Genomic DNA, 71,261 nt, shown 5'->3' on the forward strand with positions numbered 1-71,261 from the left:
TAGTTAAACCTTTTTCTGAAGAAGAGATTAAGGCTACGGTTTGGAGCTATTATGCTGAAGGGGCTCTAGGGCCTGATGGGCTCTCGTTTATGTTTTACCACAAGTTTTGGGATCTGATTAAAGCAGATTTATAAGCTATGTTTGATGACTTCTTTCGTGGTAAGCTAGATCTGGGTAGACTGAATTTTGCTATGATTTCTTTAATTCCAAAAGTTGAGGATGCTAAGTTAATGAAGAATTTTAGGCCAATAAGTTTAATTAATTGCAGCTTTAAGATTTTTTCAAAAGTCTTAACCCTGAGATTAGGTTCCATTATAAATAGGCTAGTGTCCCCCCACAGAGTGCTTTCATTCAAGGGAGATACATTTTAGAAAGTGTTGTTATAGCACATGAATTAGTTCATAGCTTGCATACTTCTGTGAAACCAGGTATAATTCTTAAACTAGATTATGAGATGGCTTACGGCCGCGTTAGTTGGGCCTTTCTGTTTGAGATTTTGGAAACTAGAGGTTTTAGCCCTACTTGGGTTCATTGCCAGTCATAGGATTTTAAGGGCCCTCTGGTGATCTCGTCGCAACGGGCTCTCTTGATCATGTATAAAATCTTATAATATATAGGCGCTAATTTTACTTGCAAAATGAAAGCAAATTCAATAACATATTTTTAATTTAACATGTCTGATAATTATCGAGGAACAATGTAGATTAAGCAATATATTTATAGATGTATGATAATTATCGAGGAACAATGTAGATTAAAAAAGCAATATATTCGTTTTCTTTTCTCACCCATGACAAATGTTTCTTAGGTAACATTCTAAAATTCTAACACCTAAATTAGAAGAAAAATATGACTATATGGGTATAAAGTACTAGAAGTCTGGAATACTATACAAATAAATAATTTGGATTAAAAATAAAAAGGAAAAAATACCTTGGGCCTAAACAACTGATCGGTGATCGCAATTCATAAGAAGCCAAGAATTAAGATGTCATCGTCGTGGAGCCCTGCCTCGTCGCCGTCCTCGTGCGCCGTGTCCATGTCTCCGGTAGTCTAGCTCTTCGCGGCGGCGTGGCTCACCAGCTCCGCGTGTGTAAAGCGCACGTCGTGAACTCACAATCAGAGTGTGCTATGTGCAGCGTGACTCCTCGCCTCCTCTCTACCCGAGGGCCTTGGGGAAAGGAAACTAGAAAAAAAATATCGATGTTGTCTTTTTGGATCGCCTGACCAGTTCTATGTCTCCCTTTTCATTAGTTTGCTAATGCTTAATGGACTATAGGATCTGGGGGTTTGTATTCCTGGGCTTGGGCCCCTCCTCCGTTTGGGCCCTCGGCCGTCGCACCTCGTGCCCTACCCCTAGGGCCGGCACTGCTTGGGTTAGTTGGATAGATAAGCTTGTGAGGGGTGGCTCTGTGGGAGTGTCCCTCAATGGAGAAGAAAGTTGCTTCTTCAAAACTGGCAAGGGTTTGAGGCAGGGTGATCCCATCTCTCCTCTCCTTTTTAATTTGGTTGATGATGTTTTGACTAAACTTTTGATTAGAGGGGTGGAACAAGGCCTTATTAAGGGTGTAGCTGAAGACTTTAGGCCTCGGGGTATTGTGTCTCTGCAATATGCAGATGATACAATTATCTTTTCTGATGTAGACCCACAATACACTAAAAATCTGAAAAGCATTCTGATTTGGTTTGAACATTTACCAGGGATGATGATCAATTTTCATAAAAGTGAATTAATTCCATGAATGTGAAGATGATCTAGTGCTTAATCTGGCTCGGTTGTTTAACTGCCCTGTGGGGAAGTTACCAATTAAGTACCTAGGAGTACCACTTCATTTCAAGAAATTGGCTAGGGAGGATGTACAACCTTTAGTTGATAAAATGCTTAAGCGTATGGCGGGGTGGAGAGGAAACCTTCTGTCCTATGCTGCTAAGCTTGTCCTTATTAAAGCATGTTTGACTAGTATACCTGTGTATCTTCTTTCCTTTATTGAGTTTCCTAAATGGGCTATAAGGATCTTGAATACTCATTTAGCTAACTGCTTATGGAGTGATAACCCTAACGCTCATAGGTATCATTTAGCTAATTGGGAGTGTTAGTATGATGAAAGAGTATGGTGGCCTTGGGATCCCTAGTTTGAGAGATTTGAATCTCTGCCTGCTCGCCTCTTGGGTCAAAAGATACAATCTAGATGGTCAAAAGCTCTGGAGGGAGCTTATTGATCATAAGTATGAAACTAGCAAGGCCAATATCTTTGATAGCAAGACTGTTGGCAGTTCTCAGTTTTTTAGAGGGATGATCTGGGCAGCCTCTGCTGCCAAGATGGGGTATACCTGGAAAATAGGGAATGGTAGAAAGGTAAAATTCTGGGAGGATAATTGGCTGGGACCCTCCAGTTTAGCTATTCAATATTGGGAGATTTACATCTTAGTGAATGAAAAGTCTAGCACTGTAGCTAAGCTGTGGGATGGTGTAAATCTGAAGTGCACTTTCAGAAGGGGTGTTGATAATAGGCAAATGAATCTTTGGTTAGAAATTGTTCAGCTGGCTTCTACTATTACTTTTAGTAATGATGAGGATGCTCTGATCTGGAGGTTCACTTCGAATGGAGTGTATTCTTCTCAATCCTTATATAAGATAATCAATTTTAGAGGTATTTTACCAGTTTATGTCCCTGCTGTCTGGAATCTGAAAATTCCACCTAGAGTACACTTTTTTCTTTGGCTCCTGTCCAAGAACAAGTTGCTGACTAGAGATAACCTAAGTCTTAGGAAAAAAGTAGATGATAAGTTCTGTTTGTTCTGTATGGAAAATGAATCTGTCCACCACCTCTTTTTTGAGTGTGTGGTTGCTTGCCAAATGTGGGTTTATATGTCTGAGATATTTGGTAGAAGTGTAGGTAGATCCTTTGAATCAATTGGTGTCATGTGGATAAGCAATAAGAGATTCTTAGTTGATAATATCTTTTGTGCTGCTGCCCTGTGGGGGCTTTGGAAGCTAAGAAACAATTTATGCTTTCAGGGTTGTCTTTGGAAGGATATGAAAATTTTAATCCAGCATGTTGTCAATATGCTCCAAAATTGGAGACTGATCTGTCCCAAAGACAAGCTCCTGGAATACAATCAGAAACTGGAGACACTGAGGAATATCGCTACAAGGCCTCAGCTGCTACCTGGTTGCCAAGGGTAAGCCAGAACAGGGAAAAGTATCTGTTCAAGCATGCACATGACTGGCAGAACCAAGCCCTCTCGGAGGAAGTGAAAGATCACCTCGTCGGCTGTGAGGAAATGGCTGGGAAAGCTTGCGAAGCAAAGTGGTTTAGTTTGGCTGATTTCAAATCGGCTTGGCTCATGTAATGGTTGGTGGTGGTATGAGGTTTCTGTTATTGCTCGCTGATGAGCTGTGATCATGTGAACTGTTTGAAGACTGTAAACGTTTTGTCTTGGTTAATGCTAAGGCTGGGGCATGGCCCTTAAACTCTAAAAAAAGAAAGAAAGAAGAAGAAGCTGAGCCTGAGATTGTAGCGTGCAGTGGCAAAAATGGCCTCCATGGCCATGGCAATGTGCTTGATGGCTGTAGTGCTACTAGGAACGGCTTCACTTGCCACAGCAGCATCTGGCGTCGCCACGTTCTACACTAAGTACACTCGTAAATTAAATCTCCACAACCAGACTCGGAAAATCCTTAGCCCATCGAACATTTTTTGCCAATTTATTTGACTCTATATATCTATCCCGTCGTCAGTTTAATTCTATCTCTGTTTTTTTTTATTTGCGTGCATGCGTTAATTTGTCTCTACAGCGTCTGCGTGCTACGGCAACAAGAACATGGGCAACATGGTCGCAGCGGCGAGCGACTCGTTCTGGAACAACGGCGCCGTCTGTGGCCGTTGCTACCGGGTGAAGTGCACGGGCCCAGCGTACAGCGGGTCCGGCAACCCCTGCACCGGCAGCAGCGTCGTCGTCAAGATCGTGGACGAGTGCGCGAGCAGCGACGGATGCCAGAGCACCATCGACCTCTCCAAGCAGGCCTTCGCCAAGATCGCCAACCTAGACGCCGGCGAGGTCCAGGTCACCTTCAATCCCACGTACGTGCACGGTTTCTTTCCTCGTATATAGTCGCATGATGGTGGCTGGAACTTTGTTTTATTATCTTAAAAAAATAGTCACATGATGGTCACTGTACATATTTAGTGTGTGATTTTATTTGGTGCATACGTGTTTTTTTTTTTTTTTTTTTTTTTTTTTGCAGGGGTTGCCCATAGTCCATACGGGCATTGCAGAACTTCGGAAGATGAGATAACATCAGCATTATAATACTACTACGTATATGAAATAAAATCCAGCATACGTGTAATGCATATATGCATGCGTGCCTGAATAATTTAACGCTCCAAAGGCAGTCCCAGTGCACTGGTATGCTAATTAAAGTAAAGAGAAAAAATGTTTCCACGTAAGGAACGGTGTCAGCTGTATCTGCGGCCAGTGGCGGACTCAGGATTTTGCTAAGACTAGGACCAAATTCCAATGGAGAAACGCCGGTAGCTACACCATTGTCAATATGACTATATACTAATATACATAATACATATATATAAGCGTGACATAGAAAAAATAGATATTTTTTTCAAGGAAAGTTTGCAAATAAAGTACGTATAGTGCCAGTTGCAACCGGTAGAATCAAGACCAACTCAATGAGGCGATAAACCAATAATCTGATCATAAGATGCATTATAAACACAAACTCAAAATTCTCCATTTGTAACCAATATTAAACTAAAGGATAAATAGAGTAAAATCTACTAACGTAACAGATAAGCCTGAAGTTGTTGTTCTTTTATCTCCAACACCATCTTGAACAGCAAGTCCTGGTCCTCTTCCTCTAATTAGAATCAAAAGTTCAAAATTTGCGATTGAAATCAAAACTAGTAGAGATTACTTGAACTCTTGAAGTGAATAAAGAGAAGAATCCAAGAAATACCTTCGCAGAATCACAATTCACAGTTCTGCTCGTCATGTCGACACAGGGCTCCGGCAGGCGGCAGCCGAGGGGCGAGGCTCAGCCCTGCCTGCGAGGGCGATGGCGGCCGCCGGCTGGCGGCAGGCAGAGGCCGCGGGGCCAAGCGGACAGGGTGCCACCGCAACATCGTCGACGAGACGACGAGTGATGCGAGATGCGATCGGGAGGTGGGAGTGGCGGTGCGTGATACGAGCGGGAGGCGGAAGAGATGCGATCAGCGCTTTACGGCATGAGTGACTGAGGCACCGAGCCAAGCCACTCCGTGGTCTGCTGCCCTACTCTCTTTCTTACTGGGCTGTTCGTTGTTAGGGCAAAACTGAAGACCTGCTCCTAAAAAGTTTGGTCCACGCCTAGGGCCATGGCCCTTCTGGCCCTAGGCCTGGGCCCACCCTTGTCTGCGGCTCGTGACTACCCACATATCTTTTTTATGCTTTGGACGGTTTTGGTACATGCCTCACGTGTCTTTAACAATGTGTTTAGTTCGAAGATTCAATTCATACGACATGGACTATTCCAGTGTCTTTAACAGATAAAACATTTTGAACAAACTTTACAGCATGCCTTTAAAACACTTGCAACATATGCAACATGTGCAACATCCCATGATCTACTTTTGCAACAAGATGAAACACTTGCAACATATATCTGAAACATCTGAAACACTTGAAACATACATATGCAGCATAGGGAAGGGGAAGACCGGGCCGGTCGATTCCCGTCGTCATGGTGGGAGCCGCCGGCTAGTCGCGTCGCGCGAGCACCACCAGCACCTGCCTTGCTCGTTGGGTGCCCTTGGCTCGGCCAGAGAAGACCTAAGGCGCCATGGCATGTGTGCCGCAGCGGCCATGGCGGGGTCAGCGACACTCGTGACGGCGATGGGGGACGGACGACGAGGGAGCGAGCAGTGCAGGTGACTAGGACTGGCGCGCGGCACAGCCAACGATAGGGCACGGGGCGGTGAGGGGAAGGGAACGGCATGGCAGCCGATGAGCGCACTGTGGGGGAAGGGGCACAGACGGATGAGCGGCCACGCTACGGTGGGCGCCAGGCATATAAGCAGATGAGCGAGTAGGGATTTGCTTTTTTGTTTCTGAGAGAGATGGAGCCCACTCTTGCAGAGCCGCGTCCGGACAAGAGTCACGCGTCGGACACCCATGGCATATCATTATCGGGCACAAAAATATGAGATGTGACGATCTTTGGCCGGTACAAATTCAAAATAAATTAAAGGGGAAAAACGCAACCAGACGATGACAATATGCTAAACGATGTATTATACAGAAGTCAATTTAAGAAGTTGTTTATATATGATCCTTGATGAGCACAAAAATACACGGTGTGCCAATCTTTTGCCGGTAGAAATTCAAAGAAACTTCAAATCAAAGGAGAAACGCAACCAGATAATGATATACACATAGACGGTGACAACAGACAAGTCCTTCACCGAAATCATAATTTGAGAGCAGATATATAGGAGTAGTAGATACGGTGCACCAAATCCTGGGACGAGGATTATGTATTGATGGAGGAACCATCGATCAATCGATATACCTCATCAATTCTTCCTTCCACGCGCAGACTTGAGGAGTTCAGCCAACACCAGCGGGCAGCTGGCCGCCAGATGAGCGTACCCCTCCGTCGCCAACACGGCGTCGAGCGTTTCAGGGGACCCAGTGACGAAGTCGACGCACTTGGCCTTGAGCAGCGCGCAGCCGTGCTGCTCGGCCAGCGCCAGCGTCGTGGCCGCGGTGCCGACGTCGACGCAGCCAGCGAGCTTTGCCTCGCAGATCGCCTTGAGCCTGTCGAGCCCGTACCTGTCCGCGGCCGCAAGAAGGTGCTGGGCCATCGTCAGCCCCGCCGGCTCGTCGTCGTCATCGAGCTCTGGCGGCGCTACGTCGGTGTAGACGAAGCGAAGCATGGTCTCGAACGCCGCGGGCTCCACGTCCTGGACCTCCACGACCCGAGAGGTCCGCTCCTCCATGCCGCCGAAGAACTCGGCCATGAAGACCCGAGACCTCGCGGCGAGGACGCTCTTGTGCGCCGGGAACCGCTCGCCACCGGACGCGAGCAGGAACGTGACGTCGGCCCCCTTCTGGCTCTCCAAGAGCTCGCCCAGGTGCTTGTGCAGGTCAGAGGATGGCGTCGGCGGGGGCACCTCCTCCTCGTTGGTAGGAGCAGCCGGAAGGAAGACTACCTCCGGCCGTTCTCTGAGCACGGTGATGGCGCACTCGACCGTCAGGGAATCGTTCTCGAGATAGCCCGGCGCTATCTCGTGACGCTTTTCAACGAGCAGGGCTTTCGTCTGGTCCCGGCGATGGTAAAACACGTGGCACATGCTCGACTCTTCGGAGGGTTCAAGACGCCCGCTCGGATCGACTAGCCGGCCGGTGAAGCTTACCCTGACGTCGCCGGTGCGAGGTTTGCTGTGGATGATGAGCTTCAGAGCTACCCAACTCGACCTGCTGTAGTAGTATTCAGGGTAGACGCGGACCTCCCACTCGTACCCGTCCACGTTCCATGTGGATCCGATGCAGTCTTGTTGGCTCATGGTTGCGGTCGCAGAGTAGCCGTCGATCTGGAGCAGCTGCACCGAGCGTGCGGCTTCGGTGATCTTTGTGGTGGCAGTGGCAGGTTTCATGGCGAAGGCTGTAAAGCTGTTGCAGAATAGCGGAGGAGCAAAGGCTTTGGGCAATGGTGGAGGCAGGGGATTGAGATCATACGCTAGCGCTTCGATCAGCCGGTCGCCTATTTATACAGGGCTCTCAACCTGCGGCTCCTCCGGTGGAAACTGGAGAGGCATCCATTCCTACGAATCAACGACACTCCAGCTTACCGAACAAACTAGTGATTGATTACAAATTTACTCCGTACAGTCTATGCATCATAAAGACCATGCGTCACCACTCCCTAAATACTGCTACTCAAGAGTCGCGAGTCATCAAGAAATAAACTTGTGCTCTCTGGCGTTCCCTATCCCCAAACGCCGCCGCGAGCACTTGAATCTGGAAAGGCGTTAGGGGAGTGGTACTGAACATGAGCGAGTTTTGGGCGAAACAGGAGGTGTGTGACGTCCAACTGGAATTTTATTGAAAAGGGTAAAAGGTACGAGGCACAAAAACAAAGCTCAAGAAACATAAAAGCTTATTGCTCTAAGGCCGGTCTCAGTGCGGGTTTCATCTCCCAGTTTTCAACACACCCATATTTTGGAAACAGTGCAGAAGAGTTTCATCCCCATGAAACTCTCTCTACTCTCATGAAACTTTTATCTTCTCTCTCTTCATCAAGACAGTGCCATGTCAGCATATTTAATGTCCATAAAACTCTATGAAATCCCCATTGAGACTGACCTAAAAGGTACAAGGTAAAAGGACAGAAAGAAAAAATAGACAGATTACTATAAAACGAGCGTGATACTTTGCTTGGAAACAGCCTTGCACCTTTGGACTGAGTGAAGAATGTTGTTGAAAATGTACAAATGGCCTTATTGCTATAAAAAGTTCTTTTTTTAACAGACTAAAAGGGGTTTTGGGGCTCTTTTGTAGTTGCAATTGAAGCAGCACTCTGCTCGTGACATGCGTGCGCATACATGCTGACATGCATGACAAGCACAAAATGGCAACTGATGCAATTAAGCCCCAAATGACAAGCACAAAACGAGATTCAATAACCACATAAAATGGCAGCTGAAGATTTGAAGCGGCAAGCTAGCTGCCCATGTTATGTGTGTGCATACATGACGAAAGCCACAAAGGGAGAATTCGTACTACAAGAAATTAAGCAACTCAAACTAAAAAGGGGGGAAAATCAACTGCAAGCACTAGAGTTCATCACGATATAGTAGTCATATAGCCATATAGGTCACACATCTTAGGGAAATCAAGCAACTAGCAATACTACTAGGCAGATAGTAATATTAGGACACAAGGACTGTCAAGGAAAATCACCATCCAGCTCATCAGATCTTCCTTCCACGCGCGGCCCTCAGTAGTTCAGCCAGCACCAAGGGGCAGCTTGCCACCAGATGCGCATAGCCATCAGTTGCCAAGACAGCATCAAGAGTTTCAGGAGACTTGGTGATGAACTCAATACACTTGGCTTTGAGCAGCGAGCAGTGGTGCTGCTCGGCGAGAGCCAACGTCGTAGCCGCTGTGCCGATGCCGATGCCGCCAGAGAGCTTGCATTCACATATCTGCTTGAGCCTGTTCAGCCCATACCTGTTAAATTTTTAGAAGTTAATTATAATCTCGTATACACATGGAAATGTCATCATATTGGACCTGTTCGCTTGTCTGAATTCTAGAGGAATCTGGATGGTTTGGAGGAATGCTAAATAAATTTGTGAGGAAAAAACACTTTTTAGAATGAAAAAATAATGAAATACATATATAATGAAATACCTCGGTGAGCTCTTGCACAAGCACCTCGGTGAGCTCTTGCACACTTATCATGTATTTCATTATTATAGATGGAAGCAACAATATGACGACATTTACAGTACTATAGCAATAGCATCACCATGTGTATACGAGATTGGTAAGGTTTCTTGACTTTCAGAACGGGTTTATGAACGAGATTTGTTGCTTCCATATATATAATGAAATACATGATAACCTATTTTGAAAGTCAAGAAACCTTACCAATCTCGTATACACATGGTGATGCTATTACTATAGTATTGTAAATGTCGTCATATTATTGCTTCCATATATAATAATGAAATACATGATAACCCGTTCTGAAAGAAACCTTACCTGTCAGCAGCTGCCAGTAGGTGCTGAGCCACGGTCGCCGCTGCCTCAAGCTCCGGAGCCATGTTGGTGTAGGGTCTTTTTGGCACGGTTTATATCGGCTTCGGCTTTATCTATTTTGCGCAAATCGAGGCACTGTAGCGTGAAATCGTTTTGTAAGCCGGGGTTAAAATGAATTAGAAGCCGAAAAAAGCCAGTTTTTCTGGCTTCACCGGCTTTGGCTTCACCAGTGAAGCCATTTTGGATGAGCCATACCAAAGGGGCTGAAGTGAAGCATGGACCTGAACATAGTAGCCTCCATCAGCCTGTTCGGTTGGCTGGTTCGCATCGCTGCTGGTTCACGAAGAAGTACTGCTGACTGATTTGTATGAGAGAAAAACATTATTTCAACTAGAAATTTACGATCGATTACGACGAACCACAGCCAAAAAAAAAAAAAAAGAGGCTGCAAGAGCTTCTTTCCTCCATGCCTCCGAAGAACCCGGCCTTGAAAACCGGGGACCTTGCAGCGAGTATGACCTTGTGGGCAGCGAAGGATTCCCCAGAGACATGAAACATGACGTCCGCTCCTTCCTGGCTCTGCAAGAGCTCACCGAGGTGCCTGTGCAGGTCCGAGGGTGGCGGCACTGGCAGGGGCTGGACCGGCGGTGTGCGGTGAGATGGACGGCCGCCCGACCTCACTAGGCGCTTGTTTGGTTCCCAACTTTAGCACTATTCAAAAAGAAGATTCTCCGTCACATCAAATTTATGGTATATACATAGAATACTAAAAGTAGATGAAATTAAAAACTAATTGCACAGTTTGGTTATACTTTACGAGACGAACATTTTGAGTCTAATTAGTCAACGGTTGGACAATTATTACCAAATACAAACAAAATACTGCAGTAGAGAACCTGGCACTATACAAACTTTGCCCGTGCAAATTTTGAAAAACTAAACGCGTCCTAGCTCGCAGGTCAGTGTTGACTGGTGGCAAGCGGCGAGGAATCCATCTATGTGCCTTGTCGTCAAACTTGTCAGCGGGGAAAGCAAGGCCTTGCTTAGATTGCAAGTTTTTGTAACCCAAATTTTTCTAACCAGCAGGGGTTAGAAAGTTTTCATCCCAACTCAGAATTTCAACTCTTTGCATTGCAATAAATAAGCTTGATCAAAGACAAAACTGCCCCTATTTATTCAAAGATTTGCATGTCCCATGCATGGTACTGCATCATTTACATTTGCTACTGCATCCTGTACGTTGCATGCATATGACACACACATAAAATAGTTTGCAAGCACTAACAGACCCACAGATTATTACAGTCCACAAGCAACATTATTACAACTTCTCAGCAAATAAAGCTAAAATACAAGTCCTCCACAGGCAACATTATTACAAGTTCTCAGCAATTACAAATGAAATACAAGTCCTCACAACCTATTGTACAGGTGCTCCGCAATATAATCATGAAACTCATTCATCTGTGCACGATCTTCGGTGTCAGGGGCATCAACAGTTTCAGGCTGATCAAACGAGGCCTCTGGCGGCACATAGGAAACATTTTCATCTACCAGCCCAAAGTCAACATCGTTGAAGCCACTCAATCTTATGAAGTTATGCAAAGCCATACAAGCAACTATAATCTTTGTTTGCGTTCTAGCAGGATAGCAAGGGATTTGCAACAATATGCGCCATTTTATTTTCAAAACTCCAAATGCCCTTTCAATGACATTTCTAAGAGATGAATGGGTATAATTGAATATCTCTTTTTTACCTCGTGGTTCTGCGACGTTTTGGAAGTCTTGAATATGGTACATGGTTCCCTTGTACGGAGCCAGGTATCCTAGATGGTTTGCGTACCCGGAGTCCACGACATAGAACTTTCCTACAGCAGCACGTACCTGTAAGTGTTAAATACTTCAATTAGAAATGTCAAATGTACTAACAGTTAGGTGGCTACCTTCGGGTGGGTGAGGAAAGTCATCCTTCCATGTAGTCATGGCATCATCGAACACTCTCATGTCATGAGCAGAGCCAGGCCATCCCGCAAGGACAAATGTAAAAATCATATCAAAGTCACAAGCAGCCATGACATTCTGTGTTGTCAGGGCCTTGCGACACAAGTGCTGTACAAACTTATCAGCAGGCACTACACATGGCATGTGACTGCCATCTATAGCTCCTATGCAGTCCTCGAATTCAGGATAGAACCGATGGTTCATCACCCTTTGATGCCTTGTTCTAAATTCTGGGTCCCTAGGTTTAATGATATCGTCCGCATACTTGATCACACACTTGAGCACTCTATAGAACATCGAGTGGACGGTGCCTAGTGATCTCTCAAATCTGTCCTCGGCTTGCCTAACTGACTGTGGAGCACCTAGAATCCAGAGGAACATCCCTAAAGCCTCAATAGAGGTGGACTTCTTTGTGTCTCTCAGGCCATACTCAATTTTTAACAGATTATGCAAACTATAGAACATATCTGGGGTCATTCTAAACATGTTATAGCAGGATGTTTCATTGCATAGCTTCTGTTCTACCCATTCCAACCCACTCATCTTTGGCACCCTATAGTCTGCCCTATTGTAGTACTTGTCAAGGTGCATGGCATACTCAGAATACATACCATATATCAATGCAATTTCGTCGTCATCATCTTCTGCCAATATGGCAAAAAAATCCTCCTCCCACTGCTGCTTCCTATCATCATCATCATCCAGCGCTGCACCAAGTTGTTGAGGTTCCTGGTACAAATGAAGTGTTGTCAGTACATATTCCAATAACCAAACATAATGATGCACCCTAACCTTAGCACATGTAACAAACTCTCACATTCACACAGCACACATCCATTGTACCACATCACTTAAACATTCATCAACCGAGCAACAACACAATAAAGTTCACAACAACAAATGGTTCATGGCACAGGTTAACACACACAAACACACACACAGGTTCATGCATTGATTAGAGGGTCTAGTTGCCGACCCTAGCGAGGTGGTCAAGGAGGACTTTTCTTCCTTCTTCATCTGCGTCCTCAAAGGTGTCCATGTCAGATTCAGAACGGGCTAATTTGAGGACTCCAACCCACAAGTGACGATTTCCCGTAGTTGCCACCAAATCTTTGGCCATCTGTATCACTTGCTTCCTCCTGGCTTTCTTTGCTGCCTCCTTGTCATCCTCTTTTTTCTACCTGTCGGCCCAGATTTGGGATTGTCATGCAGCCTTGTCCTCCATCATGAGGTTCAACTGCCTCATGTTGCTCTGCATTTGACGAAGTGCTGGGCTCTTGGACTTCTTGCTAGGACTGGTACCAGTGCTGTGAGTGCTCATGCTGCTGAAGCTCCACTTGCTGCCACTGCTCTATGGAGTGCTGTGTGGAGTGTCGTTGTCGCCATCTTTGTCTTCGTCACTGCTAATGTACTATGGGCCATTGCGTCTGCCAGGAACATATGCGCTCTCCCCTGTCACTGCTACGCCATGGAACATCTTGTCCATTTCTGGGAGGTACTCAGGAAGCCCATCCTTCATCTTCTGGCACTCCTTGTCCTGGAATGTAGCAAAGAGATTATCAGAAAGCGTACGAAGATAACTTAGGAGTTGTGGAAACGTAAGAATAAGGTGTACCTCGCTGTTCTCCTCCCACCATTCATCGGTAGCATCGATAGAACCATCAGCAGAATGGCCCAATCCTGTGCTCTTGTGCTGCAGCTTCTGTATGGCTGACCATTCCCTCTTCAGTTCTCAGACCTTACTGCCAAAGGTTACGTTGTCATGAACCAACTTTGTCGCTTTGAAGTACTCCTCTATGATATTTTTCCAACCCCACTTGCTCATCTGACCCCTATTGCAGTAGCCGAGGTCAATCTGCTCACAGTACAGCTTACAGAAGACCTTAGTGTGCAAAGGACTCCACTTTGCCCTGTCAAGCCGGCTCTAAAATAATGCATAACCTAATTGCCTTAATAACCAGAGGCAACCATATGGGAACTGAACATACATATGCATTCAAAGTTGTATTACTAAGTATGTTGTAACATTTTGTAATATGCAGTGCATGTGATAAGTACAAAAACTAGTCATGACAATTTGACAATCGTGTTCTGGGAATCGATCTGTACCGGGACTTGAGGAGGAGGCAAGTCGTCGTCGGCAGTCGGTTCCTGGCGGCGACGTGGAGCACCGCGGCCCCTGGAGCCGCTAGCGCCGCCAGATGCGGAGCCACGTTGACGAGGAGGGATGGCACCGGCACCACCGCTGCCAGAGGCCCCGCGAGGCAGTCGAAGGCCTGGTGAACCCCTGCCGCTGAGTGAAGGCACGCGCACAGCAGGGGGGGCAAAACTGCCGCTGCCGCTGCCGCCCTCTTGACCCCCGGACTGCAGGATTCCCTGGTAGGCGTGCATGTCCGCCCAAGACTGCCTGGCGTTGAGGTCGAGCGAATCCAGCCTCAGCTGGCTAGGGGTCGGGTTGCTCGAAGACGGGAAGCCAGGAGGCGGCGCGCCGGCGGAGGAGTGCGCACCGGAGGCGGAGAACGACGGCGGCTGGGACAGGAAGTCCCTGGTGTGGCCGCCTTTGCCGAAGCCGGAGTTCAAGGTGGTGTTGCCGTAGCCGGAGTTCAAGCCGTCAACGCCGTAGCCGGAGTTGAATCCGCCGCCTAAGCCGGACGCGTAGCTGTCGTCGTTGAACTGGTGGCCGTCGTTGCCGTCCCCGTTGAACCCCTCCATAGCGCACGACGGGTAGAAGGACGCCGGATCTCGCCGAGGATGGGGTGGATCTTGCTCAGGCCGGCGTGGATCTGGCGTAGGAGAGGGCGGCGACGGCAGTGCTATATGGCGTCTGCTGGGGCTAGGGTTTCGAAGGCGAGAGGAGGTGGTGCTGGTGAAAGGATAAGGGAGAGGGAGATGGTGTGTATTGTGGTGAAGGACGGTAGATCTGGACGAACGGCGGGGGAGGAGACAACGGCGGCGGTGGAGGGAGACAGCGGCGGCGCGGGGAGACCGAGCTGGGGGAGAGTTAGGGGAGACAGCGGCCAAATGGATAGGGTTGGGGGTGAGCGGCGCGGGGTTCAGGGGTATAGGGCGTCCAGTGTGCGCCCCGAGGCTGGGCCGAAAAATTTTCCACCCCAGCCCAAAATTTTTTCACCCAGCCCGTTTAGATTCCAAATTCAATATGTTACAAAAACTTGCAATTTGGGCCTCATCTAAACAAGGCCCAAGGGGGGAAAACTAGCGTCAAAAGTAGTAGTACGTTTCGCACATGGCTCCCACGCCTTTGTCAGTAGTTTTGTGTTTCGGTTCCCGAGCCTTCTGTAGGTTGGAAACAGCTAGGCTTGTCTTTAGGTGGTGCTAGGGGGTGTTTGGTTCCCATAGCTAAATTTTAGTCTCTGTTCTATCAGATGTTTAGACATATGTATGGAGTATTAAATATAGATGAAAAAATAACTAATTGCATAGATTGCGACTAATTTGTGAGACGAATTTTTTAAGCCTAATTAGTCCATGATTTGACAATGATGTGCTACCGTAAATATGTGCTAATGATGGATTAATTATGCTTAATAAATTCGTCTCATAAATTAGTCTCCATTTGTGTAATTAGTTTTATAATTAACTCATGTTTAGTCCTTCTAAACAGCATCCGAACGTCCGATGTGACATGGACTAAAATTTAGTCCGTGGAACCAAACACTAAATTTTAGTTGCTGTTACATCGAATGTTTAGACACATATATGGAGTATTAAATATAGACTAATTATAAAACTAATTACATAGTTTATGACTAATTTACGAGACGAATCTTTTAAGCCAAATTAGTCCATGATTCGACAATGTGGTGTTACAGTAAATATGTGTTAATGACGAATTAATTAGGCTTAAAAAATTCATCTCGTAGAGTACCGATGGATTATGTAATTTATTTTTTTATTAGTATCAAACACCTCATGCAATATTTTCTCCGCACACCTTCTAAATTTTAGTCACCGAATCTAAACACCACTTTATCTCCGTCTACTCTCGTTGTCTCAAAATACGGGTTTTTCTTAAGTTTTATTAGATTTGTAGAAAAATATTAACCATATTTATATCATCAAAAGAAATTATTATAAAAATAGATTTAATGATCTATCTGGTGATAGTAATTATTTCTTGTCTAAAAAAAACTATAATTATAGGACCGGAGAAGGATACCAATGCAACATGGCAAATTACTACAATACGCCTATAAATTGATTTGACATGCTCGTAATTATTGCACTTGCACACCCACCAAATCTGGCACTACAAATTGCAGCCGGTACCAGAGAGAAATATTACACGTGTCATTACGCACATTGGCATAAGTTTTGACCAGAAGTCTCAAGGGACGACACATCAAAATAAACAAAGCTTGGCCAACTAGAGTTTGTGGCTCAGAATCAAATAGGCGGAATACAAAAATTTGAACCACCGCACCAGGTGATTTCCCGCCTGTACCACCCCTCGTCCCTTCATATAAGTGCAAGACACACAAGATCATGGTCAGTGATGATAAATTTCTACCAAAGCCATATGTTGATCTCCCACGTTACAAGTCCCTAAATATGTTACTTGTGATTGCACTTAGCTTTGTCAAATTGTTTTTGACCCTTGTGTAGATTCTTTTCATGCTTTTAATTAAGATCGTGGTCCCATACACTCCACTAAAAACATCCTTTACTTCCACACTATAAGTAAGCAAAAACATGTCATCGACTTAGCCACCAAATAAGAATGCTCCATGTTATCAGTTTTATCAACATCTAAATTTTTATCTTCAAATTTGGAGAAAGGCATGAGCTATGCAAAAAACAGAAAAGAAAACAAAGATATTTATGCTCCAAAAATAAATTAAGGAAAAAATCCTTCCTTTTTGAGCATGATGAAAAAATGTGGGAAAGAAAGTGAGGAAGAAAAGAAAAGGAATGAAAAGATAGTCATGACCTCCAAAGATGTCAAAATAGAGGACATAGATCAAATCGCAAAAAGGAGTGTTCACTTTCATATTCAAGTAGGATCACACACTTGCACTTCTCGATCTAATTGCATGACTAGTTTTCTCCAATTGGGTTTGATATTTGACTTAGCAAAATATGTGATGTAAGTATATCTCAATTTCTCCCTACCTTCATAAGCCTTCTTAGAAGGTAGCAAGGAAAGAGGCTAATCGTCTGGTTCGGTGAGGAAACAAAGCAAACAAAACGAGCAATATGAGGGCATCACTTAACTTTTATTTACAAAACTTGTCAAAAACCTCCCTAAAAGAAAGTGAACAAAGGACAAGTGATAAGTGCTCTGTCATGTCATTCTTTCTCTCAGCTACCCAAAACAAAGTGAAGGCCAAAAGCCCCACAAGAATGAAGGTAACTAGGTGAATTCAAAGTGGATTGAGTGTATCCAAACAAGCCTTTGAGGCAAAGTCAATTAAATCCAACAAAAATAGCTAGCTGAGGGGGAGGTGGGCTGGAGTGCTCGACCATACACCTATCTTTGTTTCTTCGCTTTAAAATGTGTCTTTTTAAGACATACTCCCCTCGTCATGTAATTAGTGCATTCTAGCAATCAAAATTTATCCTCAGATACATGAGATTCTAGAAGACAAAAGCTAATTTTGCATTAAATACTTTCCATTTATCAATTAATCATGTTGATCACAGCATCCAATTAGGAAATAAAATGAGTGCACATGCGTATTTTATATTCTCTCTTAATTTGTCTTAAATTTTTAGAATGCACTATATTACTAGACGGAGGGAGTAGTCTGATTTTGGTTTTATTTGTACTAGCGCGATGAGATCTATAAAACTATATATATACATGGTACATTTTTCAAAATATATTTATGTAGTGGCAAATTATGTTTTAGTATAGTAACTAGTTATTTATCAAATATATAATGATTTATGTTGATTGTGCAACCACATTTAACTTGACAAGTGGTTACGGTAATGGTCTTTATATAACTTGTAGCCTTTATGTCGATAATAGACATTGTAGTTTTCTCCACCATGGATCACATATACCACACCCTTCTAGTTTTCTCCTCCTGTAGGCTAATTTGACAACTTGGCTACTGCCACCAAGATGAATTATTTAATTAGTGGGTTAACCCAAAAGAAAAGGCTCAAATAGTCAAATTACCAAAACACATGACTTATGTAAAACATAACCATCTTTTATTTTCCTGCTGCTCTGCTGCTAGCAGCAGCCTTCCTAGTGGCGGTTTCGTTCACTGATAGCGCCGCGCGAGCTCAGACTCCACATCACCTATGGTGGCAGTGGCTCTTGGGGTCGGCATGCATAGCCTCCGGAACTTGGTGACCTGTGGGGTACGACTGCTGCTTCAGCGGGCTGGACCGACTGTCCGTCAAGCGACAACCGAGCCAAGCACATAGTTTTTGCTATGCAAGTTTTCTGAAACATGAACTTTGATGCAGGAAATGCACATGATAGGCATATACTAAGCCCAAGTGCAAGGCCAGGTCGTGACATATAGCAAACATCACACAAGCATGTTTTTTTTAAAGTCCGTTATACAAATGAAAAATATAAGTATGCTAGGCGTTTAGCTATAGATAATTTCTGAGCATACATCATCGTCTGGCAGCAAAAGGTAGTAGATAGAAGACAGTTTCATCTAATTTGGATCGCAACTATCGAAATGGGTGCAAAAAAAAAAAAAAAGCACTGTGATTAATAATTGTGATCAAGTTTTTGGGATTTTATTCACAAGAAGAAACTAAATCTAGAAAAAAAAATTGGAGCTCTTATACATATTTATAAAAATAATTGTTAAAAAAGTGTTTTGGGCCTCTTTTGCTAATCGCAATTGAAGCAGCAAGCTACTAATGTCATATGTCTACGTCAGTACATACATGACAAATTGACAAGACAATGGCAATTATCAGAGAAATTGAGAAGCAAAAATCGAAATCCAACAACACAAAACGGCAATTGAAGCGGCAGGCTGCTCATGTCATGACAAATACAAAAGGAGAATAAGGGCATACATCTATTAGGAAAATCATAGCATAAAACAGCTCAAATTAAGAGGGGAAATCAAATGCAAGTACTAGTTCATCATAATATCGGGCATACATCTTATGAAAATCATAACATAAAGCAACTGATAGGACGCTAGGATTGCATGCCAAAATAGCACTTCTAAGATAAAGATAAGACGATAGGACTTCATGCAAAATTAACACTACTACTAAGATAAAGATAAGACGCTAGGACTGAATGCCAAATCTAGAATCGTCGATCCATCTCAGGTCCTCATTCCATGCGCAGCCCTCAGAAGTTCAGTCAGCACCAAGGGGCAGCTCTCCACCAGATGATTGTAGCTCTCGGTCGCCAGGACAGCATCAAGAGTTTCAGGCGACCTGGCAATGAAATCCACGCACTTGGTCTTGAGCAGCGAGCAGTTGTGCAACTCGGCTAGAGCCAGCGTCGTTGCAACCGTGTCAATGCTGATGCCACCAGCGAGCTTGCTTCCACAGATCAGCTTCAGCCTGTCAAGCCCGTACCTGTGGAATTTGCAAGCGTGGTTATACTGTAAACATCATAATTTCGTTGCATCCATACTGAAATTCGGAATAATACGGTCAAAAAAAATAAATATACCTGTCAGCAGCTGCCAGTAAGTGCTGAGCCATAGTCATCGGCACCTCAGGCTCCTGATCAAGCTCCGGAGCCCTGTGGGTGTAGATGAAGTGAAGCATGGCCTTGAAGACATCAGCGTCCATGCCATCGATCCTGACACTCTGAGAGCTCCTCTCGTTCATGTCACCGAAGAACTCGGATATGAAGACAGGAGACCTTGCAGCAACAATGATTTTGTGCGCGAGAAAACGCTCGCCAGACTCCAGCACAAACGTGACGTCTGCCCCCCTGCCAGAGCTCACTGAAGTGACGGTGCAAATCAGAGGGTGGCAGTGGCGGCGGCCCCTCTGTATTAGCTGGGACAACTATATCAGGCAGTTCTTTGAGCACAGTAATGGTGCACTGCACGGTCAATGAATCATTCACAAGATAACCTGATGATGGTACGTCATCTCTCTTCATGATGAGGAAAAGTGTACAACATTTGTAGCCACTCATGTATAAAAAGGACACACTCTTCTCAGCACAAGGATCAAGATGCCCGCTTGGATCTACAAGCCGGCAGCTTAAATTCACATTCAACTTGTTCCTCTGGGGTACACTAAGAAGAACGAGCTTTAGAGCTAGCCAATGGGACTTGTAACTTTCGTACCGGTTGGGATAGAAATGGACCTCCCACTCGTGGCCATCGATGTTCCATTTGGATTTGATGTAGTCAGATTCCTCCATGGCACCGGTAGCAGAATAGCCATCGATCTTGAGCAGCTGCACCGAACGTACGGCCTCCGTGAGGACAGTACGGCCATGTTCCATGGCGGAGGCCTGAAGGAGGGTGGTTGTGGTTTGGTTTGGGAATGGGTCAAGGAAGCGCAACGCTAGATCAATGGCAGTGCTAGATCTCCTACTATGAATTTGAGTACGTCAAGCGCCTCTCCCCTCTCGACTATTTATATACGGCGCTGCACTTAAAACTGGCGACTGCTCGGGTGAAGAGGCAGGCCGAGGAATAATGACCGAATTAAGCGAGGTGATCATCAGCATCGGTCAATAATGCAGCAGGAATAGAAGGCCATCCGTCGCCGGGCCACCGCTAGCTCACATGTGTACAATTAATAACTCGCGCCCTTTCTTCTTCCTAGACACCGTTCCAACTGCCTGAGTATTATTCATGTGTTTTAAAAAAAAATGCTTGGAATTTCAAAGATCCACAATGAATTTTTACTGGTTGTCTTGTGAACCTGTGATTAGATGCGGTAGTTATGTAGGAGTATGTACATGTGCTCTAGTACAGGCTAGAATTTTAAGAGATACAAATATTTGTTATTGTTTTACATATAGTTCTGACTAATAAAGAATCATTTATACTAATTTGTATGTTTTTCTTTTTATTTATGTTTTCAAAACAATAGACATAATAGATACTCTATATTATATACTCCGTATCTAGTTATTATAAACTTATAATTTTTTTTTTGCAAGGGACAAATATAGATATTTTCATCCATATTCATATTTTTCTTTTGCATGGCACTTCTCGATATTTTTAACATGCAATTAGTTTGAAACCTTGTTATTAACTATGATGACTCTTGCCCCATCACATATCTTATGAAGTAATGAAATCTAAAATTTGAATTTTTAAATTTTATTCTGATTGATTACTACAGACTTTTTTTTATCCTAAGTTAAGTTGAAACTCTTATGCTTATTGTATCTTTACTAACTCTCTTTTTTACGCTTTTTAAAATAAAGATTTTAGGTCGTAGAGTACATCCTTAAATACTACAATAGCATAAGCAATCATTTAAAACCTAAATCATGTCGCTTAGGGCAGTCTCGATGAAAGAAACTAGTAGTTTCTATAATATAGGATACCGTACCAAAAAAGTATTGCTTTCCAACCCATGGTTTCTATGAGTAATAATTATTTTCTCTTTCTCTCTTCCAACTCTATCTTCTTCCTCTAATGGGAGTGCGACACGAGCTCCCTAGAAACTGGTGGTTTCTCCTCAATGGCGATTTTATAGTTTCTTGGTGTATTGGGTCAAGAGTAGACCTGATTTCTTCATGAAGAAAATATTTCTATGATTTTTGCTCTCTTTCTTCATTAATTACGTTGCCATATCAGCATTTTGCCTACGTGGCAAGTCATTTAATGAGGATAGAAACCATCATCAATGCACCATTGGGACTGCCCTTAAGATAAATGATATAGCTTGAGGTGAGACCTTGGATGGGGCAGCAAATTAAATTACCAATATTGATATGACATAATTTTTTAGCCAAAATGTATAAAATCATTTAAAATGACAACTTATGAACTTGATTATAATGGAGTATTAATATAAATTAAAATGAATTGTCAGTATTATTGATATGTGGTTTGTTAAGTGACCTCCTCCTTGTCCGGCGGTGAGCGACAACCAAGATCCGCCCGCCCAAGCCGTCGGCAGAGGCCACGAATATGGAGGTCGCCCCTCTCACATAGCTATTTAAAATGATGGTTTAGTTTCTTCCTCATGGGTTTGTAGATGTGGCAGAGGAATCGATGTGGAAATAATACCGATCCTTCCCCTGGTCGCCTGAACTCCCAACTTCACCCATCGCCTCAGCTTCGACGGCATGCAAACTAGGGCACTTTGTGTGCAATCCTAGGCATCTGTGGAACATTGATTTGATCCAAGGTACATCAGGATGGGTGCACATGGATTGAAGGGCCCACTTAGACCTCTCCCCTCCACTACAAATAGTGAGCCTCACCTCACTTGTAAGCATAGCTTAGAGGAGCACACAATTCAACATCAAGGCGAAGCTCTAGCTCTTTAGTAGTGTAGAAGTTAGGGAGAGAGTGATTGGAAGCCGAAGAAGTGTCGGGTTTGTCAGCACTCTCCTTGTACCTCGACAGATGTTCTCTCGACTTGAGTAAACATTTGGGTTTCTTTATGACTTGAGTAAGCTTTGAGTAAGTATTATCTTTTGCTATTCTCATGGGCTTATCGCTGAGTGCTCTAGTATGCTTAAGATCTCGATTAGAGTAGTGATCTTTAGTGTAAGCATGGTTCTTCGACTATAGGTTGCCTTTCTTTGCGGCTTGCCCCACGGATGATTATGGTAGTTACTAGTTAGCAGGTGGTGATAACCCTGTTTAACCTTTGTATTCCACCATGTTTGCCAAGTTCTTAAATCATAGGGGCCCATGTTGGAACAGTTTAGCACCCTTCTCACCCCTTTTCGTTGCTTTACTTCTTATCATAGCCATATGCACATATAGACCATCTCTATCCATTGCCTACCCCTTTGCTATCATAGGATGATCTTGTTTCTTAGTCTAAGTTCACTCACATTCTGTGAAAATCGTTACCTTGGAATATTCCTGTGTAAAAGCTACACTAATAATCGTGCGCTTGCGGTTTATATTCTGTTTGTCACTGTTGATGTCAACAGAGTGGTCCAACAAGAACAAGAAGCAAGTGCCCCTACCCACAGTGCCCCATATGTATCACCATTGGATGCATTTGGGGATATGTGTTCTCTCTCCTACTGCACATGCATCCTGATGTGCATCCAACAATTGATGCACCTGGGACATATGCCCCTAGGGGTAAAAACAATATTATCCTCCCTCACCTTCTTCTTCGGGATCTCCCTCCATGGCCTCCCCTCACCTTCCTCTTTGGGCTCTCCCTCTATGGCTTTCTCTTCGAGTTCCTCAATCCAAGCCAAGATCATCATTGGTATGTCAGGCTGTCATGTTCGCTTCGTTGAAAAGTCAGGCAGAAAAGTATTGTTCGCTGATTTGTTGTGAGAGAAAAACATTATACCATGCTTGATAAGCCAGGCTTATAAGTTCAAGCAAACAAGGAACATTCGTTGATTCGTTAGCGGTGGCCGGGACCTTGAGAGCGTCCAATTTGCAAGTCCAATAACAGTCAATGGAGAATTTAGCATTGGCTCCGAGTCCAGCACAAGTCACCGCTTTTCTTTGAACCGGACATTCTTAATATCATATATACTCCCTCCAACCAAAAATAGAATTCGTCAGTCAAATAATCGCAAAACTGACTCAATTTTCATAAAATAGCATCAATATTTATATCTTTGAATAACTTTATCATGTAACATTTCAAAAAATAGCATCATTAATCTAGGTTACAATTGTAATTCTTTTATATATTTGGACAAACTTAGGATTGTTTAACCAATTGGGAGTGAGAATTCTATTTTTTTTTTGTACGGAAGGAGTATAAGCATTTTTATGGCAGATCACACAAATCGGTGGGTGAAACTATGAAAGGATAAGGGGCAGAGGCAAAACGGGTAGTTCAAATGGGCTAGAAAAAAAAAGAAACAAAAGAAAAGAAAAGAATTGAAGATAAAGGAGAGAGAAACATCTAAAACTGAGGCCCCGTTCACTTGTCTTAAAAATGGTTTGTTCGGCTTCTTTTTTTAGCCGGAACAGTGTTTTTCTCTCACAACAATTCAGCCGGAACAGTGTTTTTCAGCCAGTTTCAGCCAAGTTTCAGACCAGCGAACGGGGCCTGAAACAATTCACATGCGTAGTATAAAAAATTCAGATGCATGCGAATTGTTCGGTTGGGGATCAAAAAATTCAGATGCATGCGAATTGTTCGGTTGGGGATCGTGGGACGAGCATGGTTTTGTACTTTTGTTTGCCTCTCCCCACATTACTCACAAAAAGAACTCGATTTGTTTTTAAAAATAAAACTGGATAAGAACGAACGATACGGTTCGACTATTGAGGCCCAGGTGAGTGGTGATTGGTGAAGGCGGGAAGGCCGGGATGCATGGTCAGTCTGACTTTAAATGTCCGGGCTACCAGGCCCCACAAGTGCGTGAATCTTAAGCGACCCGGAGCGTGGGGGCCAGTGCTCAGTGTCACAAACTGTCAAAAGGGTTCGAAGCAGACTGGAGCCGAGGTTTATCTCCGAGAGATCCCAGATTCCCAATTCCCCACTCCGCTTCCCAAACCATCCTTCGCCTCGACGCAATTCGACTCCCCTCCCGCATCGATCCACCCGATCCGCCCGCGATTTCTACTCCCTCTCCGCTGCCGATGGAGCGTGTGCAGGCGGAGGAGGACAGGGCCGCGGCGGACGCCGACCACCATGACGTCGCGTCCCCCGACAAGGTGATGGCCCGGTGCGGGTACCTCCTCGTGGCCGCGCCGATGATGGGGACCTGCGCCGGCCTCCTCGAGGGCCCCTGGGCGGCCGGCTTCGCCTACGCGGCCCTGCTGCTCGGCGTCGCCTCCATCTGCCGCGCCGTGCTCCCGCTCCCGCCCCGACGGATGGAGCGTGTGCAGGCGCGCGAGCGCCGCGCCGTGGTCGACGACGCCGGCAACCACCAGGAGGACGCCTTCCCCAACGCCGGGATGACATGGTGCGGGTACCTTCTCGTGGCCGCGCCCGTGATGGGGGCCTGTGCCGGCCTCGCCGACACGCCGGGTGCGGCACTCTTCGGCTACGCACTCTTGCTGCTCGGGTTCGCCTTCATCGGCCTCGCCATGCTCCCGCTCCGACCGATGGAGCGTATGCTGGAAGATGAGAACCGTCCCGTCGGGAGCGGCAATCGCCGAGGGGACGAGGCCGTCGTCCGTGGCGCGGGGACCATGGCCATGGACTGGACCGGCTACTTCTTCGTGGCCGCACCGGTGGTGGCCAGCTGGGCCGGCCTCGTCGAGGGGCCGGCAGCGACTTTCTTCGCCTTCGCACTGCTGCTGCTGGGCATCGCCTTCTTAATTATGGCCATGCTCGCGGTGGCCAAGCCCAAGATGGCCTGATCGACCCCGACCGGCGACCACGTCCACAGCTCACTGCCAGGTGCCAGCTTCAGTGTACATGTGTCAATAATAGTAGGGTAAAGTATAATTTACACCCTCCAACTATCACCAAAGTATAGATTTCAACCTCAAACTTCAAAACCGGATAACTTTGACCCTCCAACTGTTGAAAAAGTTCAACTTTCAACCTTCTGGGCGGTTTTGCTAATGAACAGTACTTTTGATATTTTCAGGAGACGCTGAAATTTTATATTATTTTTTAAGCATCTTAACGTCCTCAAATGAAAAAACTCAAAACTACAAAGTTGTAGATCTTATTAAGAGCTACAACTTTAGTATAAAAAGTATTTTCATTTAACTTTATACAAATAATATATTAGTGTTCTAATGCGGCAAGCGCTAGTTGGCGATTATTATGGTGCTGAAATTTTATATTATTTTTTCGAGCATCTTATGGTCCTCAAATAAAAAAACTCAAAACTACAAAGTTGTAGATCTTATCAAGGTCTACAATTTACATATAAAAATTATCTTCATCCGCCATCGTATTGAAGGGTTTTCTATTTTTTTAAAATTAGAGTATCATCACGCGACAATATATTTGGCATTCCACTCAATTTGGCATCGTATTGAATCCGACAGACAATATATTAGAGTCTCATCTGAATTTGGCATGTCTGACAACCATCTGAAGGACTTTTATTTGTGTAAGCGCGTGTTTAGTTTCCACCCTAAATTCCCAAAAAGTGCTACAGTAGCCATCACATCGAATCTTGCGATACATGCATGGAGCATTAAATGTAGACGAAAAAAAACTAATTACACAGTTTGATTGGAAATTGTGAGACGAACGTTTTGAGCCTAATTAGTCCATGATTGAACACTATTTACCAAATAAAAACAAAAAGTGCTACAGTAGCCCAAATTCCCAAATTCAGGGACCTAAACACGCTGTAATAGCATCTGCTGCTGCTTCGACTAATGTGGCCAATATCATTCCAGCATTCCACTGCCACCTTGCCAAACAGTGAAACCTTCTAGAAGTTCTCTTAGAGCAAGTATAATAAGTTCTACTTAGCAGTCTGCATGATCATCCATGTTATCAAAATTCTACATGGAGCTGAGAGAATTACGGGATTTGCACAAAAGAATACTGAAGATCTGGCTTTATTTTCAAGTTGGCTGGACATTGTATTGTGGTCCTCCAGAATCATCAGCAAAGATGAAAAAAAATATAGAGAAATACAAAGGTGGATGTCAGCAATGTTTTAAAGGCGGCTAGGCTTCAAGGCGAGTGCTGGTTATGCCTGAATTTTCAAGACGAGCTGGATATGCCTAGGCGACGTCTTTAAAACACTGGATGTCAGCCGCTGCTGCTGCTGCATGCTGCGGTTGAAATTGTCTCAAGGAACTGTGCGCATGGACAAATCTATCTAGTTGCCTAGTGCGTTATGACTTTAGGAAGATTAGCATTCGAATAAACTAATCAATTCCTAATTAACCTCTGAACCTAGCATCCAAGAGGGTAATCTTTCCCTCGAGGGCAAATTTCATGGCATTTAAAGTTGAAGTGACATTGTACTAGTACTGTCGTCAGTTAATCTCCGCGGCAGCCGGCAGGCCATGCACCTGCCCTGCCCTGCCCACACGGTGCTCTGCGGTGACGAACGACGACAACGCCATCCGTTGCCTGTGACAAGATTCGCGCGCTGGTCACTCCCTCTAACCTCTCTCTGTTGTTCTCGCGATCCCTGGGGCTATGCTATGCAGGCATGCTGCGGCCGCGCGTTTCGCCCGCTTGCGTCGTGACGGCGAAATGCCCGTGTTTCCATTTGTTTATTTGTTGGGATACCGGAAGCATATAGCTTGTCGGTAGCTATGATGCTAATAGCGACGCGTGACTTATTGTGAGCTATATGCTCTTGCTATTTACCGACGTGCTGGTGTGCAATCAGTGACGAACGCAGCTCAATAACATATAGGAGGGGCTCATTCACATCTCTTCTCTTCTTCTTCCTCTCATTCTTATTCTTTCCCCCTCTCTCTTTCTTCTTCTTCTTCACCTTTGTCAAAACTTATGGAAAGGCGTACAGGGAGCTCCATATTGTTTCATGATTCATTGTATTCATGCAGGTAGGGGGCTGGAGCCCACCCTCAACCCCCCCCCCCCCCCCCCCCCCCCCCTAAATCCGCCCCGTGTGCAATGTTGTTGGATAGGATATGATAGTATAGGATTGAGATGTCAGATGTCCCACTCCCGTGTACAATATTTTTTCTTTGTATTATGGTCCTTTTTAAAATGGAAAAAGTCTACCTAACCCCCCACATTTCATACATGGTCTACTTCACCCCCCAACTATGAAACCGTCTGTTTTACCCCCTGAATTTTCCAAAACCGTCTATTTTACCCCCCCCCCCCGGACGGTTTTTGACAGCGGTTTGCTACAGTAATGGTGGGTTTGATTTTTTATTTCGGTGAATCTTTGAAAAATCACAGTAAATCATAGAAAAATCATAAAATAAAAAATCTAATTTTGTTGGACTCCACATGAGTAGATCTATATAGTGAATATATAATACGGTATGTTTTAGTACAAATTTTTTACTGTAGCCTTAGATTAATTGGAAAATCTAATTTTGTCTGTAATTAATTGGAATAATTCATACTGCAGCTTCTATGGTCCAATTGTGGTGAAATTTTTATGGTACGCTAATTATTGTATGCTTGAACTATAGTAAAAATTTCGTACTCATTGGACTATGTATAACTTAGTTATAGATAAATTCTAATTAATTACAGACAAAATTGGATTTTCCAATTAATCTAAAACTACAAAAAAAAATTGTACTAAAGCATACCATATTATATATTCACTGTGTAGATCTACTCATGTGGAGTCCAATAAAATTAGATTTTTTATTTTATGATTTTTCTATGATTTATTATGATTTTTCAAAAATTCACCGAAAATAAATAAATAAAAAGAAAATTCAAAATCACCGGCACTGTAGCAAACCCACCGTTGTTGTAGCAGGCCCGCTGTTACTGTAGCAAACCGCCGCTGAAAACCGCCCAGGGGTAAAATAGACGGTTTTAGAAAGTTCAGGGGGTAAAACAGACGGTTTCATAGTTGGAGGAGTGAAGTAGACCAAGTATGAAAGGTGAGAGGGGTTAAGTAGACTTTTTTATTTTTAAAACGTTTTTTTCGATAAATCGCTTGAAGAAATGATTTTGAAATATAGACCGTTTTGCATGGTGGCACCGTCAGGAGATGTTTCTAAACTTTAGTTCCAATCCGGACGTCTCTGGTAACTTTTGACACTCAATTTGCATACATAACATTACGGCTTCAAATTATTGTTGTTCATGTGTTTCTTTCCTCTCTTTTTTTTTCCTATTTTCCCTTCTTTTCTATTTCTTCTTTACTTCATTTTTTGTTTTCCATCCCAACTGAAAAGGACAAGTTTGCCTCCACCTTCTCCAATGCGGACTGAACTAGGTCAACCAAGACAAAAGAATTGCAACACCCGCTCACTCGTATCTCTCTCGCACGATGTTGGCCACACCGTCATGCACTCATGCTAGGGTTGACAAGACACTCCATTACATCTGGATGTGGCCTAGCATGCACCATGTTGGCATCAGTTATACGAATCTACTTATGTTGTAACTTTTTTAGGAGTGTTCCAAAACTTATACCTAACTCAGGAAACAACCAAGTTTCTAGACAAGCAAGTTGTTCTACTAAACAAATCTATAAAGGTTGAGGGTTGTTTACTCTACTAATCTAATTACTCTACTGGTCTAAAGAAAACTAAACAAGTGATATCAAGATCGTCATCTAAAAAATGCCTTCACAAAGGTACTCACTATAGTTAATTAGCTGCTACACTTTACAATGATCATGTTCGCAAGTGTACTCTGTCATAGCTCTTAACTACATCTTGTGCTCCTCTTTATTGTCCACTATGATGATGGATCGACAAAAATCTCTAAGCACCATGGTTACAACTTACAAGTTACAACAACTTACAAGATAGATTGTGCATGCGCAAACCAGTCATGGAAATAAGTAAATGTCACATAGACTATTGTAGATGGCACTAAATGAGTGTAAGATTTTTACGTAGATGAACTCCCCTTAATCCCATGTAGGATTGGAGGCCTTGGTGTCCATGTCTGTCATATGGGAGAAATCTCAGAACAAATGGGTAGAGAGGGGCGCCATGACAATGTCGGACAATGCGTTGTGGTTCCATCCTCTTCCATGTTCTCCTTCTTCTAGTGGTCGTTGGATGTTGGCGGTGCTTGTGGTGGCAATGAAGCCCAAGCAGAGAAAATAAATGTTGACACACACCCATCCATTGGCTGATGTAGGTGGAACGATCAAGGGTTCAGAAGACGTGTCACATGGATTCATGGGTCCACCATTCTGTTGTCGGCGATCAACTTCACATAAAACCAACTAGACACACTCCTACATACAGAAGTCCTACAGGAACACCCATCGCCTCAGCTTCGGCGGCATGCAAACTAGGGCACTTTGTGTGCAATCCTAGGCATCTGTAGAACATCAATTTGATCCAAGGTACATCAGGATGGGTGCACATGGATTGAAGGGCCCACTTAGACCTCTCCCCTCCACTACAAATAGTGAGCCTCACCTCACTTGTAAGCATAGCTTAGAGGAGCACACAATTCAGCATCAAGGCGAAGCTCTAGCTCTTTAGTAGTGTAGAGGTTAGGGAGAGAGTGATTGGAAGCTGAAGAAGTGTCAGGTTTGTTAGCACTCTCCTTGTACCTCGACGGATGTTCTCTCAACTTGAGTAAACATTTGGGTTTCTTTATGACTTGAGTAAGCTTTGAGTAAGTATTATCTTCTGCTATTCTCATGGGCTTATCGCTGAGTGCTCTAGTATGCTTAAGATCTCGATTAGAGTAGTGATCTTTAGTGTAAGCATGGTTCTTCGACTATAGGTTGCCTTTCTTTGCGGCTTGCCCCACAGATGATTATGGCAGTTACTAGTTAGCAGGTGGTGATAACTCTGTTTAACCTTTGTATTCCACCATGTTTGGCAAGTTCTTAAATCATAGGAGCCCATGTTGGAACAATTTAGCACCCTTCTCACCCCTTTTCGTTGCTAGCTGAGCGAATGTCCTAAAGTGAATACTGAAGTATATCCTTGCTTTACTTCTTATCATAGCCATATGCACATATAGATCATCTCTATCCATTGCCTACCCCTTTGCTATCATAGGATGATCTTGTTTCTTAGTCTAAGTTCATCACATTCTGTGAAAATCGTTACCTTAGAATATTCCTGTGTAAAAGCTACACTAACAATCGTGCGCTTGCGGTTTATATTCTGTTTGTCACTGTTGATGTCAGCAGAGTGGTCCAACAAGAACAAGAAGCAAGTGCTCCTACCCACAGTGCCCCATATGCATTACCATTGGATGCATTTGGGGATATGTGTTCTCTCTCTCCTACTGCACACGCTTCCTGATGTGCATCCAACAATTGATGCACCTAGGACATATGCCCCTAGGGGTAAAAAACAATATTATCCTCCCTCACCTTCTTCTTCGGGATCTCCCTCCATGGCCTCCCCTCACCTTCCTCTCTGGGCTCTCCCTCTGTGGCTTTGTCTTCGAGTTCCTCAATCCAAGCCTAGATCATCATTGGTATGTCACCGTCAAAATGGATGTCAATGCCGATGTCCTCATGCTAGTCTCCTTCACCATGTCATTACTGATGAGGATGAACATCATCGCCACATCTCTCATCATTGTCGAGGATGTTCACAATGTTCGTTGTGCACTAGGTATGGAAGTGCGAGCCACTACACATGATAGGGATGTGGGAGCATACATGGGTTGTGAGGAGGAGTTCCAACAACTAGTGGAGCTTTCCACAAGCATTACGTCCATGTTGTTTGGCAGCTAGTTCGGCGTGGCTTTCTTCTACTTCCAACCCCTATAAGGAGGTCCGCGACGTGAGATTCCTCCCCTTGGAGCACCTCACGTTCTTCCTCCATGTTTGTCAAGACCGTTCTGCAAAAGCTAGTTACCTTGAAGGAGCTCCATGCATTGGTGCTGATATGTGCAGTGACCGCCGGCATCATCACTCGTGACAACTTCACTCATGATCGCAGCGTCCAAGGTGGATGGCTAGCAGGGGTCGTGCCCCCCCCCCCCCCTCACATACAGTAATTTTTTAATACCCCTATAAATATTTCAATTTATAGCACAACAAGGCATCTGTTCACCTATTTTTTATTGTAATATTGTGATTTCTTTATAAATATTAACTACATATGTAAAAACATTAAAAAGTTGACACATACACTTATATATATATATATATATATATAGAACTACTATCCTGTAGCTGGCTACAAAATAACTTAATATGTAGCCACTTTGAGTTACGAGATTATAGTAACTTCATACTAAGTGGTTTACTATAACGTTATGGTAAATATCTTCATATGTTATAGTAACCCAACTATCGTAAATATGTATTGACATTATCGTAAATTGAGGTGGCTACGGAATAACTTATTTTGTAGCTGACTACTTAATACTCTCTCTCTCTCTCTCTATATCTATCTATCTATCTATATATATATATATATATATATATATATATATATATATATATATATATATATATATATATATATATATATATAGGGAGAGTATATTCAGTAGCCAGCTATAAAATAAGTTATTCTGTAGCCACCTCTATTTACGATAATTTTATATACTAATTTACGATAATGTCAATACATATTTACGATAGTTGGATTACTATAACACATGGGGATATTTATCGTAACGTTATAGTAAATCACTTAGTAAGGAGTTACTATAATCTCATAAATTAACATAGTAATTATCGTAATATATATATAGGGAGAGTATATATATAGGGAGAGTATATTCAGTAGCCAGCTACAAAATAAGTTATTCTATAGCCACCTCCATTTACGATAATTTTATATACTAATTTACGATAATGTCAACACATATTTACGATAGTTGGGTTATTATAACACATGGGGATATTTACCATAACGTTATAGTAAACCACTTAGTAAGAAATTACTATAATCTCGTATACTAACATAGTAATTATCGTAACTCAAAGTGGCTACAGAATAAGTTATTTTGTAGCCAGCTACATGGTAGTAGTTCTATAGGGAGAGTATATTCAGTAGCCAGCTACAAAACAAGTTATTCTGTAACCATCTCCATTTACAATAATTTTATATACTAATTTACGATAATGTTAATACATATTTACGATAGTTGGGTTACTATAACACATGACGATATTTACTACAGCGTTATAGTAAACCACTTAGTAAGGAGTTACTATAATCTCGTAAATTAATATAGTAATTATCGTAACTTAAAATGACTACAGAATAAATTATTCTATTGCTAGCTGCAGAGTAGTTCTATATATATACATCTAGAGGTCATGTTTGCAACCAGGACGACCGGATGGAAGCGACAATAGGTTGGCGATGGCTTTATGGAAGTATCTGCTAGGAAGTTGGATGAAACTGTTGGAACATGTTCAAAGCCTACGTGCTGTTGGTGCCTCACCGGGGCTTATAAGAGCAAGTATAATAGCAGGCTGTAAGTCGACTAAATGCTGAGATGGAGGAGAGAGGGGAGGAGAGAGAGGAGAAGTGGGCTGTAAGCTTACAGCCGACTTACGCACAAGAACCAAAAAAGTCTGTAAGAGAACAAGTGGACCATGTATTAATTGTAAAGAGCTAACTACTATATGAGTAGGCTGAGAGAAGGCTGCAAGGAACCTTATAGTCAACAAACCGGCTGTATTATTAGCCTTCTCTAATATGCGTAGTCTTTTGACACTTGGTTTAGTTGGGTTGTGTGGTCGTGGAAGTTGTACTCTGCGTTTAATGCTGGTTGGTGGTATCGTGGAGCGTTTAGAGCCAGTTGGAGGAGACCAGTGTGCTCGTTCAATGTGGCTGCGTTTTGGTCAGGCCCAGGTTTTTTGTTTCTGCTACAAACTCCTGTAATATCCGTTGCTTAAGTAATGAAATTTGTCTCACCTGTAGTGGAAAAAAAATCATTTTTGTCTGGCTCCCTTTAACTAAAATTGTTGGTTCCGCCACTGGTTGGCGCTCGTCTCCGAGGCCATAGCGCTCGCCGTGTGGAGTGCCAGGAGCTGGTAGTCAGATGGCCCGAGTGGCTCGGGTACAGCGACCACCATGGCATGGGCAAGGGTGAGCCTTAGCCACATAACTTCGTTAGCGTATCGCTGACACTGCTGATGGCGGTGTTGAGCCACCACGCCACGGATGTCCAAAACCTCCCCAGCCTATATGATGAGGCGTTCATGCTTGTCACCATAACCGTTGTGGTGGCATCCCTGGGTAAGAGACTGCATAGCGTTCTTCACGTTCTGGTGCTGCAGTTGTGTATGCTGGGTTTTCTTCTTGTCATGTTTGGTTGGTAGTTCCGGTTCTAAAGATAAGTTTTAGCTCTAAACCCAACTTGTTAGAAGCAGCTCTCCTAGCAATGTCTTCACTCATCCAAAATAGACATCACTTTCTAACCGTCCTTAGGTGTTTGTAAGAGCCAAAAATAACTAATTGCTTAGTGTGTGTTTTTTTGTGCACCGGCAAGAGAGCCCATGCAACTGAGGCAATATTCCCTCACATAAGTAAAAGCAAGGTATTCCCATTATTGCAATGCTAACTGCTCCAATTGCAAGTCTTGTAACAGATTCTGAGCCCATGCAACTAGGGCAATATTCCCTCACACAAGTATGAGCAAGGTGTTCCCATCATTGCTATGCTAGCTGTTCCAATTACAGTCTTGCATATAGATATATACATCTCCAACGCCTAGAGGTCAGCAGAGGCAGCATGATGATCAGCGTGAGACAACATGCCGAGAACAGAACAACACACCTCTGCATCAAGTGTACCATCACCCCTCCGCCCCCCCCCCCCCCCCCCCCCCCCCCCCCCCCCCCAAAAAAAAAAACGAACTCCCCAATTCCCTGCCACATTAAGTTAGTTCCGGTTTTCTTCGCCTAGAGTAGTCAAATTAAGTTAGTTCCAATTTTCTTCGCCTGGAGTAGCCAAGTAGCGATTACATCTGGAAGATGCTCATTGAGTCTTTCTTTTCTTCCTTCGACCAGTTTTTGATTCACTCCCTGCAGAGCAAAGGATACAAGTTGCATGACATGAAAGCTAGATAGGGCATCACCCGACTCTCTTTAAACAATTCTCTCAAAACATGGAAAGCATGCTCTTAAGGACAACAGAATGCACCAATGAGATTCAGAACAAACATTTGGGCACTGCTGGCGAATCAAGACCAACGACAGCTGCGATCAAACCATCCTACAAGAACAAGACACTTCATGAGACTCTAAGCACAGGAAAGGCCTTGGAAAAAAAACACATTGCACAAAATCAGAATGTCATGATAATTCACCATTTATCTGAACTTTCTTCGAGATTGTCTCGCATTGCAAAATAAAAAATACCATGACAGTAATACATTGCTGGAGACTTACTAAGCTTTGAAATGCATATAATAGGACAGGCATCTTTACTAACCAACTTTGACACTTGGTTTATACTTCTACTTCACAAACTGCACAACTTCCAGGGTTGTATTTTAGTGAATTATCATATTTCATTCTTGCCGCTGCGATAAATTTATGTTAGTCATATAATTACCTCTATCACATACTGAATTTGTGCGAATTTGTGCACAAATTCAGTAGCATTTAGCAAATCGCAGTATTTCACATTGTCTCTTAGTGCAATGGAAAGTTCATCTGCCAAATTTAAGATATCATGTATTACCTATACCTTTATGACCCTTTCAGTTAAGATATAAGCATAGTATATGTGTTCTTATACCACAAAGTAGCTCAGATTGAACAACATAACAAATAGAGAAAACAAACAAACCCTTCCATAGACAATGCTTTGGCACCCTTCATCCAATTTGGGTACTATTACGCGACCTGAAACAAAATTTCCATTTCTTTAGCATGATGAGTACTTGGAATGAAGCAGCAGAGTCAAACAACCAAAGATTGTTGCTAAAAAAATCAACCAAAGACATGCCTGATCTGGTTCTTTTAAGTTTGAGATCTTCAGGTGTGGACATAGACAACGCTGTGGCCTTATCACGAGTAAGCGGAGACCAAAGGACCTAATGCAATTCAGGTACATTGCAATAAATACACATAAAAATATCAGTCTCATGCTACTGAGTCAAGATAAATTATTCCAACAACATCAGAATCTGTACTTGAAGCATGACCATGTTAGCGGAGGGAAGGAATTGGTAGAAATTGGGGAAGAATTGGGAAAGGATTGGGGAAGAAGAAAGGAATAGGTAGCTTGGAGACGCAATAGGAAGGAAGAGGACAGGTTGCTATTGATTCAGTTCAGATAGTTGTTGTTGCCTCTCCCTCCTCTCGTGTTCGCCCCATTTATACAAGGCATAGCCCGGCGTGAACCCGCAGGCACAGCTGCGTCTATCCTACGGTTCACGCCCACTCTGGTCCACTAATGAGCACGCTTGCGCGCCTGGTTCAGCCTCCACGCGTGGAACACGACGCGCCTGGCTTGGCGGTGACCGCGTCATCTTCCGTTCCTGGTGCGCCCTGGTCCAGGGTGACCGCGTCATGTTGGGCTGGATCCTCCGTGTCGCTGACATTCCCTCCCCGAAGAGAAGCTGCTTGTCCCCAAGCAGGAGCTCATGGGAAACGTTGCTTGATCGCTTCCAGATCTTCCCAAGTAGCCAGTGAACGGGGTAGATTGGACCACTGGATGAGAACTTGTGGAACGACGGTGTTGTCAGATGTACGCACATGTCGCTGCAGCACCTTCACCGGAAACTGTAAACCATCCAGAGCTTGAGGAAGCGCTGGGACTGTATGAGTTGCCGGAACCGCCGTCTTGAGTTGAGAAACATGGAAGACGGGGTGAATGGTTGACACCGCTGGGAGCAGAAGCTTGTAGGCGACGTTGCCAACACGGGACACCACCTGAAATGGACCAAAGAACTTGAAGGCAAGTTTCTGGTTAGCACGTGGAGCAAGGGAAGCTTGGACATAGGGTTGCAGCTTCAGGTACACCCAATCGCCGATAGAGAACTGCCTTTCAAAGCGAGACTTGTCAGCTTGAGTCTTCATCCGTTTCTGTGCTCGAGCAAGGTGCTGCTGGATTAAGGTGTTCATCAGAGGCTTTTCATGGATCCATTCATCAAGTGTTACTGACTGGACGGCATCAGATTCGGACACACCGAAATGCCTTGGATGATGACCATACAGTACATAGAATGGCGAGTGGTCCAATGAAGAATGCCATGATGTGTTATACCAGTACTCGGCCAAGTAAATCCAGTCGATCCATTATGCCAGGGAAGCACTGACGAAACACCTTAAGAACGTTTCCAAGCACTGATTTACATGTTCCGTTTGCCCATCAGTCTGAGGGTGATAGGCAAAGGACATCTGCAATGTGACACCAGCTAGACGAAATAGCTCCTGCCAGAACCGACTGGTGAAAACCCGATCTCGGTCAGAGACAATGGATGTAGGGAGAACATGGAGGCGATAGACATTGTTGAGGAATGACTTGGCCACCGTTAGTGCAGTAAAGGGGTGAGACAATGGAATGAAATGACTGTACTTGGAAAACCGATCAACTATCACCAAAATGCAATTCTTACCACCTGAGGAAGGCAGGCCCTCAACAAAATCCATGGACATACTCTGCCAAGCCATTGAAGGAACGGGTAACGGCTGAAGAAGTCCCGGGTATTTGGCCCGATCAGGTTTGGCCTGCTGGCATGTTGCACATGTCTGCACAAACTGGTGCACGGCAGTCTTGAGTCCTGTCCAAGCAAACAGGTGTTTGACACGCTGGTAAGTGACCGGCACCCCTGAGTGTCCCCCCACCGGTGAAGCGTGAAAAGCTTCAATGATCTTCTGTTTCAAAATCGGGTCTGACCCCACCCAAAGGCGCCCTTTGTAACGTAACAGACCTTGATTCAGTGCAAAATGAGGTTCAGATCCCAGGGATACGGCCAACTTGGATAATAGCTCCTGACACTTGGCATCCATAGAGTAACTGGACTTGATCTCATCGAGCCACAAAGGTACTGGGGCAGAAATTGCAGATAATTCCATCTCATGCCCTCAACGCGATAGTGCGTCAGCAGTGCGATTGTCAGCACTAGGCTTATAAACTATGCGGTACTGAAGACCAAGGAGCTTGGTGAATACCTTTTGTTGCCAGGCGGTATGCAACCGCTGATCCGAGAGATGAATGAGGCTCTTTTGGTCAGTAAAGATGATGAACTCTCCCAACTGCAGATATGAGCGCCATTGATCAACTGCGATGAGAATAGCCATATATTCCTTCTCATAAGCTGAAAGACCTTGGTTCTTGGGACCGAGAGCTCGACTGAGGAATGCTAACGGGTGTCCATCCTGCAGGAGCACAGCACCGACCCCAATGTGAGAAGCGTCTGTCTCGATACAAAATTGCCGAGAGAAATCCGGAAGTTTGAGAATTGGAGCTGAGCATAAGCTTTTCTTCAGAGTGTTGAACGCAGTATCATGTTCAGACGTCCAGTGAAACAGTGACTGCTTCTTCAGAAGACAAGTGGCCTGTGACAATGGCATAATGTTTAACAAATCGGCGATAGAAGCCAGTGAAACCCAAGAAGCTCCGCAGCTCTTTGACATTGGTTGATGTAGGCCAGGACACAACCGCGTCAATTTTCGCTGGGTCAGTGGCGACACCGCTCTCACTAATAATATGGCCGAGGTAAGCTATTGATGTCTGAGCAAACTTGCATTTGGACAGTTTGATATGCCACTGGTCTTTGGCCAACAGAGATAACACCTGACGAAGATGATCGATATGATCTTCCATTGTTTTGCTGTAGATCAATATATCGTCAAAGAACACAATGGCGCACCGGCGAAGAAGGGGTTGCAGTGTAGTGTTCATGGCACCCTGGAAGGTTCCTGGGGCACCGGTCAGGCCAAAGGCTACCACACAGAACTCAGTGTCCAACATGTGTTGAGAAAGCGGTTTTGTGTTCTTCTCCTTCCCGAAGGCGAATCTGATGATAGCCGGATAGCAGGTCCAGAGTTGAAAAATACCGAGCACCGGCCAACTCATCCATTAACTGCTCAAACACTGGAATTGGAAAGGCTGTTTTCACAGTGAGATCGTTGAGGTACCGGTAATCCACACAAAAACGCCACGTTCCATCTTTCTTGTGGACTAGCAACACCGGTGAGTTGAAAGGTGATGTACTGGGTTGGATCAAGCCTTGTTTCAGCATGGCATCAACTTGAGTTTCAATCTCGTCCTTCAGAGCAGGAGGGTATTGATATGGCCTTACAGTGACAGGCCTGGCGCCTTCCACCAAAGGAATTTCATGATCACAGTTTCGTTTGGGTGGTAAGGAAGCAGGAGGGGAGGTCACCTCAGGGAAGTCACTCAGGAGAGCCATGATTTCCGGTGGCAGTTCACTGACTGGTGAAGTTTCAGGTGCAGACACTGAAAAGTTGGACCAACAGATCCTCAACATCAGGTGCAGACAAACCATGAAGCACAACTGTCTTCCCCTTGTATGGAATGGCCAACCATTGCCGATACCAGTCAACCTTCACACGGCTGAACAACTGCAGCCAATCCATGCCAAGGATAATGTCATAATGAGTTAGGCAGTACCTTCAGGTCATGTTGAAACTGATACTGGTGAATGCTCCAAACAGCTCCTGAGATGGCAGCTGAACAGTTCAAAGTATCCCCATTGGCGACACAGACAGTCACTGCAGCACACTTGTCTGGAACTACCGCCAGCTTAGAGATCAACTGAGCACTGACGAAAGATGAGGAGCTGCCTGAATCCAGCAAGATATGGACTGGATGGTCATTGAATTGACCCTGAAACTGCAGTGTTTTCACCCCCGGAATCACCATGTTGTCAGCAGTCAGACAGCAACACACTTCATCAGGCGCTGGATCTGTCTCTTCGTCAGTTGTCGGATCATCTACAGTGTCTTCCGTGGAAAATAGAGCATAGAGCTCATCCAACACGTGGAGACCAACCTGGGCAGCGCACTTACGATCGCGGCTCCACTTGTCGCCACAGTGGTCGCACAAAGCCTGAGCACGACGATAAGCTTTAAGATCGGCCAATTTCTTGTCGAGTGGCTTCTGGTTCAGCATCGGTGATAGGATTTGATGCCCTACCAGAGTTGCTGCGTAGGTTATAGGGGTGGAAGAGCGGAGGGCGAGGCTTAGGGAAACAGCGGCGGGTTGGCGCCGTGGTGATCACGGCGCAAGGAGGAAGAGGAGGTGCGGCTAGGGCTCCCAAGGGAAGCCGGCAACAAATATGTTGCTTCTGCTTAATTGATAGGACTTGATGCCCTACCGGAGTTGCTGTGTAGGTTATAGGGGTGGAAGAGCGGAGGGCGAGGCTTAGGGAAACGGCAGCGAGTTGGCGCCGTGGTGATCACAGCACAAGGAGGAAGAGGAGGTGCGGCTAGGGCTCCCAAGGGAAGCCAACAACAAATATGTTGCTTCTGCTTACTTCCAATCTCAATTGTTTACAGAGTATTTATCCTCTCTTGGATCCTATAATTAAGGAATAAATACCATAAATAGTAAATAATAATAATATGGGCCCTTAGCCCCTATAGCCGGCGTCCTCCTCTAGCCACTAATGGGCCTGCGCCTATTATAATAGACGCCAGTAATAACATCTCTCCCCGCCTGCGCAAACAGATCGTCCTCGAGCTGAAAGTCGGGGTAGAGGCCTTTGAAGTCGTCGAGGAGCTCCCAGGTGGCTTCGTCGCTGGGCAGTCCGCGTCATTGGATCGCCGGAGTTGAGCTCGGAGAGCGCGCTCGGGAGCAGGAAGGAGCCGACCATCCAGCAGTGGCGATAGAGCAGCAGGCGCGGCCGGAGGGTCCCCCTTGTGAGGTTTGAGCAAGCCCACATGGAAGACGTCATGCAGGCGAGCGCCGTCCGGGAGCTACAGTCGGTAGGCAACCCTGCCAATGCGCTCCAGCACTTGGAATGGCCTGGCGTAGCGAGGGCCAAGCTTCCCTTTGGCCCGGGGCTCCAAAGACCGCGTGGTCCGATGAAGCAGGCGCGGCCAAACCCAATCGCCCACAACAAACTCTAGGTCGCGGTGGCCGGCGTCGTAGTACTTCTTAGACAGCTGCTGCGCTTGGAGGCGCTGCCGGACCTCAGCGAGCACCTCATCCCGGCTGCGGAGTAAGGCGTCGGTTGTGTCAGTCCGCGCCGACCCCGGCTTGTATGGTAGTATCGGCGGGGGCGGCCGGCCATAGACCACTTCGAACGGGGAGGCACGCAGGGCGGTATGAAAGGAGGTGTTGTAGCAATACTCCGCCCAAGGCAACCAGTCCACCCACGCCCGCGGCTGATCACCTGTAACACAGCATAAATACATAGCAATCACCTTGTTGACCACCTCAGACTAGCCGTCCGTCTGAGGGTGGAAGGCCGTGCTCATGCGCAAGGTGACGCCGGCCATCTTGAAGAGGTCGCGCCACACATGACCGGTGAACACGGGGTCCCTGTCGCTGACGATGGAAGAAAGGAAACCATGCAGTCGAACAATGCCGTCGAAGAAAGCACGGGCGACGAAGGCGGCGGTGTAGGGGTGACCGAGGGCGATGAAATGCGCATACTTGGAGAAGCGGTCGACCACTGTGAGAATGACGGATTTGCCGCTGACCTTGGGCAGCCCCTCGATGAAGTCCAGGGAGATATCCACTCACCTGGTACGGAACATCGGGGGGCTGCAGCAGGCCGGCGGGCTGTAGCGACTCCGTCTTGTTCCGCTGGCAAGTGCTGCACGCCCGCACCCAATCCTGGACAAGGGTGCGGTCTCCCGGCATGTAGAAGTCGGTGCGTAGGCGGTACAGAGTCTTCTGGACTCCCTCATGGCCCGCCGAATGAGCCAAGAGTACTTGGTGGCGCAGGTCGTCATGGTCAGGGACGAAGATGCGGGACCCGTGGAGAAGGAGACCGTCATCGAAGAGCCATGGTGCCGGCAGCTCGCCAGCCTGCAAGCGCTGGAGGAGCTGCTGGGCGTCCGCGGCTGCTGCTGTAGCCCGGCGGATGTCATCGAAGAGGGCGAACGTCGGCCCGGAGAGGGCATGAGCAGCGGGAACAGGAGCTGCCGCGGCGGGACAGCGCATCCGCCATGATGTTCAGGCGGCCAAGGCGATACTCCACAGCAAAATCAAAGCAAAACAACTTGCTGATCCACTGGTGTTGAGGTACAGTTGAGAGACGTTGGTCCAGCAGGAACTTAAGGCTGTAGTGATCTGTACGAACAAGAAAATGACGCCCCCATAGGTATGGTCGCCAGTGTCGTACAACCTGAACCAGCCCAATCAGCTCGTGTTCGTAGGCGGTGAGCTTGAGATGACGAGCAGCGAAGGGTCGGCTGAAGAAAGCGAGGGGTCCGACGTCTTGGTGGAGAACAACGCCGAACGCCGCGCCTGACGCGTCACAGTCCACCACGAACGGCTTGTCGAAGTCGGGCATTTGGAGGACGGGTCCCGTGGACAGGGCACCCTTGAGTGCCTGGAACGCCGCGTCCGCCACGTCGTCCCAGGCGAATGCATCCTTCCGCAGTAGGCGCGTCAGCAGTGCGGCGATGAGGCCGAAGTCGCGGATGAACTTCCGGTAGTAGCCGGCGAGGCCCAAGAAGCCCCGCAAGCCCAAAGGCGGAGCGAGGTGCCGGCCACGAGGCGACCGCAGCCACCTTGTTGGCGTCCATGGCGATGCCGCTCGCTGATATTACGTGGCCAAGGTAGGCCACCGAAGACGCCCCAAAGGAACACTTGGAGCGCTTGAGGTGGAGCTGGTGCGCCCGAAGTGCGTGGAGGACGATGCTGAGGTGCTGCAGGTGTTTGGCCCAGGACGCGCTATATATGAGTATGCCGTCAAAAAACACAAGCACGAACCTGCGCAAAAAGAGGTGGAGCACGTCGTTCATCAAAGCCTGGAAAGTCGCCGGCGCATTGGAAAGGCCGAACGGCATCACCAGGAACTCAAAATGGCCATGGTGAGTGCGGAACGCTGTCTTGGCGACGTCGTCGGGGTGCATCCGCACTTGGTGGTAGCCCGAGCGCAAATCGAGCTTGGTGAAGAAGCGAGCCCCATGAAGCTCGTCGAGAAGCTCATCGACGACCGGAATCGGGAATTTGTCCTTGGGCGCCTTGGCGTTGAGGGCTCGGTAGTCGATGCAAAAGCGCCAGGAGTTGTCCGCCTTGCGCACCAACAGCACGGGGGCGGAGAACGGAGACGTGCTCGGCCGGATGATGCCTTGGGCGAGCATAGCAGCGCACTGACGCTCCAACTCATCCTTCTGCAACTGTGGGTAGCGATAGGGGCGAACAGCTACCGGAGCTGTACCCGGCAGCAGGTGGATGCGATGATCATACGACCGCATCGGAGGGAGCCCCTGTGGCTCGGAGAAGACCGACTCAGACTGCTCCAGGAGCTGGTCCAGTAGTGGCTGGGAGGGGGCAGCGGCGATCGCCCGCGCGGCCGGTTCCCGGATGTCGTCACGGGGGGAGCCCAGGCCCTTCCACAGAATGCGCCGGGAGCCCCGTGTGAAAGCCATGCACAAATCCTCGAAGTCCCAAAGGATAGGACCCAAGGTACGTAGGAACTCGACGCCAAGAATAAGATCAAAACCACCCAGGCTGATGCCATAGCAGCTGATGGTGAACTCATCTGTACCAATGGCCAGGGCCACATCCCGGGTGACGCATTCACAAGGCACACGATCGTTGTTGGCCACCAGTACCCACATGGTAGGGTGCGGTGCTGTAGAGAGATTTAGGCGGCGCAGGAGATCAGCGTTGATGAAGTTGTGCATCGAGCCAGAGTTGAGGAGCGCCACAAGACGGTGGCCATGCACGAAGACCGGAAGGAGCATAGCATTCTCGGTTCGGATGCCGGCGATGGCGTAGAGGGACACCTGAGGCTGGGCTGCAGGTTCCTGCACTGCTGCTGGGGCAGGCGCATGCACAGCAGCCTCCTTCGAAAAGGCAGCAGCAGCGGCCACCTCCGCTGGGATCTCATCGTCGAGGAAATCCGCCAACTCAAGGTAGAATAGGGGCTGGCACACATGACCGCGCACATAGGGCTCATCACAATTATAGCAAAGACCTAGGCGGCGACGCTCCAATTGCTCCGTTGGGGACAGGCGGCGAAAAGGACGAGCAGGGGCCGCAGCGCCCGCTGGTGCCTGAGTTGTGGTCGCACCCGGGGCTGTTGGTACCGCTGCAGCAGGCCGTAGCGGCGCTGGGATGCCCGGATGCTGAGGAGTGGCCGGCGTCATGGCAGCGGTGCGGCGCTCAAAAGCCCTGGCCAAATACATGGCCGGTGAGCTGGTGGAGGTGGGAAGAGGACCTGACATCTCTGATACCAGATTGATAGGACTTGATGCCCTACCAAAGTTGCTGCGTAGGTTATAGGGGTGGAAGAGCAGAGGGCGAGGCTTAGGGAAACAGCGGCGACTTGGCGCCGCTGTGATCACGGCGCAAGGAGGAAGAGGAGGTGCGGCTAGGGCTCCTAAGGGAAGCCGGCAACAAATATGTTGCTTCTGCTTACTTCCAATCTCAATTGTTTACAGAGTATTTATCCTCTCTAAGATCCTATAATTAAGGAATAAATACCATAAATAGCAAATAATAATAATATTGGCCCTTAGCCCCTATAGCCAGCGTCCTCCTCTAGCCACTAATGGGCCTGCGCCTATTATAATAGATGCCGATCATAACAACCGGCTTGTCCATATCAGCAGCTTGTGGATGCTCCCCGCGCTGATAGCCTCCCCGTGGGTTCCATTGCTTGAACTCACGTTTCCTGGAGGACTCCGCTGCTTCTCCTTGCAACAATGCCAAAGTGTACGCAGTATCCAAGGAATCGGGGTGTTGAACAAGAATGACAGCACGTATGTCTGAATGCAGGCCATCTAAGAAGCGAGTGATGTAATGCAAGGCACTGGTGGAAGAATCATAAGCTTTGAGTTGGTCAACAAGTTCAAAGAAGCGATCAACATAGTCTTGGACAGAAGATATTTGGTGAATGCGATTCATTTTGCGAAGGAGGAACTCATGTTGATCGCGATCAAAACGGGTATGTAGCGCCTGACAGAATGCAAACCACTTCATGGTCTTTAGTTCATTAGTCACAGACTGGATCCAGCGCTTGGCTGGGCCAAGGAACTGCATGCGTGTGCACTGAATCCAAACAGAAGGATCAATAGAATACATCGCAAAATAATCCTCGGCGCATGTAATCCAAAGTTTAAGATCAGCGCCATCAAAGGTTGGGAAGGACATTTTGGGCAGCTTGCCGGTGGGATTATGGTGGTGTTCAGGTGGACGATTTCGCGACATGACCAAATCATATGCAGTGCCATGAATCTTAGGAGGATTATCAGAAGGAGTGTCCATTCCCGTGACCGGGGAATGAGTATAGGTGATGACAACCCCAAACTCATTCTCCCGGTGGTGAGGTTCGACGCGGTGCCCGCTAGGCCGATCAGCCATATAGCCCGCAGATGCTGGTGCGGCGTGCTGCTCCGATTTGACCAGCGGCTCGGTGAAGATGGTTGGCTCGGTGTGAGCAGCGGCGGTCTCAATCACCGACCGGTTCCAGTATTTGTCAAGCTTGCCGATGCGGAGGCGGAGGTCGTCGACGATGCCCTCGTGCTCCTGACGCCATGAGGTGAGGTTGGTCGCGGCCTTCTCGATGGTGATGAGACGGGCGTCGTGGCGGAGCTCGGAGTCGATGATGCTCTGCTCAACCACAGCGTCGGCGTCCTTGAAGCGCTTGTCCAGGTTCTCATCCGCTTCGACAAATCGGCGCTCAAGGAGGTCCTTCTGGTCGGAGAGCTGCTTCTGGATGGTGGCCTGCTCGACGGAGAGCTTCTGGATCTCCTTTAGCAGAAGTTGCGTGTCGGGATTCATGGTGCCGATCCGCTGTGCTCGTCGGGTGTAGTGGAGGCGAATCGAAGGCTTGGGCGGTGGTGGGAAAACCATATCGCGACTCACTTCGATTCGCTCACAGGGCCAGGGAATTACGGGCTCTCAGTGTCGCTCAGCAGTCGCCGTTCGTCGCCGAGAGTGCTCCAACCAAGGCCATTTGTGAATCGAAAGGAAGAGAAAAAGAATCGCGATCTATTTGGCTCTGAGTACCAGATGTTAGCATCAGAGATCGGAGGGAAGGAGTTGGTAGAAATTGGGGAAGAATTGGGAAAGGATTGGGGAAGAAGAAAGGAATAGGTAGCTTGGAGACGCAATAGGAAGGAAGAGCGCAGGTTGCTATTGATTCAGTTCAGATAGTTGTTGTTGCCTCTCCCTCCTCTCGTGTTCGCCCCATATTTACAAGGCATAGCCCGGCGTGAACCCGCAGGCGCAGCTGCGTCTATCCTACTGTTCACGCCCACTCCGGTCCACTAATGAGCACGCTTGCGCGCCTGGTTCGGCCTCAACGCGTGGAACGCGACGCGCCTGGCTTGGCGGTGACCGCATCATCTTCCGTTCCTGACGCGCCCTGGTCCATGGTGACCGCGTCATGTTGGGCTGGATCCTCCGTGTCGCTGACAGACCACTTTTGCAATAGCTCGATCTCAAGCAAAATACTTAGGGCCCATCTGGTTGGCAGAATAGGACATGAATCCAGCAACGGGCTAGGCAAACAAATCTGGCTGGTAGCCAATGGAGATAGTGGAATGAGGCCAGGTCATCGCTGACAAGTGAGCCAACACAGGCTAATAGTTAGTATGGCTGAGCACGTGGGGGAGAGCGTATGGCTCCACCCTCCTGTGCTTGCGTGCTGCTCCTGCTCATGACATGGCTGTGAATCTGTGATGGGGTTTCTCATGTCAAAGGCCTGGCAGCAAAGCAACGAGCTGTGTCCTTTGTGCAGTTGGATTTCTGGGAGCAGGTAACAAATTACCAGCTAGAATTTATTTGGTCAAATTTCGATTTCCACAGTTCCTCAGCTAAGCAAACAAAATAATTATATTGGAACCCATTTCTGACTCAACATGGAATCAAATTGGATCCTCAATACAATTCATCCAGTCCAATTCCAGAAACCAAATCAGAGTGTTATAGATCCATATCCCATCAAGTTACAACTGTAAAACGCTAATGCTTGCAATCATGGACTTTCTAAAGTTTATGACAACAATGAATAAAAAATTGCACTTACATATGAAGCTGGGTTCCTGGTCCCTGGAGATCTTGTAGCACTTCGACACTTTTCATGTGAAGATATTCGTTTCTTTGGCCGGACTACAGGCTGCTTTCCAAGACACAGATCAATCAACTTCTTCTATATGCATATACATAAAATGAGTAACACAAATAGGATAATAGGCTGAAATACGCTAAATATGAAAATGTCATCATGAGTAAACAGCAAATAGGATAACAAGTCATTAATAACAATATAAAATACTGCACGATGCCTATTAGCTAACATGCTTAAGCTCCTGTGGACCACAATCAAGACTTGCACATCTGAATAAGCTGAAGTTTGCATTAATTGATCCAATACTACCTTCTTATTTGAAGCTATGACCTTCCAGGAACCTTGACTCTTCAAAGAAGCCACAGGAGTCTTTTTACGATCTAAATTATAAAAAATAGACACTATTAGAAACACCAACGAAACGATGTATTTGCAGGATTAAATATCTGTTCTAACATAATTACATGTGCCTGTTGCTGGAGTACTGTGTACCGATTCACTGACTGCATTATCATTACATTCCACTGTAGGAGCTAAAGAAACATCAGTAGCAATGTCATCATGGCCTCTTTCTCTTGAAGGGCTGCCCGTAACCAAGCCCATTTCCATGTTATTCACCTCTTTTGATGTAGCTGTGTATCTTTCACTGTCATGATTTGAAGCAGCAGCATCTTCATTTGGTGGAATATCACCATCACAAATGTATTCCTCCAATATTGGTGTTCCATTTGACAGACAGAAGGAGTTTTGCATATCCAAATAAACTGAAGCTGGCATTTCTTCATCTACTGCTGCCTTCTCAGTCAATGACATGTGCTGAATCCCTTTACGGCAACCACGAACCTCCAATGAAACTACTGGAGTTCTCTGATCGCCTAAATTAAGGGGACACAAACACTCTATAAGAAACATCACTGAAACGAAATATTTGTAGGAGAGAAGGAAATAGAAGCCTCTAAATAATCTCCTTTACACTTACCTGTGGCAGCTTCACTTGAGGCAGCAGCATTTTCATTTGTTGCGATCACACCATCACAAGTATATTCTTCAAATCTGGGTGTTCCATTTAATAAATGTGATGATTTTTGGAACACAGCACCATTGTGTGAGAAACTTCCCAAAATGTCTTGAAATTTGCTAATCAAATTTCTCCCCTGCTCAAATTTCTCCATGTAAAATTGAGTGGAGTCCACTCCAGAATTGCACGGCTTGCAACTTTGCCACCTGTCTGGAAATCCATTCAGGAAGTCACTACAGACCTGCATGCATGGTTTGCAGTCAAGACCAAGGCATTCGTGAGAGAAGTGCATGGCTGAATCATCCTTTTGGACATGCATTTTGGCAAAACATTTTTTTTGTTCATGATACTTTCTAGATTGAAGATATTGCTCAAATCTAGAATAACTTTCAGCCAGAGGAACACAGAAATAGAATCACAGGATAGATGGAGAAAACAAATGATATCATGTGCTCTTGATACTGTATTCACTTAAAAAGTTATCCAAATAGACATTCAATTGGTACCTGAAACAAGAAACAGAAAACAGGGTGTGCATACCGTAGCTGAATATCCATTGTTATACGTTTGCGAAACTTTGTGGGAACCATGGATGCGAAGTAAGGTCCCATCCTCAGTCTCGAGAAGAAGAGGCATATGGCGCTTCGCAATAGGTGCAGGAGAGTATTCATGAAGTGTTTCATTCCTGTCAGAGCAGGCAATAGATAATTATTTTTATCAGCGAAAGAATCCGTAGCTCTTTCAAGAGGACAAGCTTCAGTCAAGCAGCATGATTTATGGAAGTTTGACCATGCTTCAGTCAAGCGTTCACACCCCTATCGTTCTGCGACTCCCTGCCTCCCCGACCCACAAACCCACCCGGCTCCCGTAAACGTCCGCAGAAAAAAAACGACTTCGACTTACCCCTCCGGCGAGGGCCCCCAACCGCGCCGCCGCCGCCGACAACGAGCGCCCCCGACGCCGAGCTCCTCGACTCGCCCCTCCGCTGAGCGCCCCCAACCGCACCGCCGCCGAGCGCCCCCGACGCCGCCGCCGCTGAGGGCACCAAACGCGGACGCGGGAAACGACGCCCTCCTCTCCGCCGCCGCCATCTCATCCTGTGGCGGCCTACGATACGCGGATACTTCGCAAAACTCGCGTACCAGTGTCAGATACCGTATCGGATACGGATACTCCACGGATACGTCCGGATATGTATCCCGAACGTATCGAACAATTTAGCAATTTCCAAATAATAAAAATAAACCGGATACTCATGGGACACCTGTGGGACACGTGTGATACCTTCAAACCCTAACACCACTCAATCGCTTCGTATTAAAGCCCTCTGTTCAGCTGCGCCCCCTCTCATCCCCATTCGCGCAGCCGCAGCTGCCTCACGCACGGTAGCCTGCTGCTCACCGCCGCCCGGCCACCCGCCGCCCGGAGCAGCGCCGCTCGTCACTCCCTTGCCGTCACCGCCGCCAAGCCACCCGCCCGTGCCTCCTCCTGCTCCTTCCCCTTCCGTGGTGAGTCCGACATTCCTCTACTTCCTCCATGTCTAGTCCTTCCCTTCTCAAATCAATCTCCCCATGTGCTGATTCATCTGCTCTGTGTTTATTTCCCCTCGTGTCAGATCAAATGGCGACTAGTACGAATGCTTCTGCATCCACTCATAGTGGTGAAAGTGAAGAATTTCCTGTTGCCAACAATCCTGCTATTGCAAATCAAGTCTTGGCTTTTGCTCGTGTGATTCCTGCAGACGATGATGACAAGAAGCCCCTATGGAGGTATGTTCAGATTCTTGAGAAAACTAGAAAGGGTCAAGGGGGCAACGCAAAGATGAGATGTAGACTTTGTAACAAGGGTTTCCAAGGAAGTTACTCTAGAGTTAAAGCACATCTGTTAAAGATTTCTGGTTTTGGGGTTACATTTTGTCGAGTGGTGACTGTATATATTCTTGAACAACTGCAAGCTGAAGTTTCTGCTGCAAATGCTGCTGCCGGCAGGAACCTTCCTAGAGATATTCCACTTCCAACTGAGGGCAATGAGAAGATGAGGAAGAGGAGGGGTGTTTCGGCTATTGAGTTCAGTTTCAATCTAGAAGTCCGTAGCCAACTTGATGAACTGATAGCTAGGATGTTCTACACAGCAGGCCTGCCTTTTAATCTTGCACGTAACCCATATTTCAGGAAGGCTTTCATGTTTGCTGCCAATCATCCAATTGGAGGATATGTCCCTCGAAGCTACAACAAGCTGAGGACAACTCTTCTTGTGCAAGAGAAGACAAATGTTGAGAGATTGCTGCAGCCCATCAAGGCAACATGGAATTCTAAAGTTGTGAGTATTGTATCAGATGGATGGTCAGATGCTCAAAGGCGCCCACTCTTGAATTTCTTGGCTGTGACGGAAGATGGTCCAATGTTTCTTAAAGCATTCAACACTAAAGGAATATCCAAGACCAAGGAATATATTTCAGAGAAGATGCTAGCTGTAATTGATGAGGTTGGGGCACAAAATGTTGTGCAAGTGATCACTGATAATGCTGCCAATTGCAAAGCTGCTCGTATCATTGTTGAGCAGAAGCACCCTCAGATTTTCTGGACCCCATGTGTCGTGCATACTCTGAACCTTGGCTTGAAGAACATATGTGCTCCTAGGGACAGAGGATGAGCTTTACGATGAATTCCAATGGATCAGTGAGATCATTGGAGATGCTAGCAGTATAAAGAATTTCATCATGAATCACTCCATGAGGCTATCCATGTTCAATGAGTATAGCAAGCTTAAGTTCCTTGCCATTGCCGAGACAAGATTTGCCTCTGTTGTTGTGATGATGAAGAGGTTTGTGGCTATAAAAGATGCTCTTTCAGTGATGGTAGTGAGTGAAAAGTGGACTGCCTACAGGGAGGATAATCCTGGTCTGGCCCAATTTGTGAAGGACAAGATTGTGAATGATGTGTTATGGGATAAGGTGCGCTATTTCCTCAGTTTCACTGATCCTATCTATTCTATGGTGCGGGCAGCTGATACTAACAAGCCATGCCTCCACTTGATATATGAAATGTGGGGCACAATGATAGGGAAGGTGAAGAATGTGATATATCGTTATGAAGGGAAAGAGCCACATGAAGAATCCACCTTTTACTCAGCTGTGCAAGACATCTTGGTGAGCCGTTGGACAAAAAGCAATACCCCCTTGCACTGCTTGGCACACTCACTAAATCCCAAGTACTACACTGAAGCATGGATCAATGAGGTTCCAAACCGACAAGCCCCCCACAATGATGAGGAGATTTCAGAAATGACATGCTTGTTTCAGGAGGAATTTTTCTGATGAGGAATTAAAAGGGGTCAAGCAACAATATGCTAATTTCTCTTTGTTTGGACCTGGATTCAATTCATTTGATTCACTCGAGGATAGAACTTATATGGATCCAAAGCAATGGTGGGGAATTCATGGTCATTCTGCTCCAGAACTGAAGAAGTTGGCATTTAGATTACTTGGCCAGCCAACATCATCTTCTTGTGCTGAGAGAAATTGGAGTACCTATGGGCTGATTCATAGTTCCTTGAGAAACAGGTTCTAGTTCGACCTTTTATTGCTGTTTTTTTAAATCTCAATTGTTTGACACCTGTAGTTCGATTCCTAATTGCAAACTTGCAATTGACTTTGTAAGGCTCAATCCTGCACGTGCTGAGGATCTAGTTTTCACACACCAGAAGTTGCGTCTTCTTTCTAGAAAAAAATGAGGAATACAACCATGGTCCATCAGCAATGTGGGATATTGGAGCTGATACTTTTGAAACTGATTTTGAGGGCGGTGCTGATTTCCTTGAGCATGTTGATCTGTCACTTGATGAGCCAGACCTTGAAAGAGTTCTTGAAGATCTTGGGGCACTGGGTCTGACTGAAGATGTTGGATCAAGTGACTGAAAGACTTCTTGATGATTGCCAATTTGTCATGGCCAGTTGCCGTTCATGCATCATCACTTTATGAATTATCGTTTTATCATTTCATCATGTAGTTATGTGTGTATGTTGAACCTAAGTTTGAATAATGGCTTGATGGCCTGAACCGCTGAACGTTATGCCCTGAACAATATTATGTTATGTAATATTTATGGTCTGTGCGCTAATTTCTAATTTTGGTGGATTTATTTTTTATTTTTTATATATATTGCCGTATCCCCGTATCTGTATTTTGGGAAAAATGGCGTGTCGGAGTATCGCTGTATCACGTACCGGTATCCGTATCCACGTATCCGTGCATCATAGGTGGCGGCGACGGCGGCGGGTACGCCGGCATGGGCCCTGCCCTACTCGACGGTAACAACCCGGGGGCACCTCTGTCGCGCTCGTCGTCTAGCTGCCGTCTGGCATTTCACCGTCGTCGTGCTCGTCCTCACCCTCTCAGCCGTGCGTGCATATAAGCTCTCTTGTAAGCAGTTATTGCTGGGCTTCCTTGGGACCTTGTCCTAAATGGTTTAGCTCTCTTGTATTCTGTTGATTTCTATTTGCAGGTTTAGGTGGTGAGGACAAATGGATGTGGAGAAACCTGCTTCCAAGGGGCATGGTTTCTTTGCCGTCTTCGATTGGGGAAAGAAGTCTTAAGAAGCGCCTGTTCGTTGGGAGCACCAGCAGTTCTCCAAATCCGAGTAAGACAATTTGCAATAGGAGTATGCTGTTAGCTTATGAAACTAGGACATTAGGACTTTGAATGACGCAAGGCAAGGCCTGTGCACCCCTACATTGACTGGTGCACAATGTATCTATCTTATGAAATTAGGTATTTTGGAAAACCTGAGTTGCATGTGCCCTTTTTGCTTTGTGATTTTTCAGATCTCATAGCTGCAAGGCAATTCAACTAATATATCAAAGGATGAAAATAAATCATGTTATTTTCTCTTCATTTTGTCCAGAAAGGTCACATTCAGCATAAGCAGGTCCCAAGCCCTGGTAAAGGATGAGGGTTGTGTTAGGCGCGGCGAGCCAATGTAAAAACTTAGCCACATTTATGGAGATGAAACACAAAAGAATCCCGTCGGGGCATAACCCTTTTAGCGACGCGCCATGTCAGAACCTGGGTATGGTGTTAAATGAGCAAGGGCCGGGTCGTCACCCCCGTGACGCACCGTGTCACGATCTGGGCACGGTGTCAAGTGAGCAAGGATCGGGTCGTCGCATCCTTAGTGGCGCGCCACATCGACGCCCGGGTGTGATGCAAAATAAGCAAGGGTCTTCACACCTACCACGACGGGTGCGAAGGGTAAGAAAGCTAGTCGAGCCAACTAAGATCCGTTTAGGTAGCTGGAATGTAGGGTCCCTTATGGGTAAGTTAAGAGAGTTAGTGGATACAACGGTTAGGAGGCATGTAAATATCTTATACGTCCAAGAGACTAAATGGAAGGGACAGAAGGCGAAGGAGGTGGACAATACCGGCTTCAAGCTCTGGTATACAAGGACAACTTCAAATAAAAATGGAGCAGGAGTTTTGATTGATAAGAGCCTCAAGGATGGTGTGGTGGAGGTGAGAAGGAAGGGGATAAGATCATCTTAGTTAAACTTGTCATTAGTGATATGGTCTTAAACATAATTAGTACGTATGCCCCCAAGTAGGCCATGATGAGAGTGCCAAGCGGCTTTTCTGGGAAGACTTACATCGCTTGGTTAGAGCTGTCCCTAGTAGCGAGAAGCTCTTTATAGGAGGTGACCTTAATGACCATGTAGGTACATCAAGTGTAGGTTTCGAGGCAGTTCATGGGGATTTCGAATATGGTAGTAGGAACCAGGAGGGAAAGGAAGTCTTAAACTTCACTATAGCTTTTGATCTGATGATAGCTAACACTTTCTTTCGTAAGAAACAGTCCCATTTAGTGACCTTTAGTAGCGGCCAGTACTCTAGTCAAATTGACTTTGTCCTTACAAGAAGGGATAATCGAACATACGTAGACTGTAAGGTGATACATGGAGAATGTGTGGTCGCTCAACACAAGCTGGTAGTGGCTGACTTCTGCTTTCTGGTGCAAGCTCATGGGAACAAAGCTAGGGTTGCTAGAACAAAGTGGTGGAAATTAAAAGGAGAGGCATCAAAGGTCTTTAAGGAAAAGGTCATTGAAGAGACCCTTGAAAGGATGAAGGCGATGCAAACAGCATGTGCGAGAAGATGGCAACATGCGTTTGGAAGGTTGCTTCAAAGGTGCTTGGAGTGACAAAAGGGAGCGGATACGACTCGAAAAACACTTGGTGGTGGAATCAAGATGTGCAAAAGGCTATTAAGGAAAAGAATGAGTGCTATAAGCGCTTGTATCATGACAGGTGTGTAGACAACATAGAAGTACAAGGTGGCAAAGAAGACTGCAAAACGAGCGATGAGTGAAGCAAAGGGGCGAGCCTATAAGGACTTTTACCAATGTTTGAGTACGAAGGAATGAGAGAAGGACATTTATAGAATGGCTAGAACTCGCGATAGGAAGACAAAGAACTTCAACCAAGTCAAGTGCATAAAGGATGAGAGAGAACAGCTCTTGGTGAAGGAGGATGAGATTAGACATAGATGGCAAGAGTATTTTGATAAATTATTCAATGGTGAGAACAAGAACACCACCGTTCAGGTGGACGACTCGTTTGATGACACTAATACAATGTTTTCAAGTCGTCCGATTAATCACGATTAATCACAATAATCGTCCTAATCGGTCCCTACTGACTGATTAGGGGTACCATCGACTTGTACAAATCGTCCGATTAATAGCGATTAATCGTGATTAATCATCCTAGTCGGTCCCATGCGACTAGGTTCGACTTGACGACTTAAAAACATTGCACTAATAGGCGCTTTGTGCGAAGGATTCAAGAATCGGAGGTCAGAGAAGCCTTAAAAATGATGAAAGGAGGCAAAACGATGGGCCCTGATGGTATCCCAATCAAGGTGTGGAGATGTCTCGGGATATAGCTATAGTATGGCTAACAAAGATGTTCAACAATATCTTTCGATCGAACAAGATGCCTGAGAAGTGAAGAAGAAGCATGTTGGTACCAATCTACAAGAACAAGGAAGATATCCAAAGTTGTACTAATTAAGTTGATGAGCAACACTATGAAGCTATGGGAGAGAGTCATCGAGCAGCGCCTACGAGGAACGACGCACATATCAATAAACCAATTTGGTTTCATGTCCGGAAAGTCAACCACAGAAGCAATCTTCTTAATAAGACAAGTTATGGAGCGGTTTAGAGAGCAGAAGAATAACCTCCACATGGTTTTCATTGACTTGGAGAAGGCTTATGACAAGATACCAAGAAATATTATGTGTTGGGTTTTGGACAAACATAAAGTCCCATCAAAGTACGTGACCTTCATCAAGGACATGTACAACAATGTTGTGACTAGTGTTCAAACAAACGTTGGTAACACAGATTACTTCACGATTAAAATTGGACTTCATCAAGGGTCATCCTTAAGCCCGTATCTCTGTCTTGGTAATGGATGAGGTTACCAGGAACATACAAGGGGATATCCCTTGGTGTATGTTGTTCGCTGATGATGGTTAGTGGATGATAGCCAGACAGGAGTAAATAGGAAACTAGAGTTATGGCGACAGACCCTTGAGTCTAAAGGTTTTAGATTGAGTAGAACTAAAATCGAATACATGAGATGCGACTTTGGCGGAGCTACACAGGAAGAGGGAGATGCGAGTTTGGAAGGTCAAGTAGTGCCTAAGAAGGATACCTTTCGGTATCTAGGATCGATGCTACAAAAGGATGAAGATATTGATGCGGACGTTAGCCATAGAATCAAAGCAGGGTGGATCAAGTGACGACAAGCTTCTGACATTTTCTATGACAAGAGAGTACCACAAAAGCTAAAAGACAAGTTTTATAGAACGGCGATTAGACCGGCTATATTGTATGGAGCAGAATATTAGCCTACAAAGATTCGACATGTTCAACAACTAAGTGTTGCAGAAATATGTATGTTGCGATGGATTTGTGGTCACACAAGAATGGACCGAGTTCGGAACGATGCTAAACGTGATCGCCTAGAGGTAGCACCAATTGAAGAAAAGCATGTCCAACATCGGTTGAGGTGGTTTGGCCATGTCCAAAGGAGACCTCCAGAGGCACGAGTGCATTGTGGAGTCCTAAGCCAAGCTAATAATATGAGAGGTACAGGAACACCGAAATTGACATGGGGGAGGCAATAAAAAGAGATTTAAAAGCTTCAGATATACCTAAAGATCTATGTTTGAATAGGAGTGCTTGGAAAACAGCTATTGAAGTGCCTGAACCATGACTTGGGACTCTTGGTGGGTTTCAACTCTAACCTACCCCAACTTGCTTGGGACTGAAAGGCTATGTTGTTGTTGTTGCTGCTGCTGCGGCGGCATTAAGAACTGCTTATATGGATAGATTTTAGCTTCTTACTGAAAGCTCATAAGTTTTTTGAAAAATACCAGTTCTTATACTTCCAGCAGTCCATTGTTGATTCGTATTATGTTAGGGTGGTTAGAGTTTACAAAATGGAATATGCAAATAGATATCTTATGTAACAGAGCCACATAAGAACCTTCTCAAAAATCTTGTTTTACATGTCGTCTGAATCATGCTTGGCACAAGTCGGTCTCCTGTAAATGTTGGTGCTAAACTGCTAATTTGCTACCTATTTGAAATCACTGAATTTGCTGCAAGTTAATTAGGCTTAATGTGTTGTTGTTGTTCAGAAGCTTTTCCCCTACAGGTGCTTCCAGTCTTTTTTAACATAAACTAATTAATTGACAGATCTTATACTTGCGGCAGTGGTGGTTGGGAAATGATGGTCTATATGCATATGCATAAAAAACTGGTGATTCCAAGGATGTCTAAATATAGTTGATGTTACAACATATTATCTCTGCCCGTCTGCTCTAGACCTTATGGATTTTTTTGTTCTGCTGCAGATACATTTTGCTGCAAGTCCACTATACAGGAACAGTTTGGTAAAGTATGTCAGGAAAACTGGATATTTTCAAATTACTGGCCTGGCAAGGATTTCCGGTTATTACTATATTAGACATAGAACTATTCCAACAATGAGTGCCTGAAGCATACAATTGGGGATATTGAGATGTGCTGACTGTTTTCTCTGAGTGATAATTTGAGCATGTTGGTGCCAAGCTAGATGAGAAAATGGAACTGGCAAAGCTTTTGGATTGTGTGCTGATTCCTGTTAAAGGGAGCTTGGAGGATCCTAGAGCAAAGGTCAATGTTCTGCCGCAAGCATATATTACTAGGTTCAAACTGGAAGGCCTTTCTCTTAGTTCTGATATGGTAGCACTTTTTTCTGTCGATTACACTTCATAATTCGTTTGCATGCTTTCACCTTACTTAATACACTTTTTGAACCTAAATTTCTTGCTTATAATGTACTCCATTTCGCCCCTTCTGTATTGCGAGTACTGGCCCTCTCTTGGGAGCACTGTCTGAGATTGTTCTGAAGAGGGGATGGGCTCAACTAGCGGACAGGGAGATCCTGATAAAACTCGAGAAAAATGATTTAACTTTGGAGAGGCACTATGATCTGTCATCATAAGAACTTGGTGAACAAACCCCTTATCCCAAGATGGGGAGACTGCTGCACAAGTGCATTCAGCAGTTACCCAAATTGAACCTGTCAGAGAACAATGAGCTGATATAGCCATTTGTGAAATTTTCTGATGTACTCAATAGGGAGACAGCTAGCTTCAGTTGGTAGCAATAGTGAAATACTTCATCTGAACAGAATTGGCATTTCCTATAACTACAGTCCTCAAGTGTGATGATATTGGTTCCTAATGCTACTAAGTTAGTAGTGACTATTAGATCAAAAAAGTATGCATCCTCTGATATCGTGTGCGTGAGTTAAAATATGTTAGCAAGGTTGCCAGAGTTCAGAAAGGGGACAAAAGTTTCATTCTAGGATAAGGAGCTACACGGATTTGCAACTGCAAAATCAGTTCCTTTTATTAAGTGTCATTCAAATAGGAGCTACATTTTTGTTTATATTATATATATGTTGTTTCGGTTCTTGGTGCTACAACCATGGTGAGATGGGAAAACATCCAGGGCAACCGAAAGATCAAATCATTTCTCCTGCAGGGACTACCAGAGCTCAAGAAGGGTGTGTATCGTGGAATGCTGATTAGTGCTGTTGTTGCTGCCACAAAGTGGTGCCGCGAGCTGTCATAGAGTTTGATTGATGTTCGTTTAGGTGCCGCAAACATTGTTTCGAAAACCCTTCTTTTGGGAGCAACAACTTTGATTAACATAGTTTTGTCACCCGTAGCCACGCACGGGCATTGGCTAGTCACCCTCATATGTAAAGAATGAATCCAATGGACAAAAGGCTACTACACAACCATATGTTTTATGCAGTTTCAACACATGATTTTTTTTGCACCATAGAATTAAGATCCAACAGCCTCCACCCTCCTTCTATCTCTAAGCTCCAGCCTTCTTCTACCTCCAGACAATCACAAGATCACAGATCACAAAAAACAATTTTTTTTTCTATGGAATGACAAATCACAAATCGCAGAGGAGGAGGAGAGGCCTACCTGGAGCCGGATCCGCTGCCGCCGGCGCCGCCACCGCCACTGCCATGGCCGGCGAGGGCGCCGACGCCGGGGCGAGCTCGCCGGTCGCCGCCGCCAACGCCGGTGGTCAACGGTGAGAAAGAGAGAGGGAGAGAGAGAGAAAATCCATGTGTTTTTTGTGCTAAAAATATGTGTGTTGTATAGCATTTCTGTTTGACAAAAGCATGTTGGAAACATTTCTGAGAAAATTAAATTGGCCTATTTTTTAGGAGTGCATGCCGTCAACTCAATCTAGGTATCAATTTGTAATATCAAATTTGAAGCATACCAAGGAGGACTCCAAACGCCACTCCTCAACCAGAAGATCGAACTCTTCGCAAAAAAAGAATAAAAAATACAACAAGATCGAACCCCCAGAAAAACAAACGAAACTAGTTGCCACCCACTCAAGCCCGGACCTCCAGAGATGGCTCCTCTAGTTTCCCCTTCCCCTCTGAAGAAATGCTTACCATTCGAATTTCCCGGCGACAGCGATCTTCTGGTCGTCCCCTTCCGCGGTTGCCAGCCACCACTCTTGCAGCGTGACCTAGACACCCGAAATGCAGGCGACCACGCACGCGCGCAGCACCAAATCGCGTCAGGGCACACGCGTCTCAGCCAGTAAGGGGAAAGGAAGAGAGGGGAAAGGAAGAGGGGGAAAAGAAAAGGAAAAAAATCGACACGCGCCCTAGCAGTAGCAGCATAGGGCGGGCGACGGGCGTACGTACGCAGGCGTGCTCGGAGACGGCGGCGGTGGGGAACGCGCTGCGGGAGGAAGGGCTGAGCAGCGGCGGTGGCTTACCGCGGCGGTCAGGGCTCCCCGCCGGGGGTAGGGGCTTCATTTCCAGTTTCCCTTGGATTCTCTCTCGTTTGGGAGGAGAGGCCGGCCGGAGGGGAGTGAGGTGAGGGGAGGAACACGGGCACTCGGGCAGTAGCGGAATGGTGCTGGGCCTTCTTTTTCTCTTCACACAAGGAATCAGATCCTCTCAAGTCGGTCTTCATGACTGCTGCCGGCAGTCACTCAATCGCTGCCGTTCATCGTCATCCAACGGAGCAGCTGAGCTCAGGCACTCTACCTCGTTCGCACGTGGTGTGGCCCAACAACACGGCTGTTAGGGCATGTACAACGGTTCTCTTGACCGGTCTGTATGATGCCAGTTTTATAAAAAGACCCCGTCGATGTCAGGAGACGCAGCCTCCAAACCTGTTAAGCATAAATAAGCTGAAATTAACGGTCAAACGCTACGTTTTTCGACGGCTTATTCTGATCACGCTTATTCCCAAAGCTCTTATTTGTACTTAAAAAGCAGAAGCTAGATGAGACCGGCTTATTTTAATCGTCGTTTCAGCTTCTCTCAGGCCGTCCTCTCGTGAGGCGACGGGTAGAGCTTGTGGACCGAAGTCGAGTCGATAGCTCCAACACCGTTGTACGGTCGTCGTCGACGACCAGAGGGCACGCTGATCCCGTGCACGCGCGCGCGGTTCAGTTTGGGCGCGCGGAAACCTTCGCCTTCGATCGCGCCGGTCCGCTCGTCGTCGTCGTCTGTGGGTTGTGTGACCTGTCTTTATACATGTCTATGTGATAGATTGGATGTGCTTAGAGACGGACCCCATCTGTGGGTTGTACATGCCCTTAAGCGTACAAGGCAGCGAGCGGCCCCTGCCGAGAGCTCCCCATGGAGATAGGGAAATCGTCGCCACTGAGAGTCTCCCGAGAGCCACGCCGTCGCCATCCCTCGCCCAGAGTCGTGCCATCGCCGTCCCCTCACCAAGAGCCTCTCCGTCGTCGTCCCTTCGCTGCAGGCTACATCGTCGTCGTTCCCTCATCGAGCGTCTCGGCGACGCCGTCCCTCGTCTGAGCGTCGTCGCCGTCATGGACGCTGCCGTGCAGAGCTGGAACTCGACTAGCTGCAGACACGGCTGATGACCTACTGTCAGGAGTTTTTTCAATCTCTAATGCTCTAAGCACAGTCTGCAAAGCATGTCTGTAAAGTGCAATTTGTGCAAGAACTTGCAAACTGTGTAAATTGTGGTTGTATCCAAAGCATCAAACTCATGCAAATTTTGTAGATTACCATTGTGTTGTAAAATTTTCTGGAATTGAATAAAAAGTATTGCTGATGGTTGCAAATTCAGATATGCACAAAATTTCTATTCTCTGGCATCCAGCTGGCGTATATGACTTTATTGCTGGTCATATGAACTTTACAATTCCCTGAACTTTACACTTGAACCACAGATGCAAAAGCTATTCTCCAAAACAATCTATGTTTCAGGAGATAAAAGCCATTCTTCTTACTGCAAATATCCATACTATTAGAATTCAGCAATAACATCATCTGTGATTGCCCCTGCAAAATAAAAGGTTCAAAAAAACAATGTATGGTTTAGAGAAACAGTCTATTACTTTGAAATATTACTGTGAACAGGTGAGAGAAGGTATTGATGACCATGTATGGTTCAGACATTCCTTCCTTGGGCAAAGATGTACTAGGAAAAATATTTTGTACCGTTACACCATCATCGACTGTTGTTCTCTGACATTTTTCCAGTGAACATGTTTCAATTGAACACAACTGAGGAGAATTAAATATATTTTGTGTTATTACATACCTTTGAACTTTTTCCCTTTTTATTATCTCCTTTCTTTGCTACCTTGCGCTTCTTGTCAAGCCAATTTCTTTTACGCTTTGAGGTTTTTGTTTTCACCTCCTTTTTCTTTAGAGTACCTCGTGTCTCTACACATCTGTTGCGGCTTCCCTCATGTTTGTCAAAAAAAAAGTTTTGCAAAAGCTAGGTATGCTCTCAGCCCGTGAACGAGCTCATGATGCATTGGTGCTAATATGCCGGCATTGTTACACATGACGACTTCACTCATGATCGCAGTGTCCAAGGTGGGTGCCATGTTGCTAGCGCCAGTGGCAGAACTAGGGCAGCAGGGTTCGTAAACCCCCCCCCCCCCCCCCCCCCCCCAAAAAAAACAGTAAATTTTTTGAATACCCTTATAAATATTTCAATTTACAGCATAACAAGACATTGATTCACCTATTTTTATCATGATATTGTGATTTTTCTTTATGAATACTAATTTCATTAAAAACTTGGACATACATTTATGTGTATATATATTTATCACACTTAAAGGTATCATCATGTTTATCTGCCCCCCTAATCAAAATTATTGGTTCCGCCATTGGTTGGCGCTCGTCCCCGAGGCCATAGCGAGTGCCTGGAGCTGCCAGTCAAATGGCCCGAGTGGCTCGAGTACGGCAACTACCATGGCAGTAGGGGCGCCCCTAGAGGGGTATGGTGGGTGCGACGGCCAGGAGCCAGCCCAGAGAGGTGCCCAAACCCAAGTATATAACCTAATAATAGCTCAGTAGTCAATATATGGCCTTCCCAACATCTAGACAATGAGAGCCCCGCTCCGAGTAGTGTTCTTTTCTGATGGGTTTCTCCAGTGTTGTCAATCACAAAAGGGCCGGCTGCTACATATAAGTTTATTCAATCACAAAGGGGTGTTACAGAGTCACAAAAGGGTATACATATGTTCATTCAATCCCAATTAGAAGATCATGTTCAAATCTATATCTATATTTATATTTATATCTATATCTATATCTATACCTAATAATAAAAGACAAAATTTCCTCCTCTTTTTGGTCCATTTTTTTTTGGTATGGCCTCCATTAACTAACTCTCCTTGAATGTGAAATTTGTCTATGTTTGTATGTAGATTAGAAATTGTCTCTGTTTATATGTAAAAATAGAAATTATCTCTGTTCATTTCTCTATAACTCTCCTGAGGAATTCAGGATACTAATCAAATAGATCTTTACATCCTAAGTAAGCTAAATAGGAATCCTAACCCAAATAGAAAAAGATATAAGTAAATATTAGGCAAAATCTTATCTTACTTTCAATATGTGTTACAAAGAGTCCGAGTGTTATACAATTATTTGGTCACGTGAGAAGATACGGCAAGATAGATGATTCTGACTTGCAATAAGACGTGACGTGAATACAAGGGAGATAAATTGGAAAATTATTACATGTATGCAGATTTATGAAATGCACATGGCATGTACACGAAATCGTAGCCTACGTGTTCTGTTAGGACTGTTAACCGTGCCGGATTGGGTCAAATATGATCGACTATTCCAGTCATTGTATTGGAAACGGGTCAACTTCAGTGGCCAAAGATTTTTCCAAACCAAATCCACCACGGACCGATTGGAGCAAATCAAGGTTACCCTGCATCATATATATCGAGATCAAATTGCAAGCACGAACCAAACCAAAACATAAATTGAGACGACCACGAACGAAATCAAACGGCCTTGGTGCTAGCCTTCTCGACTCATCCAACTGGCGATGGCGATCTAGAACAAGTAGCAGGTTGCGTCCTTTTATAGTTTGTTTTTGGGCCCGTTATGTTTTTTTGTCATTCCAGGTTTCTATTTTTTCCATAAATATCAAATATAAAAAAATAAATATAAAATTAGGGACCTCTAAACCTTTGACCTCTTTTCAAATAAATGTGTCTCCCAAAATATATTCGTGTTTTAATGTAATCCACGACAAGGGCTACTATGTGCAAAGAGATCTCTCGTATCAGTCCTTGACACATCGACAACTAACTACTTGCCAACTTTAATTAAAAACTAAAATTATAATTTTTTATGAGTCTACAAAGGAAATCACAACACTCAATGTTTAACAATACCAATGCTTTGATAGTATGAAATTAATGTTACAATATATTTACGAGTAATTATTTTATGCTTTACAATGAGAAAAAACTATCACGGTTGTATTTTAAATTTGATATAGGTTTAATAGGACATTGTTAAATTATTATCAGCATTAATTAATCTATATTAAACATAAAATGGTCATCATAAAATAAATATAGCTTTAAAATTTTGTAGAAAGGGTAAAACAACAAATAGATACATACCATTTTGGTCCTCATTTTCCATAAATGCTCAATAGCTTTTTACTCCCGTTCAACGCAAGGGCATGTTTGCTAGTAGTGTTAAATTGAGAATATTTTGTGGATTTGTTTCGCTTTGCAAGTGAAAATATATATACACATATATCTACAAAACATGTACATGGCCTTAGGGCCCATCACGATGAGTTTGCCTTAGGGCCTCGAAAACTTAGGGCCGTCACCTCATGGCAGGGGCAAGGGTGAGCCTTAGGGTGTGTTTGTTTCAGCTTAAAATCAGAATCAAGGCGAAAATAAGCGAGAATTACACCCAAGCCCTGTCTGGGAACGCTTCTCTGAGAATCGATTTTAATTTGATCAAGATTTTCTGATAAGCTACGATCAAAAGAATATGTTGTCTAAACAAGCAATAGTGTTTTGCAATCCTAATTATTGCCCATAGATTGTTTGTCTTGAGTGTAAAATGATCTATACGCCTCTAAGGCTGATAACCCCTCATTTGTTCACTGAATATGAGCTGAAAACAGTTACAATACTAACTTTTTGTGTTCGCATAATAAAAAGTTTTTTTCCAATAACTAATGTGTAGCTCCAATAATTAATGGATGTGTCAAGGGTGTTGCGTGCGTCGCGGTTGCGGCTGAGACGCTGACGCACCGGGACCGTGGTGCGCTACCCACGGCTTTGCGGCTCCTGGTGGACCGACGCGTCCCTACCGAGGTGCTCCGAGAGCGTGCGTTGGTTGGCGTTGAGCTCGCGTCGCCGAGACAACGTGCGAATCTCGTGGTGGGCCTGACGATCCGCAGGCGTCGTGGCCTCTGGAAGACCATGGAGCAAGGCCGCTGCAGCAGCGATGTTCCGGCTTGCTCGGGCGAAGCGAGGGAGGGCTTCATCATCGGCGATGATCCTCCGATTCACGTCGCGGGCCATGGCGTGTGAGCGCCCACCGTCCCCTTAGCGCTCGATCTTCCGATCGAGCTCCGCGTATTCCTGCTCAAGTTGGAGTCCCGCTTCCTCAATCTCTCGGTGTCGGGCTTTCAGCTGCTCCACCCCCATGCGTGGTGGGGCCGCTGTCTCCCCCTCGGCCTCGTCGTCGAGGTTGTTCGTCGGGGTAGCCTCCTCCTCGAGGATGCTTTCGACGTGTCCCTCCGGGGTACCCATCATGAAGCATTCATGAGAGGGGTGATGGCTCCCTTGCAGAGTTAGAGCTAGAAGGCGACTCCGGCTCCTCTACGAGGAGGTCGTGGAAGGATTCCGCAACATGTTTGATCACCCCCACGAACTCATTGTTCATGGGGGATTGGATCATATGTTGTGCCAGAAGGTGGCCAATGGTTTCTACAGCGTTGCAGAGACCAAATGGGAGCACCGTCGGGATGCTTTAGACGATGTATTTCAGGGAGAACGACTCTCCTCTAGTAAGCCACAGCTCCTCGAGCATCTTGGTGATCGCGTAGAGGCCGGCGGGATGGAAGGTTCGAACAACGGCGGGCGTCCACGCTAGTTCTCCTTCCACTGTGACGATAAAGTCTAGGTCCCCGAAGTGCACGTACGCACCCAGGATCCAACTGATTCTGTGGCTAGCCATCCGTGGCCTGATGTTGATGTTGAAACGTGCAAAGGCCCCTACCTAGCGCGCCAACTGTCGGTGTTTTGAGTAAACACCAATGAGTAAATTTGTATTATTGCATGTTTAGCCCGGATGGCGTGCTAAAAGACACAAGGTTTTATACTGGTTTAGGCAGAATGTCCCTACGTCCAGTTTGTGGCTGCTGCTCGTGTTATTAGCACTGAAAGGTTCATAGTAGGGGTTACAAACGGGCAAGAGAGGGACAGGTCCCAAGTCTCTGATGGAAAGGTTGAAAGGATGCTAAGAGCTTTGTTGCTGCTCAGCTATGTGTTATGTGATGTGTGGTGTGTTCTATTGATTGGTCTCCTTAGTGGGGTGCCCTGCCTTCCCTTTTATAGACTAAGGGGGAGCAGGGATTACAAATGGGAGAAAGAAGAAAAACTAGAGGCAAAGAAGGTCCTTCGAAGGTGCCAGGTCTTCCTTTTCCTTTGAGCCAGCCATGCTAACATGATAGACGGTGCCAGGGATAGCTCCATGCTGGGTGTCTGCCATTGATGATGCCACGCTCTGACTTGATCAGCAAGTGGTTACGTCCCATCCCGCCCTGGCGAGCGGCGCGATGGACTGGGTTGTTGATCCGCAACCCCACGGGAAGCGGACGGTGTAGTGACTACACACCCATCACTGTAGAGGACGTGAGTCTCCTCTTGGACCGTAGTGGTTGTCATATGGTTCCGTCAGGATCCACGCCTGAGGGCCAATGGCGGCGCCCACAACACTATAAAACAAATGTCAGCGCCCACAACACTATTTGGGCTCTGACATGCCTAAAAGGGCCTTAAAGTGTCTGTCTTGCCATATCCTGATAGTACTTTCCTGTAGGCGTGCAAGGTATGGTCCTCGGTATTGTGGTTGACTTGAGTGCCCTGCCTTATCTACGCGTGTAGTTATGAAGGAGCAGCGCGCAGATGTCGGGAGGCGGAGCCAGCCCTTGGACGTCGAGCGAGGTGATGTCTGCCCCCATACGTCGAGCGAGGTGAAGCCAACCCCCAAATGTCGGGCGAGGCAGAGTCTGCCCCTAGATGTCGGGCGAGGCAGAGCTAGCCTCCGGACATCGGGTGAGGCAGAGCCAACCCCCAGACGTCGGGCGAGGGGAAGTCTGCCCCAATACATTGGGTGAGGCGGAGCCAGCCCCGAACGTCGGGCGAGGCGGAGTCTACCCCAGACATCAGGCGAGGTAGAGCCAACCTCAGATGTCGGGCGAGGCAGAGTCTACCCTCGAACATTGGGTGAGGAGGAGCCAACCCCCAGACGTTGGGCGAGGTAGAGTCTGCCCCTAGACATTGGTTGAGGCTGAGCCAGCCCTCAAACATCGGGCGAGGCAGAGTCTGCCCCCAGACATCGGGCGAGGCGGAGCCAACCCCTATACGTCGAGCGAGGTAGAGCCAACCCCCGAATGTCGAGCGAGGCGGAGCTAGCCCTCGGACATCGGGCGAGGTGGAGTCTCCCCTCTGGACATCGAGCGAGGTGGAGCCAACCTTTGGGGGTCGAACGAGACAGAGTTAACCCTCGGTCGTTGGACAAGCGGTGTAGTCAAGTTCTTGCCTGTTTGGAAGCATCAACGTTTGATGGTTATTAGCTCCTCCTCTTTGGGTACCTCAGTATTCAATCCCCGACAATAATTAACTTTGGGTCTATGCATAAGGAACATTACTATGGAAGATCAAGAACAAAGCTTGACTCCCTTCGTAACCGGGTTCTACTTGCTCTACAAACGGAGAGTGGACTACAAAGGACTCAACGGAAGTGTCACATCCGCGATCTACCACATGACCCAGAGTGTAAAATGCATCCCTAGGTAAACAATATTTAAGCACCACGCTTACATAATGTTGACCAGTTAACTCACTCAAGTATTGAGCTAAGCACTTTGTGAACATATGCATAAATTCATCATCAATCATAACTATATCAAGCATATAACTAGAGCAAACTAGAAACATAATAAATAGCAATATTGTATTGAAGAAGCACAAAGTCATAAAATAAGAGAGATACAATGGATATACCTGCCTCTAGACGATGAATTTGGAATCCTAAGCAATAGCCCAAACTCTACTTTAACCTTGCTGGCTAGCCTATACTAGAACTTGAAGAATTGGAGCTCTATTCTCTTCTCTCTGGAAACCCTAATTTCTGAACTAATCTTGACTTATGGTAGATCTGCCTGAGGGAGGGGGGCAGGGGCTGATATATATAGGCCAGAGCGTTAATTCTGAACCTTCGGATCAAACCGACTTGAATAAATAGCGTAGATGTAATATAGGAGGCGGTGGAGAACCGACATAAGAATGGGAGGCTGACAGGTGGGCCCTAGGGGTCAGTCGGCCTGCAGGTAGGGCCGACCGGCCCCACCTGGTGGCACCTTGCCCTCCGCTTTGGTGTGGTGTCTTCTTGAGTCTTCTGAAACCTTCTACGGTAGTTTTCGCTACGGATAAGTGCGATTTGATCCACCTTGATAGTTTTCTGGATAAACCCTGCTGAAAACATAGATTCACCAAAACTCGTAGAAATTGTCAGTTTAAACCCAAGTCTATGTTGGTGATCATTTTCATGTGTGATTTCAAGTTATATTGACGATTCATGATGGATGGTAACTACCGTCAACACCCCTATAGTGAACTCTTGGTGCTTTGCACTGGTTACATTGGAATTTTGCCTTCCTAGGAGCCTGGTTGTCTTGGTGAGTGCACCCTGCTGTCTATATATTCATTCTATCCTTTGCCTCCTTACTCGGCTTACTAGCCGATTAGGCTGTCATATTGCATTTCTTTGGAATCATTTAGTGCCACATCATATCTGCATCATATATTACACTGCTTGTGTAGGAGTATAATGCAAACCTCTTTGATTTTTGCCTCGGGAAAAACACGCCTTTAGGTGATAATTATGTCTCTAACTGAGTAACGAGAACCTATGGATATGCAGCACCATAATATGTTATGACTGGTACGTGCATCGTCCTTATCTTTTCTTTACACCGCTCTTCTTCTTTAACCAACTTCAGAGTGTTAGTTCAGATAAAAATTATGGAGGGCATATTTCAGCTTCAGCGAAATAGTTGTACTGCTTTCAAAGTCTCAAAGAGGTTTAACAGGTTTTGTGTTTTCTTTCTAATTGTAATTTTAGTTTTGGATTCAAACTTGATTGCTTTTCCCTATGACAATAATAGGACATCAAAGCATGAAACTCTGCAAGGTCAGATAGGTCTACTATTTATTGATTTTCCTCAATACAAAATAGAAAACCTTGGAAAACTATGCATGTTGGGCAAACTATACGGAGGCCAAAACTAAAGATTTTAGATTGCTTATTACATCACCGAACTACAGTAGTGTAATGTTTACTGATCCAGGCATATATCGCTCTTCATATTTTTGTGCAACAATTATTTCAAAAAGTTCAATATGACTATTGGTGGTTTCAAATGGTTACTTATCGAGATGCAGCCACCACACCGAGTGCATATGCTACTGCAAAAATTCAGGTACAACATTCTTACTCAACAAACACAAACTCGCCACTCTTTCGTTCTATATATATACATGTAACATGGTATACTATATCAACAGATTCATCCACCTGCCAAAGCACAACCTCATTCACCAACAACCTCTTCGATTGCGAACCAAAGTACCAATAGACCAGCATGAAGTAATCAGTAGCTGCACGGTTTGACCTCATGTAACACAAAAGCTACCAGCACCCAGCCACGCATGTAATATAACCTATGCACGGTCCTTGGGTTTTTTGTGACCTTAAACATCATATGAAATATGCACATCCTGGATATATATGTACCTACTTATTACCTATATAATACTCTAAATATTCTCTACATTCAATACCTTTTGACAGCTGCTTATACGCGCGATGGCGCGCACCCTATACATCCTCTAGGTGTGTATGTGTAACACCCCAGGGTTAAGCTTGAATTCTTGCACTTGCATTGCATGAGCATAAGCATCCTTCATGCATTTGCATTCATGAGCTTGACATGATACATTGTCTAGTTGTGATTATTTTCATAAAGTGTTTAAATTGCCTTGTGAATGCTTAGTGATCATGCTTGATAATGCAAGTGGGTGTTATTTGGTCATGAAACCAACTTAGACACACTTAGAATGGAAAATGAAACCTAGTTTATATTCATGACTTTGTCCAAAATTGGTTCTAAGTGTTGGTACGACTAAAAGTTCCATTATTATGTTGATTGTTTGACCTATCTTGACTAATTACTTAGAGAGCTTGCATGACAGTGGGACCTAAATAAAAGTTGTAGTTGAACTCATGTAGAATAAACTTTGTTTAAGGGTCAAGAGCTGAATCAGTGCCTTGCTTAGTCAAATAGGGCTCACAAAAATCAATTCAATGCTGATTTTGAAAACAAAAAAAATGACTGTCATAAACTGACTTTCAGTTTCCATGTACCCCTCTTTGGAGCATTTTAGTTTGAAAACCATTTCGAATTAGACAAAACTTCTTTAAGCAAATTTGTAGTACTCTTATAGCTCTACAAATTGGTGAAATTAGTTTACCGAAACACTGCACGAATTAGGAGACATAATGGAGGAAAAAATTGGGTTTCAGTCGGCGTTGTCAGGCCTAAAATCGGCCTTTGCAGATTCAAACAAGGCAGCGACAGTGGCCAACTATGGTAGGCCACGCGTGCCAAATGGTGGTCGTACATAGGAGTAGGCCCCATGCCGTGGTCGGGCGTGCAATGAGGAGGTAGCGTGGCCTCTCTGCTCACTATGCCCTTGCCATCGCGCAGGCCACCGCAAACACCATGCCTTGTGTTGATTCCTCGTGCACACCACTCCACCATGGTTTTCTCTTCCACCATTGCCACTGTTGCCGCCTCCAAGCCTTCACCAGCCGAATCCACCACCCGCACCGCACCACCATCCGATTTGCCTCACCCACAGCTTTGTCATGTCGCCCTCTACCGCACCAACCCGCTAACGTCACCGTTCGAGCACAGGTAAAGCCCCTAGGGCCAATGCACCATCACCATAGCCACCATCACCATCGCCGATCTTGAGTAGCCATGGCCACGCTCGCTGTCGGGTTCATAAACCTAGGGTCTCTAATGGGCCTGCTTCCTAGCAAAAGCTCGGCCCAGTAGGTGGCATTACAAATGATGCGCAACTCCAAGGCCGGCCCAGATACCTAACGACAGGCTAGAAGAGCAATCCAGTCTCTGACCAGAAGGCCTGGCCAAGGAGGGGACGGCGCTCACTTCCGACTCTAACCCGCTTTTCCGATCGGAAGGCCTGGCCAAGTAGGGAACTGAAGGGTCGAGATGGTGACTAGAGGGGGGGGTGAATAGTCTTTTCTAAAACTTAATCGCGTCGGCTAACCGATACAAATGCGGAATTAAAACTATCGGTCTAGCCAAGACTATACCCCACTATATATGTTCACTAGCACCTTGCAAGGATAACAATTATGCAATAAAGGTGCTGGGCTAGTTAGAGCTCTCCTAAACAATTCTAGGAGCAAGGTTACACAAACCTATACCACTAGTACTTTAAGCAACAAGGGAGCTCCTACACATGCTAGTAAGCAAAAGCACAAAGCTAACGATGCTCACTAGCAATGCTCAATAACAAGGCAACCAATGCCTAATTAGAGAGCGCAAATACTTAGCTACACAAACTAAGCAATGTGACTAACAAGGTTACTAAAACTAAATTAGCCATGCAAGGGAGCTACTTCTATGCTACACAAGCAAGAAGGTAATTAGCAAGCTACACAAGCTATCTAATTACAAGAGCAACTACACAAGCTTAATATGTATAAAAGTAATTGCAAGCTTGTGTAATGGGGATGCAAACCAACGGGAAGAACAAAGGTTGACACGATGATTTTTCTCCCAAGGTTCACGTGTTTGCCAACACGCTAGTCCCCGTTGTGTCGACCGCTCACTTGGTGGTTCGGCGGCTAATTAGCATCACCCGCTAAGCCCGCACGTCGGGCGCCGCAAGAACCTATCCCTTGAGTGAGGGTAGCTCAATGACACGCTTTACTAGAGTTGCTCTTCGCGGCTCCCGTGGGGCGAGCACAATGCCCCTCACAAGCACTTCTCCGGAGCGCCGCACAAGCTTCTTGCGCGCTTCGACGGAGACCACCACCAAGCCGTCTAGGAGGTGGCAACCTCCAAGAGTAACAAGCACCACCGGCTTGCAACTCGATCACCTAGTGCCACTCGATGCAACCTCATGATGCAATCACACTAGAATCGCTCACTTACACAATCGAATGATCACTATCAAGTATATGTGTGATGGAGGGCTCCCAAGCACTCACAAGCATGGACACTAAGTCCCTTGAGGTGCTCCACACCAGCCATGGCTGAAGGCCACTTCTATTTATAGCCCTAAGGGCTAAACTAGCCGTTACCCCTTCACTGGGCAACGGTCAGGCCAACCGGACGCTCCGGTCGTGTTGACCGGACGCTGGACCTCAGCGTCCGGTCGCACGCAGACGACCACGTGTCCCAATTCCAATGATCACTTGACCTGACCGGACGCAGCAACTTCAACTGACCGG

At 45.7% G+C, this 71,261-nt stretch overlaps 5 protein-coding genes and 2 pseudogenes across 7 annotated transcripts; 3 read left to right on the forward strand and 4 right to left on the reverse strand.

The window, feature by feature from the left end:
• Window positions 1-3,546: 3,546 nt before the first annotated feature.
• Window positions 3,547-4,116, forward strand: LOC136526412 (EG45-like domain containing protein). The gene is made up of 2 exons (XM_066519080.1): window positions 3,547-3,646; window positions 3,800-4,116. Exons 1-2 carry the CDS (start codon window positions 3,547-3,549, stop codon window positions 4,114-4,116), a joined length of 417 nt encoding a protein of 138 aa, XP_066375177.1.
• Window positions 4,117-6,572: 2,456 nt separating this feature from the next.
• LOC136525205 (BTB/POZ and MATH domain-containing protein 2-like) lies at window positions 6,573-7,655 on the reverse strand. Its single transcript, XM_066518196.1, has one exon. The coding sequence runs from the start codon at window positions 7,653-7,655 to the stop codon at window positions 6,573-6,575; it is 1,083 nt and encodes a 360-aa protein (XP_066374293.1).
• Window positions 7,656-8,972: 1,317 nt separating this feature from the next.
• Window positions 8,973-29,445, reverse strand: LOC136529855 (BTB/POZ and MATH domain-containing protein 1-like; annotated as a pseudogene).
• Window positions 24,226-25,407, forward strand: LOC136529170 (uncharacterized). Its single transcript, XM_066522249.1, has one exon. The coding sequence runs from the start codon at window positions 24,450-24,452 to the stop codon at window positions 25,173-25,175; it is 726 nt and encodes a 241-aa protein (XP_066378346.1). The 5' UTR covers window positions 24,226-24,449; the 3' UTR covers window positions 25,176-25,407.
• A 4,762-nt stretch (window positions 29,446-34,207) lies between the features above and the next one.
• Window positions 34,208-59,071, reverse strand: LOC136527279 (uncharacterized). 3 transcript variants are annotated; one of them, XM_066519945.1, is made up of 11 exons: window positions 58,851-59,071; window positions 58,593-58,669; window positions 48,092-48,236; window positions 47,513-47,792; window positions 46,998-47,408; window positions 46,843-46,913; window positions 46,492-46,581; window positions 35,310-35,397; window positions 35,151-35,206; window positions 34,520-34,571; window positions 34,208-34,381 (listed from the first exon to the last, which is right to left on the reverse strand). In XM_066519945.1, exons 1-11 carry the CDS (start codon window positions 58,962-58,964, stop codon window positions 34,335-34,337), a joined length of 1,431 nt encoding a protein of 476 aa, XP_066376042.1. In that variant the 5' UTR covers window positions 58,965-59,071; the 3' UTR covers window positions 34,208-34,334. The 3 variants fall into 3 exon arrangements, with proteins under 3 accessions (XP_066376042.1, XP_066376041.1, XP_066376038.1); XM_066519944.1 differs by having other exon boundaries at window positions 46,492-46,614; XM_066519941.1 differs by lacking the exons at window positions 34,208-34,381; window positions 34,520-34,571; window positions 35,151-35,206; window positions 35,310-35,397 and adding an exon at window positions 35,415-36,238 and having other exon boundaries at window positions 46,492-46,614.
• Window positions 43,986-46,452, reverse strand: LOC136527280 (uncharacterized). The gene has a single exon (XM_066519946.1). The coding sequence runs from the start codon at window positions 45,312-45,314 to the stop codon at window positions 44,001-44,003; it is 1,314 nt and encodes a 437-aa protein (XP_066376043.1). The 5' UTR covers window positions 45,315-46,452; the 3' UTR covers window positions 43,986-44,000.
• On the forward strand, window positions 49,007-51,691 carry LOC136529913 (uncharacterized; annotated as a pseudogene).
• Window positions 59,072-71,261: the final 12,190 nt, after the last annotated feature.

Source organism: Miscanthus floridulus, chromosome 19, assembly GCF_019320115.1.
Source record: "Miscanthus floridulus cultivar M001 chromosome 19, ASM1932011v1, whole genome shotgun sequence".
Classification (NCBI taxonomy): Eukaryota; Viridiplantae; Streptophyta; class Magnoliopsida; order Poales; family Poaceae; genus Miscanthus; species Miscanthus floridulus.

Bases quoted from the DNA above. Each gene is read 5' to 3' on its own strand.
- LOC136527280 (XM_066519946.1), bottom strand. From the start codon at position 45,314: ATGGTTTTCCCACCACCGCCCAAGCCTTCGATTCGCCTCCACTACACC.
- LOC136527279 (XM_066519941.1), bottom strand. From the start codon at position 58,964: ATGAAGCCCCTACCCCCGGCGGGGAGCCCTGACCGCCGCGGTAAGCCA. The intron at 47,409-47,512 runs GTAAGTGTAAAG...CCCTTAATTTAG, and splicing joins CTCAAGTGAAGCTGCCACAG to GCGATCAGAGAACTCCAGTA. The intron at 36,239-46,491 runs GTAAGTGCAATT...GGTCCATTTCAG, and splicing joins CCAGGAACCCAGCTTCATAT to GTGGTGTCCCGTGTTGGCAA.
- LOC136525205 (XM_066518196.1), bottom strand. From the start codon at position 7,655: ATGAAACCTGCCACTGCCACCACAAAGATCACCGAAGCCGCACGCTCG.
- LOC136529170 (XM_066522249.1), top strand. From the start codon at position 24,450: ATGGAGCGTGTGCAGGCGGAGGAGGACAGGGCCGCGGCGGACGCCGAC.
- LOC136526412 (XM_066519080.1), top strand. From the start codon at position 3,547: ATGGCCATGGCAATGTGCTTGATGGCTGTAGTGCTACTAGGAACGGCT. The intron at 3,647-3,799 runs GTAAATTAAATC...TTGTCTCTACAG, and splicing joins GTTCTACACTAAGTACACTC to CGTCTGCGTGCTACGGCAAC.